Source organism: Triticum urartu, chromosome 4A (genome assembly GCF_056163025.1).
Source record: "Triticum urartu cultivar PI428250 chromosome 4A, HENAU_Tu73, whole genome shotgun sequence".
Taxonomy (NCBI): Eukaryota; Viridiplantae; Streptophyta; class Magnoliopsida; order Poales; family Poaceae; genus Triticum; species Triticum urartu.
Window position 1 is genome coordinate 66037630 of NC_141876.1, and position 71256 is coordinate 66108885.

The window sequence follows — 71256 nt, forward strand, 5'->3', positions numbered from 1 at the left end:
ATGTTAAATCACATGGCGATGTGAACTAGATTATTGACTCTAGTGCAAGTGGGAGACTGAAGGAAATATGCCCGCAATAATAAAGTTATTATTTATTTCCTTATTTCATGATAAATGTTTATTATTCATGCTAGAATTGTATTAACCGAAAACATAATACATGTGTGAATACATAGACAAACAGAGTGTCACTAGTATGCCTCTACTTGACTAGCTCGTTGAATCAAAGATGGTTAAGTTTCCTAGCCATAGACATGAGTTGTCATTTGATTAACAGGGTCACATCATTAGAGAATGATGTGATTGACTTGACCCATTCCGTTAGCATGTCACTTGATCGTTTAATTTGTTGCTATTGCTTTCTTCATGACTTATACATGTTCCTATGACTATGAGATTATGCAACTCCCGTTTACCGGAGGAACACTTTGTGTGCTACCAAACATCACAACGTAACTGGGTGATTATAAAGGTGCTCTACAGGTGTCTCCAGAGGTACTTGTTGGGTTGGCATATTTCAAGATTAGGATTTGTCACTCCGATTGTCAGAGAGGTATCTCTGGGCCCTCTCGGTAATGCACATCACTTAAGCCTTGCAAGCATTGCAACTAATGAGTTATTTGCGGGATGATGTATTACGGAACGAGTAAAGAGACTTGCCGGTAACGAGATTGAACTAGGTATTGAGATACCGACGATCGAATCTCGGGCAAGTAACATACCGATGACAAAGGGAACAACGTATGTTGTTATGCGGTCTGACCAATAAAGATCTTCGTAGAAAATGTAGGAGCCAATATGAGCATCTAGGTTCCGCTATTGGTTATTGACCAGAGACATGTCTCGGTCATGTCTACATTGTTCTCGAACCCGTAGGGTCCGCACGCTTAACGTTACGATGACAGTTTCATTATGAGCTTATATATTTTGATGTACCGAAGGTTGTTCGGAGTCCCGGATATGATCACGGACATGACGAGGAGTCTCGAAATGGTTGAGACATGAAGATTGATATATTGGAAGCCTATGTTTGGACATCGGAAGTGTTCCGGGTGAAATCGGCATTTTACCGAAGTACTGGGAGGTTACCGGAACCCCCCGGTAACCTAATGGGTCTTAATGGGCCTAGTGGAGGAAGTGGATAGGAGGGCAGCCGCGTGCCCCTTCCCCCCAGTCCGAATTGGACAAGGAGGGGGGTCGGCGCCCCCCCCCCTTTTCCTTTTCCCTCTCTCTTCTTCTCCCCCAAGTTCTAGTTCAACATGGAAAGGGGGGGAGTCCTACTCCCAGGAGGAGTAGGACTCCTCCTAGCGCGCCCCTTGCTTGGCCGCACCTCCTCCCCCTTGCTCCTTTATATACAGGGGCAGGGGGACACCCCAGACACAAGTTGATCAGTTGATCTCTCCCAGCCGTATGCGATGCCCCCTCCACCATATTCCACCTCGGTCATATCATAGCGGTGCTTAGGCGAAGCCCTGTGTCGGTAGCAACATCATCACCGTCACCACGCCGTCGTGCTGATGGAACTCTCCCGTGAAGCTCTGCTGGATTGGAATTCGCGGGACGTCATTGAGCTGAATGTGTGCTGAACTCGGAGGTGCCGTGCGTTCGGTACTTGGATCGGTCGGATCGTGAAGACGTACGACTACATCAACCGCGTTGTGCTAACGCTTCCGCTTTCGGTCTACGAGGGTACGTGGACAACACTCTCCCCTCTCGTTGCTATGCATCACCATGATCTTGCGTGTGCGTAGGATTTTTTTTGAAATTACTATGTTCCCCAACATAAACATGTTCCAACAAGGAATAAACTCCAATCTTCACCTGCAACTAGCAACGCTATAAGAGGGGCTGAGCAAAGCGGTAACATAGCCAAACAACGATTTGCTAGGACAAGGTGGGTTAGAGGTTTGACATGGCAATATGGGTGGCATGATAAGCAAGTGGTAGGTATCGTAGCATAGGCATAGCAATAGAGCGAGCATCTAGCAAGTAAAGATAGAAGTGATTTCGAGGGTATGGTCATCTTGCCTGCAAAGTTCTCTGAGTTGACGTTAGCTTGATCCTCGTAAACGTACTCAACGGGCTCCTCGATCACGTACTCGTCTCCCGGCTCTAACCAAAGCAAGAACACAAGCAAAGGGAGACACAATTAACCATGTGCAATGCACAAGCAACATGATGCAAAACATGGCATGGTATGCGGGATGCGGTATGCGATGCATATGCATGATTCAGAAAAGGAATGATTGAACCTGGCCTCAAATTGGAAATCCAAGAGTGCCACTGGAAAGATAAGTTGATTTTGATCGAAATCGATATAAAGATCACCGGAATCGGATGCACGGTTTGCAAATGGCAAACAAAACAAATATGGCACAAAGTTGTGATTAACAACACGAGGCCACCTAAATGCATCAAGAACAAGCTACTGCACTCTAACATAGCAACAAAATACATGGCAGGGATCCACTCAAGATGCTTGACAAAAGATGAACACTGAGCTACGGCTAATTCACTCAATAGCAGGTTCAAATAAGCATGGCAAAAGTGCAAAAGATATCAGGTTACAGACTTAGTGAAATTAACAACATGGCAGAAATTTAACATCAGGAAGCAATGTTTAGAGCAAGATAACAACATGCTACAGGAACATATCATGGCAAAGCAAGGCATGGCATGAAGCTACTCAAAGCATACAACAAAAGTCCCTTACTGACCACAAGCCAAAAGGGATCAGAAAATACAATGGCAACCATGTGAACATAGTAATTATCGTTAACAGATTCAGACTTAGTAGAAAACTGGAACATGGCAAAACAGATATTAAGTAGGCATGTTTATGAGCTCGATGCACTCACCAGAAGGCATTGCATGACAAACTAAGCATACACCCAGCAATTAGACATGGCATAGAAGCTAAACATGGCAAGAAGAACACCATAGCATGCATGGATCAACTACAACAAGCTCGGCAAAAATGCTTAACACGTAAACATTCTGCCAGGAACATTTTATAGCAAAAGTAGAGCTCGATTGAGTCAAGTTAGGGTGCTCCATAATTGCAAATAAAGATATGGATGGATAGAGCACAACAATATCTACAAAACATCCTTACTGATCATGCTCAAAAGAGGCATGGATCACTCTGTAGCAACATGAATACAAGGCATAAAAATATTGACAGGACAAAGACTTAGAATATTTCTAAGTCCCTGAAATCAACAACATTACTAGAGCTACTTTGCATGCTTGTGCTAGTCACCACAGAGATAAAAAAATACATGGCATACACCCCTGTAAAGATGGCATGGCATACTTCAAAACACATGTAGGGCTCAAGTTCATAGGAGCACACATCAATCATGGCAAAAATGACAAATGACCAATTACTGATATGAATCTGAAACTAACAGAAACTAGCACACTTCCAACAATATTTAGGGAATCAACATGAGCTCAAATGAACATGATGCAATGAGATGAAATGAAGTACTCGTCGAGACGGACAATTTGATATGCTACACGCCCAAAACGGAGCCACGGATGCAGAGATATGGCATGATGAAAAATGCATAAATTACTGGAAATTAGGGCAAAAGTCAACCGAGGTTAGGGTTTCAGATCCAAATCCGGATAGGTCGGGCACGGACTTCGAGGTTCGCCGGCCGGAGTTACTGTAGATGGCGGCCGGAGTCGAGGAGGAGGGAGGAGAGGTCGCCCGGGGCTTCGGAGGTCGCCGAAGGCGACACGGCGGCGAGGTCGGCGAGGGGCGGCGCGCGGTGGTCGGCCGGAGCGCTGCGGCGGCGGGGTCGGCGAGGTCGGGCGCGGCGGCCGGCGGTGCGGCGTACGGTGGCGCGGGGGCTGGCTCGGGTTGCCCGCGGCAGTGGGGAGGCGTGGCCGGGCCGGGGAGGGCAGGCCTCGGGCTGGCGGGCCCGCGGTGGAGGCGGCGATGTGGGGCGGAGCGGGGCCACGTGGCGGCGGGCGCTTGGCGGCGGCGGTTGTGTCCGGCGCGCTGAGGAAGAAGGGGGCTAGGGTTAGGGTGCGAAATGTTCCGAAATTTTCGGGGGAGGAGACCTTTTTATAGGTAGGAAGAGCTAGGAGGCTCCAAATTGAGCATGGTTTTCGGCCACGCGATCGTGATCGAACGATCTAAATGATGGAGGAGGTTTAGGTGGGTTTTGGGCCACTTTGAAGGGGTGTTGGGCTGCAACACATACGAGGCCTTTTCGGTCCCTCGGTTAACCGTTGGAGTATCAAACGAAGTTCAAATGACACGAAACTTGATAGGCGGTCTACCGGTAGTAAACCAAGGCCGCTTGTCAAGCCTCGGTCCAATCCGAAACGTTTAACACCCGCACGCGAAAAGAGGTAGAAAAGAACACCGGAGGACATAGGAGCACCGGAATGCAAAACGGACAACGGGGAAAATGCTCGGATGCATGAGACAAACACGTATGCAAATGCGATGCACATGATGACATGATATGAGATGCATGACAAAGACAAAAGCACACGAAGACAAAAACCCGACAACGAGGAAATAACATAACTTAGTGCCGGAAATGGCAAGAGTTGGAATACAAATATGGCAAGTTACATACGGGGTGTTACAAGTTGGGTCGCCCAGCTCCTTTGACGCTATCGACCTTTGCGCATATGTTGGAGCTCCATGAGTAAGGTCAACATGTCAGTATAAATGGGTAGGGTATGAGTATATCCATGGCTACAAGGCTATATCTGTACGCTACCTATGATTTAACAGGTAGGGTATGGATACTATCCATGGGTATAAAATTATGACCATACCCTGACCATGCGGGTACGGTATCCACGGGTACTCGTATCCATGAGTAAAATTGCCATCCTTAAAGAATATGAGGTATTTGTGAACATGTGATCACTTAGATTAAAAAGAATTGTTTCACAGTACCAACATACAAAAGAATAGGAAACATTTATTTTTTGAAGTAGGGTAAGTATAACATAATGTGCTGATAGTATCAGATGGAGTTGAAGGAGCCGAGAGCTAGAGAGTTAACTAATAGGCCCTGAGTCCACATAATCCGCGTGACGCGAAAAACACACACGTATTTATAGACTTAAATGTTAATATGAAAAGTATAGATTCCTCGTGAACAACATCAAATCACATGAAAGATGTATAATTAGCATGTTATTATGCCATCAAGGATCTCAAACTCGTTTTTCATAAAAATTCAAAAAAAGGTCCAAGTGGATTGTAAAATTCCTACACTTTTCTTTGATACCGAAATAAAAGAAAGATCTCTTTCATTTTTTCCTTTGTTACATTCCTTTGAACCAAAAAGGTTCGAATAATAGCATCATAAGAAAAATTTATATTCCTATATGCTTCTCCACTTTTTCTTTTAACCAAAGGAGACCTTACAAGACACTCATATAACATAAATTTAAAGAATGTTATTATGCCACTAAGGATTTTAACCAAAGGCTCGAGTGTTTTTTTGAATTTCTGCGCTTTTCTTTAAAAAAACTGAGATGGCTTTATTTTTTTCCTTCACTTTCCCTTTGCCCCATTACTTTTGAACCAGTGAAATCTCTATTTCTAAATCTTTTCTCCACTTTTCCTTTGAGTCGAAGGTGGTCCGTGTGGGATCATTGTATTCTTCCTCCCTGTATCTTCGCTCGTTCGCCACTCTGTTTCAGTGAGAAAAAACCAGCTCCCACGCGCGCATCCGTCGACCCGCTGCCCCGGCGTCCCCCTCGCCGGCCCGATGGCCAACCCGCGCCTCCTCCTCCGCAGGATCCTCTGCGTCGCCGCCGCCGCCGCCTTCCTCTCTGCCCCCGTCTTCGCCATCCGGTGAGTGAGATCCGTTCCCCGCAAACCCCCCGCCTCCCCTGTCCAGCGTCGCATCCTGGAAATGCGAGCGCTCTCATCGTCGCCACCCGCAGCTCTAAACTATTTCGAAATCCATCCGTTCCGTGGTAGTTCTTCCGTGTTTGCTGCGGCCTGGCACCGTTGGGACTTGGGAGCCTCACCAGTTGCTCCGCGGCTCTAAATTACTTGATTAATTACATGCTCGTTGCTGTCTGTGATTATGTTTCTGGAACGAGGCCTCATGCTCGATTATGTTTGTGGAATTACGCCTCATGTTTGATTATGGTTTGTGGAATTTTAATTGTGGGGTTGGGATCCTGGACTATGTTTGGCGCAATTATGCTTTCTGCTCAACACATTGCTACACCATGGTGTGTATGTTTTCATTTTCTTGGTTTTTATTTACTGTCACAATGTCAGAAGAAATGATTATATCAGATACTTTTAAGTGATGAGCTAAATATATGGTAATTACTCTATTCAAATGGTGCTCTGTGCCGGGGCAAAGGTTTCACTGCACATCCCACCATGAGTCCATGATTATCAATGTTTCTCCATTCTAGTGTTAGTACAGTTCCAGATGCAAGCTTGACATACGGATGTTATTCACTAAATCTGAAGCCACAACTTGATTGCAAGTCTTGTTCAGGAAGGACATTGGTTTTGCTGCACCCATCATATGCAGGACAACTGTTCAAGGACGGCATTTGATATCAGATGATAACGGTAATACACCTGTGCCTCTCTCCTGCTTAGATATACCGTGTTGTAAACTTATGCTCCCTTGTGAACACATTCTTTTAGGTTATGTATGTTCTGCCCTTTCGATTGATCCATGGTCTCGCTGCTGCCCACAAACAGGAGAACGCTTCTCCTGTCAGTGAGTTTCTTACCTTTTGTTGCACAAATGTCGTAGAAAGATGGCAACACTATAAATCTAACACAGTTCATCGCACCATGCAGGGGCTGCAACCTTGATTCGCAGTGCTGCAACTCTTACGAGTATTGTGTTTCTTGCTGCTTGAATCCTTCTATGGTAAATCTTACATTCTTACTAGCAGTACTGGATTTGGCATAGGAAGATTGAAAGAAATGAGTTATTTCCTGTGTTATTTACTCATCCTTTTGACAGACCAAGGAAGCAGATGTTCTGAAGTTGAAGGTAGCTAAGCCAGTCACTGCTGGTAAGATTTTTGTAGTTATTGTTTGGTGTATCTTGAGAACTTTAATGTGTCAGAAGAAGTTTACACTTTATTATCCTCTAGGAACTTACGCCAATATCTTCGATTTCTGCATGGGAAGATGCCGCCATAGTTCTGCAAGCGTGGTATGTGTTCTTTCTTAGCGTGCAAATATAAGGCCAAAATCACTGTTTTGTCCTTTCTAATGAAGTTTAGCACTAATTGACCCCAATTGGAAAAACAATTCGCGATCTGACCCTTTTAGGAAACACCACCCACCGTGGCGTATTGTTTACACAGAAAATGCCATGGTCAACGGCGTTTGCGCTCTGAACCATGCCTGGCTGATCTGCTGTCGCGGCATGGTCAATACGATTAGTCATGTCTTGGCGTTTGACATTGCCGCGTTAGCAGGTCAGCGGGCATGGGCCAGGGCGCAAACACCGTTGACCATGGTGTTTCCTGCGTAAACAATAAGCCCTGATACAGTGGGTGGCATTTCCTAAAAGGTTCAGACCGTGAAATCTTTTTCAGGTAGAGTCAATTAGTGCTAAACTTCATTAAAAGAGTCAAAACAGTGATTTTGGCTCTAATATGAATGTTTCAGGACACCTTTTACATGAATATCTATAATAGGAACAGAGCTCCAGTATATTTTCATCCTTGCAGTGTCTTATTTTGTTGGCAATCTGGCATGTTATAAATTCAACAACTACAAGTTAAAATTATCTGGTAAACAATTTTTCCTTTCAGTCTAAGTTGTTCTTTGAATCTACCAGGTCCATGAAAATGCATATTTGAGTGATTTCCATCATTGCTTTCTGGTGCAGCAAAATTCATCGGGTACAAATTATATTCTTACATCTTGGCTAAGTTACCACATTCTCTAGTAATAGCATCTGTTCACCATCATTTCTAGTACCTAAATTATTTAGCTAATGCACTATTTCCTCATGAGATTCAAATTGAACCGCCCATTAGGAGTGGATACGAGCCAAGCTCCACTTGGCTCAGCTCACTTGATGTTACATGCTACGAGCCAGAAGTGGTGGCCTAGCCCCGTTCATAAAGGCCAAGCCAGTTCACTTTGGCTCATGGCATGACTGTGGAACAGCAGCCAGCACTAGTCACACCAAAATAAAGTACAGGAAGCAGTTTGTTAGCATTTTTCATTTTATCATTTCATTGCCTGTCTATCTGTCAGTTAGATTCAATCAGTTAGTTATCCTCTGTTAGAGATTTATAACAAGCTTGATAGGTCCGATAATAGTGCATGGGTAGGGGGATTTTCTTGAGTTTTGTAAGGAAGATAGGAACCTGAGATTTGTTGGCATTGGTTGGGGACTACTTTTGCTGTTGAATTCTTGGATGTGTTGTAGAAAACAAGAATTAGACCTCTGATCACTTCCTTTCTAGTTTCAAGCTTAGTCTGAGCTGGGCCCAGTAAGTGCACAAGCTGCTAACTTCTTGTCCACTACTAATGCCAACATTGTCACGTTCTTGAAGTTATGCATTAGGAAATGACTATGTATAACTATTTAGCAGGATCAACTGAATCTAATTTTGGATCAAGGTTGGATGGCATTAACGTCATTTTGGGAAGGTAAGGTCTTTCCAATTTAAGCTCTAAATGTAGTTCAGTGAATGATGCCCATGGGAATTTCCTTAGTAATCAAACCTGAAATTTAGGCAGGGGGAATCATGTAGTTCTGCATGCAGAGCAAAAGGACAATCATGTGTTCCAAGCAGGCTTTCTGAGTTGAACAAATGTCAGATGTAAGTTTATTTAAAATATCTAATATTTCTATGATTTCCGTTCAAATAATACATCATTGTAAATATTATTGTTTGATGATTATCCTCAGATGTTTTTCCTGATAGAATAATTTTAGTCTGAATGACTACTCGAGTAGCAAGTTCCACTGTGATTATGTTGAGTGCTTTTATGGAAATAACATTTTTTTGTATGATTGCACGCGACCCAGTTAATTGTTTTGTTGTATAGTCTGAACGACACAGTTCTTTAGATGAAAATTGACGATGAACTGATATTCTAAAGTTGATATGAACCAGTATTTTAAAGGAAGTCACTATTTACATCTGTTTTGGGCCTTCAGGGCTTTAAAGCATGCCGTCGTTCTAATCAGCTGTTTTGCTCCATCCCATATCCAGTTACGCAATCTGAATATGAAAGCAATCTCTTTGCTGGAGAAGTTTCAGATATCTACACGCTTCCAAGTTCTGAATTATCAACTACTGCTTACTTGATTAAATGAAACAATTCTAGCAGAAGTTTGTAAATGATAAAGCAAAACACTTAATTGGAGAAGAGACAGGATCGTGTATAGTGGAGTGATGGATGTTAAGGAAAACACCATATATCTTATACAGTGGAGTGATGGAAGCTAAGAAAAGCATCATATATCTTGATAAAAGTCTGCAGCCTATTTTGTGCATAATCTAAAATTTTACGTTGTAGTTGTCCATATGAGGTGGATTTCATATCACAGTGTGATTGCCAAAATTAAAGTGGTGAACCAAGTTTCAATATAAAACATGTTCTTAGAGTGCCTATAATTACTGACAGCAGTATTGTTAACATGTAGATTCTTCAGAAAATAATCATTCTGAACCTCATATGAGGCTTTTCTATTACCAGTGTGATTTTGGTCTTTTTGTCACTAACATAATTTATGAAACACTGTTATTTGGTCTTATTTATCATTACTCATCTAGGATATCCAAATACTAGTAACTAGTAAGTTACATATGCTTATGGTTCTTGCTATAAAACCATCTCTGCTGCACTTCTATTTTAAACAAATTCCGTTTCAAAAAAAAATTTAAACAAATTCTTTCATGTCGCAAATCAGCACGAGGAAAATTTAGTCGGGGAGTCTGATTTGTAATGAGTTGTGTCGATCTTTTTATCTGATTATTTATCAATTCAAGAAAAAAAAAATCAGCATTTGCTTGCTCATGTTTTATTATTGAAACCAGTTTGCAGAAATATATGAGGTGCAAAAATGGTTGCTTTCCCAGTCTTGGGCCCGATCAACCTGCCGAAGTTGTAGACGAAGCTCCAAAAAATTTGGTATGACTAATGCATTATTTTGTATTTGCTGATTTCCCATATAATGGTTATCTCCTGTATATTTATGTTGTTTGACCACATGCAGACTGTTAAGAGTCTCTCTCTAGAAAAAGGATGTTTTGATATGCATAAAATAAATTTTGTTTATGTGTATACTTCTGGCCATTTTCCAACTCGAAAGTGTCCGCAAATGTGCTGACCACCCCTCAAAATAGTCAACTACCATGATTTTTCTTCAATTTCTTTATCTCCAGAATGTTATCTCTCGGCAATCTCCATGGAAGATATGCTGCACTTGACTTTTATACATACTTGCAATTTAAGAAGGCTGATATTAGCTACTCACTAATATTACTAACAACTTCGTTGTGAGAATCAACCCTGAGAATACCATTTTCCTTGTCCTTTTGACCTCAACTAAGCGGCCATCTCAACTAGGCAAGGAATCAAGCATTAGCAGTTTAGCACAATACATATGACTTCATGACTTACAACCCCATAGTTGTTGTGACTGCTATTTCTTGGATGTAAAAAATCAGGATTATCTAGAAAGCTTAGTATTTTTGTGCGTGTGGGAAGCACACATGCGCCACACTCACAAAGGCATTTGCCTTTAGACCTTTTGGTGTTCAAACTGCAGAGGGAACCAACACATCTAGTGCCATGACCTGCAAAATAAACTTACAGAAAATAGCATCGCTCGCCCAGATATTTCGATATATTCATATAGCTGATGCTTGCATTATTCTGTCTGAGTGCGCGCGCACGGACTGCGTGTGCTGGACATGTCTAAGAGTGTTGGCGAAGAGACTTAAAACATGGAACTAATTTTCGTTTGGCTGCTGTTTCAGAATCCTGGAGCGTGCTTGTACATGCAGATGGATGACCGCCTCACCTGTGATGGCTCACATCAACATACCCGGAGGCTCTGCCCTTGTGCATGAAACGGGAAAAAATAGCGTCAATAGTAAGAAAGGTATAATTTTTTTCCTCAAATGTCTCATCAGGTTTTAGAGATTCATCAGCAAAATTGTTCTCACTCACACCAGTCACAGTCACTTGCCAGGAAACAAGCGGAGGTAATCCGCCGAAAGCTGACGGCTCAAAATGGCATGGCCATTTCTGCACCGAGTTTCCAAATGGCGTATCGCATAAGAACATATTTTCGCTTTGTCCTGCGCATGCAGTTCATCTTTTGCATGTCCAGATGCAATCATCCTTGTCCAGAACAAGCAGCTTCTCAAACACTTATCTTTATAATATATATGGTCACAAATTTGCATGCATGTTCAGTACAGAAACAACCAAAACGAACTACAGAAACATGACTTTTTTTAAAATCAGCTGCCCCATTGACAGCATCATCACAAACTTGCACGCTCCTTAAAAGGAGTAGTCGGGCTTGAAATCTGTCAAACTCTTTGACCTCCCCCTGCTTTTCTTGTCATCCTTGTTATTCTGACCAGTGGCACTGCCCGTGCCAGCCTCCTCATCTGCTGCAGCTGCCTCCTCTTCCTCGCAGTCGAAGGCGGGGTGGGTGAAGATGTTCTCCAGGAGTCGCGTGCCCCTGAGGGCGTTGGTGAGGGGCAGGTGGCCCTCCGGCGTGTCGTCGGTGAGCTCCCAGATGAACTCGTCCGGGAAGGCCCTGTAGTTGAACTGCTCCACCTCGGTGTCCAGCTTCTTCATCCACCCGATCCTGATGAAGAAGCGGGTGAACTCGCGCAGCGATTTCTCCCAAACCCGGCGCTGCACGCTGTACCCGAACCTGCCGCCGCTGTGCTCCAGCCAGAGCGCGTCCACGGCGCGCAGGTCCTCCACGGAGATGAACTGGACCTCCGAGAAGAAGACGTACCCTCGGCGGCGCGCGGCCTCGCCGGCGAGGACGATGAGGAGGGCCCGGGTGGTCTCGTCGGCCTGCCGGTAGTCCCCCGCCGCCAGCTGCTGGCCCAGGAGCTCCAGCGAGGGGGTGGGCGGCGAGGTTGTCGCCGCCGGAGTCGGGGCCGGCGAGTTGGCGGTTGTGGTCACCGAGGAGGAGCCGCTGGCGAAGAGCTTGAATGAAATGCTGTTGCTGGCGGTGGTGGTGGTGAGCTTGAGGAGCGCGGGAGGGGAGCCGTCGTGGGTGGCGCTGCTGAGGAAAGAATGGTGGTGCTGGGGGAGGAAGGACTGGAGGGAAGCATTTGCCATGGCTGGCTGGCCGGCCGGCGAAGAGGCGGCTGAGGATGGATGGAGGGGAGCGGAGGAAAGGGAGGGAAACGCTGATAAAGGAGTGGATGGGGTTTTGTCGGGGGATTGGTTGCACTTGGTGGTGGCTGCGGTGCGCGAAGGGAGACCTGAGGCTGAGGCTGTGGGCGCGTGGTCTACTGCTTGTCTGTGTGCTCTTCCTCTGTGTTGTGAAAAATTATGGATTTCCGTGGTTTTGTAGGGGTGCATCTGGAGGGGAATACAGAGGAGCGCTGCGATTGGTGGGTTCTGGGTGAGACGAGGATACTGGCTATCGCAGCTCAACGCATGTGTTTGTTTGCAGGGGAGGGGAGGGGAGGTGAGGTGGGCAGGCTGCGTCCGTGGAACATTCTTGTTATATTCTGCTGCTTCATTTTGTTGGTTCACAAGAAACTAAAACATTTTCTTATCCGCGTATCTGATTTTCGGTACTTTTGGGCGAGATAGCCCCGGCCGCTTCGGTCCAGTTTGTATTTTTGGAAAATGGAGGATAGAACACCCCACCCTCTACATCATTGGATGGTTGGATACATATATGCAAGGCTTAGTAAATCAAAACTAACTCAAAAGAGTTACTAGTCCAGTTGGATTTTGGTTTCATTATTATTACGTAATTATGTTGGTTGTGATTGAACATGGTATGGTAAGCCTCTTTTCTTTTGACTAGATAATTACCCATCCATTGCAACGCGATATAGATGTTCTAGTACTTCCTTCGTTCCGAATTACTTGTCTTAGATTTCTTCAGATACGGAGGTATCTAGCATTAAAATGAGTCTAGATACATCCGTATCTAGACAAATCCAAGACAAGTAATTCGGAACGGAGGGAGTACATTACTAGGTGATTAGCTGCTCATATTAACGCGATTGTGCAAATAAATGTTACCATACCCGTGATATATTACTTCAGGATTTTATTTGTAATCACTTACTGGCTTACCAAAGCAAATACAAGTTTATTCTATAAATCAATAAAAGGTGAGACAATTAAGACCATTGAAATTATGCTCAGAAACAGGATGAAAGGTTGAACGAAGCACTCCGCCGGGTAGGAAAAGAAATGCTATTCTTTTTTTTAAGTAGTATACTAGATGAAGGCCAAGTTCAACCAAGTGGTGATATGCCAAACATTGAGGACCAAGATCAAGACCCTCATAGTTTGACTTGAATAACTAAGAAACATCCTAAAAGATCCATCCATTACGTAGCAAGGTACATGAAAACTTTTATCAAATATCGTGAGACATTTTCACCTATTTCGTAAACCTGTAATATGAGCCAAAGCAAAAGTTTACGCCTTTTGATCACATTTAGGTTGGTCTCTATTTTTTGGATGAAAATGCCGAAAAATGCATTTAGAACCTTAAAGCAACAATGAGATCTGTAAAATCTTAAAATTTGAAATTATCTCTAATATGTGAGTTATTTCGATATTGGATAATAATGCGTTTATTTTTGTATGGTGCTTCACAAGGTATGAGCTTTTCGATATTTGCAAAGTATTAAAAATAAATTAGGACACAACGAGTTGCAATATGATGTTAAATTCGTCAATAATAATGATAAAGTAAATGGTCTATTCCATTTTCAAGTTACATGTACAAAGAAAATAGTTGGTCATTAAAAACTTCATTGTTTGACTTGAAATATCTAAGAAACAACATGTGCACTAATTACAAAGCAAAGTAATACTACCAAACTTGTCAAATCTCCTAAGACTTTTTCACTGTCTCCTAAACCCGTAATATGAGCTGATGAAAAATGGCATTTTTTAACTATTTAGGTTTATTCATATTTCTGCAAGAAAAATGCCAAAACGTGCATTTAAAAACTAAATAGTAGCAAATGAGAACTAAAAAAATCTTGTAATTTGAAATTATATCGAATATGTGGTTTAATTCTTGTAGAAAAAGTTTGGAGTATGTTGGATGGATATTATTGCAAGGTGCTTCACAAGGTACATGTTTTTAGGTATTGCTCGCACACGAACACGTCATGTGTCGCCCCAGCATCGAGCACGATACGCATGACACATCGACGAGTGAGCCTGGTCGGGAGTGCAATATGCAAGACACGTCGGTGAATCGGTGATGTCTATTGAGGATATGAAACCCACATGCCCAAAAGGGACCCTGTCAGGGCGCGCAAGGTTTTGGGTTGCCCATGGTCCGCCTGACCACCCCTAAGGCCTCGAGGTTCGCTGTCGTCGAACAAGAAGAAGAACAAAACCGAAGCGGAGATAAAATGATAGAAGGTAAAAGTGGTAGATTGATTTGATCGATTATGTGTTGTTCAATCAATCACCCCCTTCTCGTCTATATATAAGGTGGCTGGACTTCCCCTACAATAAAAAAGGACTCGATTTTTTTCATATCTGCAAACCTTACCTTAAGTTGGACAAGTGAGTGTGGAATTTTGTGCAAGTCAAATGTTGTCACATGGCATCGTTTGTGGAGATTGCATATGACCTTGTGGAGATTGCATATGACCTTGGGTTGAGATGATCCATAAAACCAAACTTATTTCAACGAGGTGAGCAACTTTCATGTTGAACACTTTTTGATTTTAAGCCAGCTTGAAGCCTAAATCCTTCATGTCTTCATAAGATATACACTCAACTAAGCCAACTTTTTGGTTTGAGATCAGGGGTTTGAATATCACTGACTCAAATTTTGGTTTGGACCCTAATCAATCACCCTTAAGAAGGACAATGCCCGTGCGTCACAATGAAATATAAATATTCTGGTATGTTAGTTTGTGATTACCTGTCCATGTTAATGTGATTGTGTACATATCAAATGCTACCTGTGATTTACCTTATAGTTTGATGAGAAATTTGATAAGTAAATTAAAGTGAAATTGATTCAGAAAAGGTTGAACGAAGGGTGATGCGAACAAAAGTGAAACATGAAACGTTACACTTATATTTAGGAATGGAGAAACTGCCCAAACGTATTATATTTATGAATGGACGTAGTAGATGAAGGAAATATGCTCTAGAGGCAATAATAAAGTTATTATTTATTTCCTTATAATCATGATAAATGTTTATTATTCATGCTAGAATTGTATTAACCGGAAACATAATACATGTGTGAATACATAGACAAACAAAGTGTCACTAGTATGCCTCTACTTGACTAGCTCGTTAATCAAAGATGGTTATGTTTCCTAACCATGAACAATGAGTTGTTTTTTGATTAACGGGATCACATCATTGAGAGAATGATCTGATTGACATGACCCATTTCATTAGCTTAGCACCCGATCGTTTAGTATGTTGCTATTGCTTTCTTCATGACTTATACATGTTCCTATAACTATGAGATTATGCAACTCCCGTTTACCGGAGAAACACTTTGGGTACTACCAAACGTCACAACGTAACTGGGTGATTATAAAGGAGTACTACAGGTGTCTCCAAAGGTACATGTTGGGTTGGCGTATTTCGAGATTAGGTTTTGTCACTCCGATTGTCGGAGAGGTATCTCTGGGCCCTCTCGGTAATGCACATCACTTAAGCCTTGCAAGCATTGCAACTAAATGAGTTAGTTGCGGGATGATGTATTACAGAACGAGTAAAGAGACTTGCCGGTAACGAGATTGAACTAGGTATTGGAATACCGACGATCGAATCTCGGGCAAGTAACATACCGATGATAAAGGGAACAACGTATGTTGTTATGCGGTCTGACCGATAAAGATCTTCGTAGAATATGTAGGAGCCAATATGGGCATCCAGGTCCCGCTATTGGTTATTGACCGGAGACGTGTCTCGGTCATGTCTACATTGTTCTCGAACCCGTAGGGTCCGCACGCTTAAGGTTACGATGACTGTTATATTATGAGTTTATGCATTTTGATGTACCGAAGGTTGTTCGGAGTCCCGGATGTGATCACGGACATGACGAAGAGTCTCGAAATGGTCGAGACATAAAGATTGATATATTGGAAGCCTATGTTTGGATACCGGAAGTGTTCCGGGTGAAATCGGGATTTTACCGGAGTACCGGGAGGTTACCGGAACCCCCCGGGAGCTAAATGGGCCATGATGGGCCTTAGTGGAAAAGAGAAGAGGCAGCCCTACATGGGCCGCGCGCCCCTCCCTCCCTTGGTCCGAATAGGACAAGGAGAGGGGGCCGGCCCCTCTCTCTCTTTTCCCCCCTCCGCGAATCCTATTGCAACTAGGATTGGGGGAGGGGGGGAAATCCTACTCCCAGAGGGAGTAGGACTCTCCTGGCGCGCCCTCCTTGGCCGGCCAGCCTCCCCCCTCTAGTCCTTTATATACGGAGGCAGGAGCACCCCAGAGACACACAAGTTGATCCACGTGATCTATTCCTTAGCCGTGTGCGGCGCCCCCAGCCACCATAGTCCTCGATAATATTGTAGCGGTGCTTAGGCGAAGCCCTGCAGCAGTAGTGCATCAAGATCGTCACCACGCCGTCGTGCTGACGGAACTCTTCCCCGACACTTTGCTGGATCGGAGTCCGGGGATCGTCATCGAGCTGAACGTGTGCTAGAACTCGGAGGTGCCGTAGTTTCAGTGCTTGATCGGTCGGATCATGAAGACGTACGACTACATCAACCAAACGCTTCCGTTGTCGATCTACTAGGTATGTAGATCATACTCCCCCTCTCGTTGCTATGCATCACCATGATTTTGCGTGTGCGTAGGAATTTTTTTGAAATTACTACGAAACCCAACAGTGGCATCCGAGCCTAGGTTTTATATGTTGATGTTATATGTACGAGTAGAACACAAGTGAGTTGTGGGCGATATAAGTCATACTGCCTACCAGCATGTCATACTTTGGTTCGGCGGTATTGTTGGATGAAGCGGCCCAGACCGACATTACGCATACGCTTACGCGAGACCGGTTCTCCCGACGTGCTTTGCACAGAGGTGGCTTGTGGGTGACAGTTTCTCCAACTTTAGTTGAACCAAGTGTGGCTACGCCCGGTCCTTGCGAAGGTTAAAACGGAGTCAAATTGACAAACTATCGTTGTGGTTTTGATGCGTAGGTGAGATTGGTTCTTACTTAAGCCCGTAGCAGCCACATAAAACTTGCAACAACAAAGTAGAGGACGTCTAACTTGTTTTTGCAGGGCATGTTGTGATGTGATATGGTCAAGACATGATGCTGAATTTTATTGTATGAGATGATCATGTTTTGTAACCGAGTTATCGGCAACCGGCAGGAGCCATATGGTTGTCGCTTTATTGTATGCAATGCAATCGCGATGTAATGCTTTACTTTATCACTAAACGGTAGCGATAGTCGTAGAAGCACAAGCTTGGGGAGACGACAACGATGCTACGATGGAGATCAAGGTGTCACGCCGGTGACGATGGTGATCATGACGGTGCTTCGAAGATGGAGATCACAAGCACAAGATGATGATGGCCATATCATATCACTTATATTGATTGCATGTGATGTTTATCTTTTATGCATCTTATCTTGCTTTGATTGACGGTAGCATTATAAGATGATCTCTCACTAAATTATCAAGAAGTGTTCTCCCTGAGTATGCACCGTTGCGAAAGTTCTTCGTGCTGAGACACCACGTGATGATCGGGAGTGAAGGTTCTACGTTCAAATACAACGGGTGCAAAACAGTTGCACACGCGGAATACTCAGGTTATACTTGACGAGCCAAGCATATACAGATATGGCCTCGGAACACGGAGACTGAAAGGTCGAGCGTGAATCATATAGTAGATATGATCAACATAATGATGTTCACCAATGAAACTACTCCATCTCACGTGATGATCGGACATGGTTTAGTTGATTTGGATCACGTAATCACTTAGAGGATTAGAGGGATGTCTATCTAAGTGGGAGTTCTTTAACTAAATTAACTGAACTTAAATTTATCATGAGACTTAGTACCTGATTAGTAGCATTCTTGTTTATGTATGATTGTAGATAGATGGCTCGTGCTGTTGTTCCATTGAATTTTAATGCGTTCCTTGAGAAAGCAAAGTTGAAAGATGATGGTAGCAATTACACGGACTGGGTCCGCAACTTGAGGATTATCCTCATTGCTCCACAGAAGAATTACGTCCTGGAAGCACCGCTGGGTGCCAGGCCTGCTGCAGGAGCAACGCCGGATGTTATGAACGTCTGGCAGAGCAAAGCTGATGACTACTCGATAGTTCAGTGTGCCATGCTTTACGGCTTAGAATCGGGACTTCAACGACGTTTTGAACGTCATGGAGCATATGAGATGTTCCAGGAGTTGAAGTTAATATTTCAAGCAAATGCCCGGATTGAGAGATATGAAGTCTCCAATAAGTTCTATAGCTGCAAGATGGAAGAGAACAGTTCTGTTAGTGAGCATATACTCAAAATGTCTGGGTATAATAATCACTTGATTCAATTGGGAGTTAATCTTTCAGATGATTGCGTCATTGACAGAATTCTTCAATCACTGCCACCAAGCTACAAGAGCTTCGTGATGAACTATAATATGCAAGGGATGAATAAGACTATTCCCGAGCTCTTCGCGATGCTGAAAGCTGCGGAGGTAGAAATCAAGAAGGAGCATCAAGTGTTGATGGTCAACAAGACCACTAGTTTCAAGAAAAAGGGCAAAGGAAAGAAGAAGGGGAACTTCAAAAAGAAAGGCAAGCAAGTTGCTACTCAAGAGAAGAAACCCAAACCTGGACCTAAGCCTGAAACTGAGTGCTTCTATTGCAAGCAGACTGGTCACTGGAAGCGGAACTGCCCCAAGTATTTGGCGGATAAGAAGGATGGCAAGGTGAACAAAGGTATATGTGATATACATGTTATTGATGTGTACCTTACTAATGCTCGCAGTAGCACCTGGGTATTTGATACTGGTTCTGTTGCTAATATTTGCAACTCGAAACAGGGACTACGGATCAAGCGAAGATTGGTTAAGGACGAGGTGACGATGCGCGTGGGAAACGGTTCCAAAGTCGATGTGATCGCAGTCGGCACGCTACCTCTACATCTACCTTCGGGATTAGTATTAGACCTAAATAATTGTTATTTGGTGCCAGCGTTAAGCATGAACATTATATCTGGATCTTGTTTGATGCAAGACGGTTATTCATTTAAATCAGAGAATAATGGTTGTTCTATTTATATGAGTAATATCTTTTATGGTCATGCACCCTTAAAGAGTGGTCTATTCTTGTTGAATCTCGATAGTAGTAACACACATATTCATAATGTTGAACCCAAAAGATGCAGAGTTGATAATGAGAGTGCAACTTATTTGTGGCACTGTCGTTTAGGTCATATCGGTGTAAAGCACATGAAGAAACTCCATACTGATGGACTTTTGGAACCACTTAATTATGAATCACTTGGTACTTGCGAAACGTGCCTCATGGGAAAGATGACTAAAACGCCGTTCTCCGGTACTATGCAGAGAGCAATAGATTTGTTGGAAATCATACATACAGATGTATGTGGTCCGATGAATATTGAGGCTCGTGGCGGATATCGTTATTTTCTCACCTTCACAGATGATTTAAACAGATATGGGTATATCTACTTAATGAAACATAAGTCTGAAACATTTGAAAAGTTCAAAGAATTTCAGAGTGAAGTTGAAAATCATCGTAACAAGAAAATAAAGTTTCTACGATCTGATCGTGGAGGAGAATATTTGAGTTACGAGTTTGGTGTACATTTGAAAAAATTGTGGAATAGTTTCGCAACTCACGCCACCCGGAACACCTCAGCGTAATGGTGTGTCCGAACATCGTAATCGTACTTTACTGGATATGGTGCGATCTATGATGTCTCTTACTGATTTACCGCTATCGTTTTGGGGATACGCTCTAGAGACTACCGCATTCACGTTAAATAGGGCACCATCAAAATCCGTTGAGACGACGCCTTATGAACTGTGGTTTGGCAAGAAACCAAAGTTGTCGTTTCTGAAAGTTTGGGGCTGTGATGCTTATGTGAAAAAGCTTCAACCTGATAAGCTCGAACCCAAATCGGAGAAATGCGTCTTCATAGGATATCCAAAGGAAACTATTGGATACACCTTCTATCACAGATCCGAAGGCAAGAATTTTGTTGCTAAATTCGGAAACTTTCTGGAGAAGGAGTTTCTCTCGAAAGGAGTGAGTGGGAGGAAAGTAGAACTTGACAAGGTAACTGTACCTACTCCCTTATTGAAAAGTAGTACATCACAGAAAACTGTTTCTGCGACACCTACACCAGTTAGCGAGGAAGCTAATGATGATGATCATGAAACTTCAGAACAAGATACTACTGAAACTCGTAGATCAACCAGAGTAAGATCCGCACCAGTGGTACGGTAATCCCATTCTGGAAGTCATGCTACTAGATCATGATGAACCTACGAACTATGAAGAAGCAATGGTGAGCCCAGATTCCGCAAAGTGGCTTGAAGCCATGAAATCTGAGATGGGATCTATGTATGAGAACAAAGTATGGACTTTGTTGACTTGCCCGATGATCGGCAAGCAATTGAGAATAAATGGATCTTCAAGAAGAAGACTAACGCTGACGGTAACATTACTGTCTACAAAGCTCGACTTGTCGCAAAAGGTTTTCGGCAAGTTCAAGGGATTGACTACGATGAGACCTTCTCACCCGTAGCGATGCTTAAGTCTGTCCGAATCATGTTAGCAATTGCCGCATTTTATGATTATGAAATTTGGCAGATGGATGTCAAAACTGCATTCCTGAATGGATTTCTGGAAGAAGAGTTGTATATGATGCAACCAGAAGGTTTTGTCGATCCAAAGGGAGCTAACAAAGTGTGCAAGCTCCAGCGATCCATTTATGGACTGGTGCAAGCCTCTCGGAGTTGGAATAAACGCTTTGATAGTGTGATCAAAGCATTTGGTTTTATACAGACTTTTGGAGAAGCCTGTATTTACAAGAAAGTGAGTGGGAGCTCTGTTGCATTTCTGATATTATATGTAGATGACATATTACTAATTGGAAATGATATAGAATTTCTGGATAGCATAAAGGGATACTTGAATAAGAGTTTTTCAATGAAAGACCTCGGTGAAGCTGCTTACATATTAGGCATTAAGATCTATAGAGATAGATCAAAACGCTTAATTGGACTTTCACAAACCAGTCGAGACATAAAGATTGATATATTGGAAGCCTATGTTTGGATACCGGAAGTGTTCCGGGTGAAATCGGGATTTTACCGGAGTACCGGGAGGTTACCGGAACCCCCCGGGAGCTAAATGGGCCATGATGGGCCTTAGTGGAAAAGAGAAGAGGCAGCCCTACATGGGCCGCGCGCCCCTCCCTCCCTTGGTCCGAATAGGACAAGGAGAGGGGGCCGGCCCCTCTCTCTCTTTTCCCCCCTCCGCGAATCCTATTGCAACTAGGATTGGGGGAGGGGGGGAAATCCTACTCCCAGAGGGAGTAGGACTCTCCTGGCGCGCCCTCCTTGGCCGGCCAGCCTCCCCCCTCTAGTCCTTTATATACGGAGGCAGGAGCACCCCAGAGACACACAAGTTGATCCACGTGATCTATTCCTTAGCCGTGTGCGGCGCCCCCAGCCACCATAGTCCTCGATAATATTGTAGCGGTGCTTAGGCGAAGCCCTGCAGCAGTAGTGCATCAAGATCGTCACCACGCCGTCGTGCTGACGGAACTCTTCCCCGACACTTTGCTGGATCGGAGTCCGGGGATCGTCATCGAGCTGAACGTGTGCTAGAACTCGGAGGTGCCGTAGTTTCAGTGCTTGATCGGTCGGATCATGAAGACGTACGACTACATCAACCAAACGCTTCCATTGTCGATCTACTAGGTATGTAGATCATACTCCCCCTCTCGTTGCTATGCATCACCATGATTTTGCGTGTGCGTAGGAATTTTTTTGAAATTACTACGAAACCCAACAGTGGCATCCGAGCCTAGGTTTTATATGTTGATGTTATATGTACGAGTAGAACACAAGTGAGTTGTGGGCGATATAAGTCATACTGCCTACCAGCATGTCATACTTTGGTTTGGCGGTATTGTTGGATGAAGCGGCCCAGACCGACATTACGCATACGCTTACGCGAGACCGGTTCTCCCGACGTGCTTTGCACAGAGGTGGCTTGTGGGTGACAGTTTCTCCAACTTTAGTTGAACCAAGTGTGGCTACGCCCGGTCCTTGCGAAGGTTAAAACGGAGTCAAATTGACAAACTATCGTTGTGGTTTTGATGCGTAGGTGAGATTGGTTCTTACTTAAGCCCGTAGCAGCCACATAAAACTTGCAACAACAAAGTAGAGGACGTCTAACTTGTTTTTGCAGGGCATGTTGTGATGTGATATGGTCAAGACATGATGCTGAATTTTATTGTATGAGATGATCATGTTTTGTAACCGAGTTATCGGCAACCGGCAGGAGCCATATGGTTGTCGCTTTATTGTATGCAATGCAATCGCGATGTAATGCTTTACTTTATCACTAAACGGTAGCGATAGTCGTAGAAGCACAAGCTTGGGGAGACGACAACGATGCTACGATGGAGATCAAGGTGTCACGCCGGTGACGATGGTGATCATGACGGTGCTTCGAAGATGGAGATCACAAGCACAAGATGATGATGGCCATATCATATCACTTATATTGATTGCATGTGATGTTTATCTTTTATGCATCTTATCTTGCTTTGATTGACGGTAGCATTATAAGATGATCTCTCACTAAATTATCAAGAAGTGTTCTCCCTGAGTATGCACCGTTGCGAAAGTTCTTCGTGCTGAGACACCACGTGATGATCGGGTGTGAAGGTTCTACGTTCAAATACAACGGGTGCAAAACAGTTGCACACGCGGAATACTCAGGTTATACTTGACGAGCCAAGCATATACAGATATGGCCTTGGAACACGGAGACTGAAAGGTCGAGCGTGAATCATATAGTAGATATGATCAACATAATGATGTTCACCAATGAAACTACTCCATCTCACGTGATGATCGGACATGGTTTAGTTGATTTGGATCACGTAATCACTTAGAGGATTAGAGGGATGTCTATCTAAGTGGGAGTTCTTTAACTAAATTAACTGAACTTAAATTTATCATGAGACTTAGTACCTGATTAGTAGCATTCTTGTTTATGTATGATTGTAGATAGATGGCTCGTGCTGTTGTTCCATTGAATTTTAATGCGTTCCTTGAGAAAGCAAAGTTGAAAGATGATGGTAGCAATTACACGGACTGGGTCCGCAACTTGAGGATTATCCTCATTGCTCCACAGAAGAATTACGTCCTGGAAGCACCGCTGGGTGCCAGGCCTGCTGCAGGAGCAACGCCGGATGTTATGAACGTCTGGCAGAGCAAAGCTGATGACTACTCGATAGTTCAGTGTGCCATGCTTTACGGCTTAGAATCGGGACTTCAACGACGTTTTGAACGTCATGGAGCATATGAGATGTTCCAGGAGTTGAAGTTAATATTTCAAGCAAATGCCCGGATTGAGAGATATGAAGTCTCCAATAAGTTCTATAGCTGCAAGATGGAAGAGAACAGTTCTGTTAGTGAGCATATACTCAAAATGTCTGGGTATAATAATCACTTGATTCAATTGGGAGTTAATCTTTCAGATGATTGCGTCATTGACAGAATTCTTCAATCACTGCCACCAAGCTACAAGAGCTTCGTGATGAACTATAATATGCAAGGGATGAATAAGACTATTCCCGAGCTCTTCGCGATGCTGAAAGCTGCGGAGGTAGAAATCAAGAAGGAGCATCAAGTGTTGATGGTCAACAAGACCACTAGTTTCAAGAAAAAGGGCAAAGGAAAGAAGAAGGGGAACTTCAAAAAGAAAGGCAAGCAAGTTGCTACTCAAGAGAAGAAACCCAAACCTGGACCTAAGCCTGAAACTGAGTGCTTCTATTGCAAGCAGACTGGTCACTGGAAGCGGAACTGCCCCAAGTATTTGGCGGATAAGAAGGATGGCAAGGTGAACAAAGGTATATGTGATATACATGTTATTGATGTGTACCTTACTAATGCTCGCAGTAGCACCTGGGTATTTGATACTGGTTCTGTTGCTAATATTTGCAACTCGAAACAGGGACTACGGATCAAGCGAAGATTGGTTAAGGACGAGGTGACGATGCGCGTGGGAAACGGTTCCAAAGTCGATGTGATCGCAGTCGGCACGCTACCTCTACATCTACCTTCGGGATTAGTATTAGACCTAAATAATTGTTATTTGGTGCCAGCGTTAAGCATGAACATTATATCTGGATCTTGTTTGATGCAAGACGGTTATTCATTTAAATCAGAGAATAATGGTTGTTCTATTTATATGAGTAATATCTTTTATGGTCATGCACCCTTAAAGAGTGGTCTATTCTTGTTGAATCTCGATAGTAGTAACACACATATTCATAATGTTGAACCCAAAAGATGCAGAGTTGATAATGAGAGTGCAACTTATTTGTGGCACTGTCGTTTAGGTCATATCGGTGTAAAGCACATGAAGAAACTCCATACTGATGGACTTTTGGAACCACTTAATTATGAATCACTTGGTACTTGCGAAACGTGCCTCATGGGAAAGATGACTAAAACGCCGTTCTCCGGTACTATGCAGAGAGCAACAGATTTGTTGGAAATCATACATACAGATGTATGTGGTCCGATGAATATTGAGGCTCGTGGCGGATATCGTTATTTTCTCACCTTCACAGATGATTTAAACAGATATGGGTATATCTACTTAATGAAACATAAGTCTGAAACATTTGAAAAGTTCAAAGAATTTCAGAGTGAAGTTGAAAATCATCGTAACAAGAAAATAAAGTTTCTACGATCTGATCGTGGAGGAGAATATTTGAGTTACGAGTTTGGTGTACATTTGAAAAAATTGTGGAATAGTTTCGCAACTCACGCCACCCGGAACACCTCAGCGTAATGGTGTGTCCGAACATCGTAATCGTACTTTACTGGATATGGTGCGATCTATGATGTCTCTTACTGATTTACCGCTATCGTTTTGGGGATACGCTCTAGAGACTACCGCATTCACGTTAAATAGGGCACCATCAAAATCCGTTGAGACGACGCCTTATGAACTGTGGTTTGGCAAGAAACCAAAGTTGTCGTTTCTGAAAGTTTGGGGCTGTGATGCTTATGTGAAAAAGCTTCAACCTGATAAGCTCGAACCCAAATCGGAGAAATGTGTCTTCATAGGATATCCAAAGGAAACTATTGGATACACCTTCTATCACAGATCCGAAGGCAAGAATTTTGTTGCTAAATTCGGAAACTTTCTGGAGAAGGAGTTTCTCTCGAAAGGAGTGAGTGGGAGGAAAGTAGAACTTGATAAGGTAACTGTACCTACTCCCTTATTGAAAAGTAGTACATCACAGAAAACTGTTTCTGCGACACCTACACCAGTTAGCGAGGAAGCTAATGATGATGATCATGAAACTTCAGAACAAGATACTACTGAAACTCGTAGATCAACCAGAGTAAGATCCGCACCAGTGGTACGGTAATCCCATTCTGGAAGTCATGCTACTAGATCATGATGAACCTACGAACTATGAAGAAGCAATGGTGAGCCCAGATTCCGCAAAGTGGCTTGAAGCCATGAAATCTGAGATGGGATCTATGTATGAGAACAAAGTATGGACTTTGTTGACTTGCCCGATGATCGGCAAGCAATTGAGAATAAATGGATCTTCAAGAAGAAGACTAACGCTGACGGTAACATTACTGTCTACAAAGCTCGACTTGTCGCAAAAGGTTTTCGGCAAGTTCAAGGGATTGACTACGATGAGACCTTCTCACCCGTAGCGATGCTTAAGTCTGTCCGAATCATGTTAGCAATTGCCGCATTTTATGATTATGAAATTTGGCAGATGGATGTCAAAACTGCATTCCTGAATGGATTTCTGGAAGAAGAGTTGTATATGATGCAACCAGAAGGTTTTGTCGATCCAAAGGGAGCTAACAAAGTGTGCAAGCTCCAGCGATCCATTTATGGACTGGTGCAAGCCTCTCGGAGTTGGAATAAACGCTTTGATAGTGTGATCAAAGCATTTGGTTTTATACAGACTTTTGGAGAAGCCTGTATTTACAAGAAAGTGAGTGGGAGCTCTGTTGCATTTCTGATATTATATGTAGATGACATATTACTAATTGGAAATGATATAGAATTTCTGGATAGCATAAAGGGATACTTGAATAAGAGTTTTTCAATGAAAGACCTCGGTGAAGCTGCTTACATATTAGGCATTAAGATCTATAGAGATAGATCAAAACGCTTAATTGGACTTTCACAAACCACATACCTTGACAAAATTTTGAAGAAGTTCAAAATGGATCAAGCAAAGAAAGGGTTCTTGCCTGTGTTACAAGGTGTGAACGGTGGAGCTGTCAGTTGGTGCAGTTCTAAACAAAGCGTCGTGGTGGGATCTACATGTGAAACAGAGTACATAGCTGCTTCGGAAGCAGCAAATGAAGGAGTCTGGATGAAGGAGTTCATATCCGATCTAGGTGTCATACCTAGTGCATCGGGTCCAATGAAAATCTTTTGTGACAATACTGGTGCAATTGCCTTGGCAAAGGAATCCAGATTTCACAAGAGAACCAAGCACATCAAGAGACGCTTCAATTCCATCCGGGATCTAGTCCAGGTGGGAGGCATAGAGATTTGTAAGATACATACGGATCTAAATGTTGCAGACCCGTTGACTAAGCCTCTTCCACGAGCAAAACATGATCAGCACCAAGGCTCCATGGGTGTTAGAATCATTACTGTGTAATCTAGATTATTGACTCTAGTGCAAGTGGGAGACTGAAGGAAATATGCCCTAGAGGCAATAATAAAGTTATTATTTATTTCCTTATAATCATGATAAATGTTTATTATTCATGCTAGAATTGTATTAACCGGAAACATAATACATGTGTGAATACATAGACAAACAAAGTGTCACTAGTATGCCTCTACTTGACTAGCTCGTTAATCAAAGATGGTTATGTTTCCTAACCATGAACAATGAGTTGTTATTTGATTAACGGGATCACATCATTGAGAGAATGATATGATTGACATGACCCATTCCATTAGCTTAGCACCCGATCGTTTAGTATGTTGCTATTGCTTTCTTCATGACTTATACATGTTCCTATAACTATGAGATTATGCAACTCCCGTTTACCGGAGAAACACTTTGGGTACTACCAAACGTCACAACGTAACTGGGTGATTATAAAGGAGTACTACAGGTGTCTCCAAAGGTACATGTTGGGTTGGCGTATTTCAAGATTAGGTTTTGTCACTCCGATTGTCGGAGAGGTATCTCTGGGCCCTCTCGGTAATGCACATCACTTAAGCCTTGCAAGCATTACAACTAAATGAGTTAGTTGCGGGATGATGTATTACAGAACGAGTAAAGAGACTTGCCGGTAACGAGATTGAACTAGGTATTGGAATACCGACGATCGAATCTCGGGCAAGTAACATACCGATGACAAAGGGAACAACGTATGTTGTTATGCGGTCTGACCGATAAAGATCTTCGTAGAATATGTAGGAGCCAATATGGGCATCCAGGTCCCGCTATTGGTTATTGACCGGAGACGTGTCTCGGTCATGTCTACATTGTTCTCGAACCTGTAGGGTCCGCACGCTTAAGGTTACGATGACTGTTATATTATGAGTTTATGCATTTTGATGTACCGAAGGTTGTTCGGAGTCCAGGATGTGATCACGGACATGACGAGGAGTCTCGAAATGGTCGAGACATGAAGATTTATATATTGGAAGCCTATGTTTGGATACCGGAAGTGTTCCGGGTGAAATCGGGATTTTACCGGAGTACCGGGAGGTTACCGGAACCCCCCGGGAGCTAAATGGGCCATGATGGGCCTTAGTGGAAAAGAGAAGAGGCAGCCCTACATGGGCCGCGCGCCCCTCCCCTCCCTTGGTCCGAATAGGACAAGGAGAGGGGGCCGGCCCCTCTCTCTCTTTTCCCCCCTCCGTGAATTCTATTCCAACTAGGATTGGGGGGGGGGGGAATCCTACTCCCAGAGGGAGTAGGACTCTCCTGGCGCGCCCTCCTTGGCCGGCCAGCCTCCCCCCTCTAGTCCTTTATATACGGAGGCAGGAGCACCCCAGAGACACACAAGTTGATCCACATGATCTATTCCTTAGCCGTGTGCGGCGCCCCCAGCCACCATAGTCCTCGATAATATTGTAGCGGTGCTTAGGCGAAGCCCTGCAGCAGTAGTGCATCAAGATCGTCACCACGCCGTCGTGCTGACGGAACTCTTCCCCGACACTTTGCTGGATCGAAGTCCGGGGATCGTCATCGAGCTGAATGTGTGCTAGAACTCGGAGGTGCCGTAGTTTCGGTGCTTGATCGGTCGGATCGTGAAGACGTACGACTACATCAACCAAACGCTTCCGTTGTCGATCTACTAGGTATGTAGATCATACTCCCCCTCTCGTTGCTGTGCATCACCATGATCTTGCGTGTGCGTAGGAATTTTTTTGAAATTACTACGAAACCCAACAGTAGAGATAGAGAAGAGATATGTAGAGAAAAGCTCAAAAGCATATTGCCATTTTTTGGTGAGATGACCAAGGCTAAGTTCCTTCTTTGGCTGCATGAACTAATAGACAGTACCCTCTTAAAGAGTTCTTGGATGGGTTAAGACTTTTTTTTAGGCAACCCAAATGCTTTTTTTGGGCAGGGATTTTTTTTTGCGAGAACCCATATGCATTCTTTGCACCTATTTTTTTAGATACATATATAAACAATTTAGGATAAAAGATCCGAACTCTAGGTTCTTGAAAATTGTTAGCAACTGATAAAACAAGGTCGGAGTGAAAAATGTATCCTCATAAAAGTAAAACAAATAAACATGCAGTGATTAAAACGAGGAAAAATGATGTCTGAGTAGAAATGTATTTCCTAGTAGGATATGAGATGCAGCTTGTCCATGGCTGCCTGTGTCTTGTATTTTTTTTTGATGGATCGCGTCCTTTTATTTCCTTTTTTGCGAGAAGTCCTTTTATTTCATTGAGGCGATATAAAAACTCAACTCACAAATATGCATATAAATACGATCCAAATTGAACGTAGAGATCTGCATTCAGCGGCATTCCACTGAACCAAACACATCCATAAGGGATATAATCGAGGACTCATTCGGTTTGGAGGATTTTATAAAGTAGGAATTAGTACTAGTATAGAAATTTTATAGGATGACACTTGCCATCCTAAGGAATTGACTCGCCTTATTCCTACACGTAAAATGAGCTTTGAATGGATGTGTAATTTCCTTCAAAAGCATAGGAAATGAATAGTATTCCTACAAAATTCCTGTACACATTTCCTACAAACCGAATGCATCTATAGGAAATTTTCCTCCGGGATCCTTATTCCTATGTGTTTCCTATGAAAATCCTCCAAACCGAATAGGCCCTCAAGGCCGCACCAGTTACGCACATATTACGACACTTGTATTTGTGTATGTGTGCATCATGTGCAGTCACACGCTGGTTATTTGCGTGAAAGATTGTGATAGACCGGTGCCAGGTGGATTGGTTGGTCTGCTGAATTCAAAAATTATTGTTGGATTTAAAAAAATGCTCGCTAATTTAAAAAATACTCATGAATTATAAAAAAAAACATGCACGGATTAAAAAAATCCGCGTATGTGAAAATGTTCACCAAATAAGGAAAATCATTCCCTGCAAGCACGGAAGAAAACCATGTCTTAAAAATAATAATTTTGCATAAGTCATTGCCATATAACCACTAGCAAATGTTTTATTTTTATTTTTGAGAAATAAAAATATACTTTATTATTACTTTGTCTTCATCATATATAGGCCCGTGCACCAAAATCCTCATGTTAAAATTGATAGGTTGGTATTGGATATCATCGGAAAGGAAATTTCAAATCTGCTTAGAAGCTTTGAGAAATAACTTCTATCTTTTCCTTCTCTAGAAAGTGTGCATGTTGAAATATACCGTGGCTTAAGATAAACAGTGCAGAAACGTTCATTGTGGGCTTCCTTTGAGGTTTGCGATGGCAATGGATTGGATGATATGCTGGAGAAAAGAAGCAATGTAAGCCAGACACTCAAGTACTTCACAAACATCACTTGGGGAACAACGTAGGTTGAGTTCACTACTAATCTTTGGCAATTTCCTATCAAAAGATGACAGTGCCATATAAACGGGCCATAGCAACCTTGCAAGGAATTACACAAGACAAGAGGGCACCACTTCGACCTTGTAGCTCCACTACAGTCGGAGAATAACATTTTCTCGAAAAAAAAAGTTGGAGAATAACAGAAAGTAACATGGTTTGGATTGAAGCCACGAAGCAAGATTCTGAAATCAGACAGGAGTTGGTCGGGCGCGGAAGAGGGGTCATGTTGCTGACCACACTGAATCCACAAATGTAAGCACAGTGAATCATGTCAATGTAAAACTGCTGCGACATGTTGACCCTGCATGCAGAGGAGGTAAAACAAAGCCAGTTTAGTCCAATGTTTTAAATATCTGGCTATAACCCGGATGCTATAACCACTCTATAATTTTTTGAGCCGCTAAATGATATTCATGTATAATTGTCCGGTAAAGGTACAAATAACGGGCCATAGCCCCGCCATAGCTGCACTATAGTGTTTGAGTAGGGTACCACACAAAAAAATAGATTTTTTTTATTTTTTTAGTATTTATTTTGATTATTTTTTCTGAGCGGGAGTAGATGAGCCTGGGCATTCAGTTGGATTTCCGGCTATAGATGTACTATAGTGTTTGATTAGGATACCGCTATTTGATATAGCCCGCTATTTAAAACAATGATTCAGTCACATGAAAATATTAAGTCGATCCTTATATGTTCTAGACTAAAAAGTTCACAAAGAAAAGCTGAGGATATATGCACAAATTCAGAACTAATATTCCTTCAAAGAAAAATCAGGAAAAAATAGCATATGCTAACCATGCATCAGACCTACTTACCAGATCAACTTTGCACCTCACAAAAGGATACGCCTTGAAGATGTTGTCTACTTTTATGCACCAATCGACACTTGGGGTAACACCATCTGCTGACCTCAGAGTCACTCTTTTAAGCATTGGAGCACATGTAAAAATCACTTTCAGAAAATCAAATTCATGATCCTCCCCGTCGATACCTTCAATTTCCACGGTTTCAAGTTCAGCCAAGGAGGTAGTTTGTGTCCTCCAGTCTTTGGGCTCATCACAAAGACAATTTACTGGGCATGCGTCTTTCACCTAAACAAATGTGAATTACAGTAACATATTATGGATGTTCAACTGTTGAGACCTTAGCCCAGGAATAATGTACCTACAATTTTCGTTGTTGAACATGTACCGCATCTATATTATAGATGTGCCACTACCGAGACCTTAGCTAAAAAATGCACCTAGATTTTGTTGTTGTTGAACATGTATCGCATATATTCCATATGTATAAACACAATGATAAATTACCTCTGATCTTAGTATGACGATCGTAAGATTCCGAATAGCTCTACCAATCCGATGCATCCCAATGAGACGCAACACAAATGCTCCAAAAGCATGCCCCGTGGTTCTGAGCCGTAGGTCCAAACCAGAGAATTTGGTAACCATATGTTTACCAATCTCTGCAGCAAATGTGTGCTCTGCGTTTAGAAACCTAAATGAACCCTGCAAAACCAGTTCACCTAAGTTCAGTTTACCCGGCAGCAATTCCGATGAATTGAGCAAGCAAGACAGGAGACATATATATATATATATATATATATATATATATATATATATATATATATATATATATATATATATACTTGGGCGGGGAGTGCTTCGGTACAACCCCCCTAAAACGTATAGTGGATAGTATGGTAATTTCATATTAGGTATAGGAATACCCACCCGACGCCGTACGTCCGCGCGCGACGTCATACGCCCGCCCGCGTATGCCGCGCCCGTCGTTGTACGTACGCCCGCCCGCGTACCCGCACCCGTCGCCGTACGTCGTTGTCGTACGCCCGCACGTCTCCACGTTGGCGTCGACAGTTGTTGGAGGAAAAAAAAGACACGCTAGCCGCCGACGCCCGCCGTCGAAACCCTGAACCCTAACGCATCCACGCCGTCTCCACGTCGGCCCCCGTCTGCACGAAGTCGCCGTCGCCCGGGTCGCCGCCCAAACAGGCCGCCACGCGTGCCCCGGTGCCGTTGGCGCTGCCGCCGCGTCCCAGATGGCCGCCCACCCGCGATCTATGTCGCCGCCTTCCTCCGCGCACTACGCCTGCTACGACCAGCCATCGTCCTCAAGCCATCGACACCTGCCTCCGCCGGCCAGCAACGTCACGCCGTCATCACGTTCGTCATCGGAGGAAATGGATCCGGCTGAAATCCTCGCCGCCGTGCAAGAGGTTGGTTTGAGATATCGTTGTGCTTGATGAGATAATTGTTTTAGGGATGATGTTACACGGCGTTTGATTGATCGTACAATTTTTTTAACTATCTATAGTTAGAGGAGGAGGGCGATTATGATGGCGATGATTACGGCGAGGACAACGAAACCTCGTCACTGAATATGGATGAACCTGGTGAGGAGAACTACATGAGTTTGGATGAATTTTATAGTGGCAATGTAAGTGTGATCAATGTTGATAAAAACAATAAATATGATAGACCGCACGGACAATTTCATATTTTTTTGCATCATGCAGCGACATGGCGATGATGATGATATGGATATAGATGATTCATTTGCTGAAAGTGCACTCCAGGTATGTTATTAATAAAATCAGAAAAGAAATGACATAATAACTGTCGGTGTCAAAACCGGCGGATCTCGGGTAGGGGGTCCCGAACTGTGCGTCTAGGCCGGATGGTAACATGAGGCAAGGGACACGAAGTTTTACCCAGGTTCGGGCCCTCTCGATGGAGGTAAAACCCTACGTCCTGCTTGATTAATATTGATGATATGGGTAGTACAAGAGTAGATCTACCACGAGATCAGAGAGGCTAAAACCCTATAAGCTAGCCTATGGTATGATTGTTGATGTGTATGTCGTCCTACGGACTAAAACCCTCCGGTTTATATAGACATCGGATAGGGTTAGGGTTACATAGAGTCGGTTACAATGGTAGGAGATCCGAATATCCGTATCGCCAAGCTTGCCTTCCACGCCAAGGAAAGTCCCTTCCGGACACGGGACGAAGTCTTCAATCTTGTATCTTCATAGTCCAGGAGTCCGGCTGAAAGTATAGTCCGGCCATCCGGACACCCCCTAATCCAGGACTCCCTCAGTAGCCCCTGAACCAGGCTTCAATGACGACGAGTCCGACGCGCAAATTGTCTTCGGCATTGCAAGACGGGTTCCTCCTCCAATTACTTCATAGAAGATTTTGAACACAAAGGTAGTGTCCGGCTTTGCAAAATAAGTTTCCACATATTGCCATAGAGAGAATAATATTTACACAAATCTAATCTGCTGACGTATCCCATAGCGTGACATCACACCACAGCCAAGCTTTTATTCGAACCGTTTTACTGTCCCATCTCAGCGCGCTATGCGAGGCGGTTTCCTTGGCACGTCTTGTTAAAGCAGAGATCGTGTCCCGTTATTCCGGGATTCTCATCAATACGGGCGTGGGTAACCCAACCGCGCCTTTGATTACGGCGCTTGGGAGATAAGCTAGTTTTACCAGGCTGGTGGGGACATGTAGTTGCGTCCACCCATATAAGGGGATAAGGATCCACCTTTTCACCTACGCCTTCTTCCTCCTTCGCCTATCCATTCTTGCGCACTCGAGCTCCAGCGCCCAAGTCCGCACTCCTCACCTCAACATTCTCCAGCCATGTCCGGAGCGGGAGGCAAGTGGATGGTCTCCTCCGTCACAGAGGGACATATCAAAAAGCTGAGGAAGGCCGGATACCTGTCTAACGACATCGCGTACCGGCTCCCCGAAAAGGGGCAGCTCATCCCCACTCCCAGGCCCCATGAGAGGGTGGTATTCCTCCCCCATTTCCTCCGCGGACTGGGCTTCCCTCTGCATCCATTTGTCCGGGGGCTCATGTTCTACTACGGCCTGGATTTCCACGATCTGGCCCCGAACTTTGTCCTCAACATCTCGGCGTTTATCGTCGTGTGCGAGGCTTTCCTCCGCATCCGCCCCCATTTCGGCCTATGGCTCAAGACCTTCAACGTCAAGCCGAAGGTGGTGAGCGGCAACCAAGCGGAATGCGGAGGAGCCATGGTGGGCAAGATGGCCAACGTCCTATGGCCCGAGGGCTCCTTTGTGGAGACCCTGAAGGGGTGGCAATCAGGGTGGTTTTACATCACCGAGCCACGCGACGCCGAATGGGTCGCACCCCCCGAGTTCCGGTCCGGACCCCCAACGCGGCTCACGTCTTGGAAAGAGACGGGCCTGTCGTGGGGTAAAAAAGAAGAGCTGACCAGACTCCAAACATGCATCAAAACCCTGGTGGACAGGAAGCTCAAACTTGTCAACGTAGTCCAGGTTATGTTCATTCGCTTGATCCTCCTGTGTTAACAACGGGCTTTCAACCTATGGGAGTTTGACCCGGCGCGGCACCAAACTTTGAGCAGGCTCTTCGACACGACATACGAAGATGCCTGGAAGGTGCTTTTCAAAGGCGCCGTAGCTCCCGCATCCGCTACTGAGGATCGCGGATTCAGTGCATAGCGTCACGCTCTTGCGGTAAGCTGTATTTTTCCCTTTACAGGGTATCAGTGTTTCATAGTTTGACTCCATGCGGGATCTAAGCTCCCTTTCCTTTGACAGGATTGGCAGGTGACGTCCGGACAGATCAACTGTCCGGCTCCTTTGCCCGAAGGCCCAGCGGACGCCCAATTGGCGAAGCTGCTGGTTCCGGCACCCCATGTGGTGCCGGAGAAGAAGGCCAAGAAGAAGGCCACGGGGACTCGAAAGAGTGCCCGACGCCCGGAGGTGTCGGATTCATCATCCGACGAATCCAAGACGCACTCCTCCCATGAAGATGAGGAGGAGGAAGAAGAGATCCCTCCCCCTCGAGCAGGGGAAGGGAAGAAAAGGAAGGCCACCCCAACTGGGGAGGCCGAAGGGTCCAAGAAGGGAAAAACCCATCCTCCGGACTACTCCACCAACGCTGACGACGATGAAGAGGAGTGGCCGCCCAGGGCCAAGCCCCTGGCAAAATCGTAAGTATCCGAATACCGGAATGATTTCATAGTATTCGTTTACTGTACAGCTTTCCCTTATGTCGAATGTGCTTATGCAGCCCCCCCAAAGACCGGCTCGACGCGTCGTCGAGCGGCTCACTAGACTCGTCGGACGTGAACTCGCTGCCGACGACTTCCTCCCCCCGCCCTACGGACGACACCGAAGTGTTGTCCCAACAGGTTCCAATCCGGGAGGAGGTGGTCCTGGAGGTGCCGCAAGGCGACCTCCCGAACTCCAGGAGTAAAGGGGGCGAAACCCCCAGGGTTCCAAGTCTGGCCCTAGGCCGGACACCGCTCCGGAACCTTCAAAGGTTCCAGAGTCCGGCGAGGGACCTCCTTCCAAGAGGAGCAAGCCCACCGTGCCGGCGACCTCCATCCAACCGGAGGGGCCGGACAATCTGCTGGAGGCGCTCCAAGGCGCCTCCATCGACGAGGGGCACCGTACCATTATGAGTGTGGTGGTCCAGAAGGTTCAGTCCGCCAAGAGCGGACTGACTGAAGCTTGTACAAGCCTTTTAACAGGCTTTGAGGTAAGTAAAGAATGTGTAAATAACATTACCGCATAGACAGTAGCCCCTGATGCTCTGTTTGGCGTTCAGAAAGAAAAGCCGAATAGAGGATCAAATAAAAATCGCAGGAGTCTAAAAAGAGTCAATATGCATGTGCAGGCTTCCCTGCTGGCGTCCGCCGCACTGACTGCGGAGGTGGACGTGCTAAAGCAGGACCTCGAGCGGTCCGAGCAAGAGCTTGGACGTGCCAAAAAGTAGCTCGAGGACAATGAAGGTAAGAAATACCTTGTTTAAATTAAACATATATGTATAAAAAGGTGCAATTGCAAAAATGACAGGATTATCATGGCTATTGTAGGGGCCACGTCTGAGGTGGCGACCCTGAAGCAAGCTCTGCTTGAGGCTGAGAAGAGGTCGGCCGCGGAGCGTGTTGAGCGAGAAAAGTATGAGGCCGAGGTTGGAAAGGTGCGGCAAGAGCTCCGGGCTCTCATGGAAAAACATGAGAGTTTGGAGCGTGACGCAAGGACGCAAGCGTCCGAGCTCGCGTCGGCTACTAAAAGTGCCAAGTCCGCCAAGGCCGAATCCAAGAAGACCCTCCAGGAGTTGGATGAGGTGAAGAAGATAGCGGCGGGTAAGGCATTCTTTATGCAAAGTAAACACATAAGCGTGAGTTACTTGTTACTTACCCGAATTCGGAGTTCTCCAGGCGCGTTCGCAGATCTTCCCCGGAGTATATCTGATGCCGCCGCATTCTATCGAGCCGAGGAGGGTAGCTCGACGGAGAAGGTGTTCTGGTCTCAGTACGCTGAGGCCGGACACCCCGTGCCCCTGAGCAACTAGTTGAAGCAACTGGTCGAGCTCCACAAGGCGGCCGAACAGGCCATGAAGGGCCTCATAGTTCGGCTGTGGCCTGGAGAGGCTCAGCCTGGGAGCTATTTCGGGCTGGTGCGGTGGCTGGTGGAGGCCTGTCCAAGGCTCGAAATCATCAAGCGCTCCGTGTGCATTGAAGGTGCCTGTAGGGCCCTTGCCCGTGCGAAGGTGCACTGGGGCAAGCTGGATGCTGAGAAGCTGGTGAAGGACGGGCCACCGCCGGGGAAAGAGCATCGCAAGCCCGCAAATTATTATAAGGATGTTCTAAAGGGTGCTCGCCTTGTGGCGGAGGAATGCTCTATGGATGTAATCTTTGAGTAAAACTCGCTCGTTTTGTCCCGTGCGCTGAAAACTTATTCATATGCGCTTAAGCAATGCTATAGAATTTAAAATATTACCTTCTGTGCGGCTGTTTATCAATTCTAAGAGATGGCAAGTCGTCGGCTTCTGCCCCCGTGCCGCTAGTGCTGGGGTGTTCGGGGATAAACCTGAGGGCTCTTTTCCCCATGTTTGGGTCCTTCGAGGGAGGTGCTCAGCCCAACGAACAAGGCAATCGGACTATAATGCGTGAACACTCTCACTTACCCATAGAATTCTATAATTTTAAATTTCGGCAAAGCCCCTGGTATTCGGAAGACCGAGTCCGGGGCGCTATCCACGCCTTGGCCGGACAGAGCCGGCTCCTCGCCCTAAGCGGCATAAGTCTTTAAGGACTCGAAAAGACCTCTCGAACAGCGACCAGCTCTCGCCTCATCATGACGGTCAGTTTTAGCTTTCTCCACTGAGGTGCTCGACCCAGCTCAACCGGGGCACAATCGCAGTGGTTCTCCTAGTGCTACCTTAGCCAATATAGCGGAACGTAAGGCACCAAAACATAGGAGCCGGGCAAACCCAACTATTGACCCAAGACATGATTCGGAGCCGATGCATATAATGCTATAAGTTCGGGGTGCCGCACTTGTTAAAGTGTTCGGACTTCTCACACCATGTTGAGGGGTACTGAAGCCCCTGGCGTATTTTGGCCGTACCAATGTGTACGGATGCAACATGTCGTTAAGGAACATATATAAATATATATAAAAAGGTAATGCAAAAATAGACAAAAGCTATGCATTGTTTATTAAAAAGAGCTGCGATCAAAGCAGAACGATACAACTAATGCGATAAGCAAAAGGTTGGACTATGTAACATGTCCGCTCCAGGGGCAAGCTGCAGAATAATATGTGAAACAGGTATACTGCTCGTGATAGAGACCACCTGGGAATTCCGTAATGCGGCGTGGCTTGTCTGCTTCCCTGGTTCTTGCATCGTTTGTGCGGCAATTGAACTGCCGAACAGGCCGTCCGAAGAATGGAGTCCTGAAAGTAAGAGAAAATTAAAAAAATCGGCAGCCCCTGGTGCGGTTTAAGCCGTGTTTCGGGCGTGCCGTGATGGTGCCCCTCCCCCTGTGCCCATGGTATCTCTAGAGCGTAGTTATGTACGCGAAGTGCTGGCGTCGCCTTTTTGCGAGGGTTGGGGTTGGGGCCGCATTGCTACGCCTACTCGGATCGTGCCAGGCGGTCTTGTTGTAGGTTACTCCGGGCGCGCTTGGCGGTGTTCGATCGTTTACTGGCCGGACTGGAGAACTGCCCGGAGAGGCTGCTTTGTACTTCCGCTGCAAGGGTCGCCGTGTGCTCCTCCGTTCGGAGGGAGCGTTCGGTGTTTCCGTTGACCGTAATTACCCCTCGAGGGCCAGACATCTTGAGCTTAAGGTATGCGTAATGCGGTATCACATTGAACTTGGCGAATGCGGTTCGCCCGAGCAGTGCGTGATAGCCACTGTGAAACGGGACTATGTCGAAGATTAACTCCTCGCTTCAGAAATTATCCGGAGATCCGAAGACCACTTCAAGTGTGACTGAGCCTGTACAGTTGGCCTCTACACCTGGTATTACGCCTTTAAAGGTCGTTTTGGTGGGCTTAATCCTCGAGGGATCTATGCCCATTTTCCGCATTGTATCCTGGTAAAGCAGGTTCAGGCTGCCGCCATCGTCCATAAGGACTCTAGTGAGATGAAATCCGTCAATAATTGGGTCTAGAACCAATGCGGCGAAGCCGCCGTGACGGATGCTAGTGGGGTGGTCCCTTCGATCAAAGGTGATCGGGCAGGAGGACCATGGGTTGAACTTTGGGGCGACTGGCTCTATCGCGTATACGTCCCTTAACGCGCGCTTTCGCTCCCTCTTGGGGATGTGGGTTGCATATATCATGTTCACCGTCCGCACTTGTGGGGGAAAACCCTTATGTCCACTGTTGTTCGGCGGCCGAGGTTCCTCGTCGTCATCGCTATGCGGCCCCTTGTCTTCATTTTCGGCATTTAACTTGCCTGCCTGCTTGAACACCCAACAATCCCTGTTGGTGTGATTGGCCGGCTTTTCGGGGGTGCCATGTATCTGGCATAAGCGGTCGAGTATTCGGCCCAAACTGGACGGGCCCCTAGGATTCCTTTTGAATGGCTTCTTCCGCTGACCGGATTTAGAGCCTCTGAATCCGGCATTAACTGCCGTATCTTCAGCATTGTCGCCATTAATGCGGCGCTTCTGCTTGTTGCGACGCGACCAGCCACTAATGTCCCTGGTGTCCGAACTACCAGGGTTCTTGGTTATATTGTTGCTACGAGCAAGTCAACTGTCTTCTCCCGCGCAGAAGCGGGTCATGAGTGTCGTGTGTGCTGCCATAGATTTCGGCTTTTCCTGTCCAAGGTGCCGGGCTAGCCACTCGTCATGGATATTGTGCTTGAAGGCTGCTAGGGCCTCAGCGTCCGGACAGTCGACTATTTGATTTTTCTTTGTTAGGAACCGTGTCGAGAATTGCCTGGCCGATTCATCTGGCTGTTGAATTACGTGACTTAGGTCATCGGCGTCTGGGGGTCGCACATAAGTTCCCTGGAAATTGTCGAGGAATGCGGCTTCCAGGTCCTCCCGACAACTGATTGATCCTGTTGGCAAGCTGTTAAGCTAATGCCGAGCTGGTCCTTTAAGCTTGAGTGGGAGGTATTTGATGGCGTGGAAATCATCGCCGCGGGCCATGTGAATATGAAGGAGATAATCCTCAATCCATACCGCAGGATCTGTTGTGCCATCATATGATTCGATGTTTACAGGTTTGAAACCCTCGGGGATTTGATGATCCATTATTTCGTCTGTGAAGCAGAGTGGGTGTGCGGCGCCTCTGTACTGGGCTATATCATGACATAGCTCCAGTGAGCCTTGTCTACTGTATTCGGCCCTGCCGAATTTGTGGCCGGCGTGACGGATGCCGTCTCGGGCCGTGGGGCGCCCACGCGATCCATAGATCGATATTGTTTGTTTAGCCTTGTCCTCCAGCATATCTCGTAAGTCCGGCGCATATTCCCGTGACTTGGTATGGGGTGCGGCTTGAGTGGAGGGCCGAGAGGCCTCTCTGTCACGGCCACGAGGTGGCCGGTCGGCTGCATCAAGTGCTTCCTCCTCTAATTGGGGTAGCAACCTGCGCTTTGGGTAGCTCTTGGAGGGGCGTTCGAGTTTATGCTCTTCGACCGCAAGGACTTCAGTCCATCTGTCGACTAGCAAATCTTGATCAGCTCTATGCTGTTGCTGTTTTTTCTTGAGACTTCTTGCCGTGGCCATAACCCTGCGTTGGAAACGCTTTTGCTCGACGGGATCCTCTGGCACGACGAATTCGTCGTCGTCGAGGCTTGCCTCGTCTTCGGAGGGAGGCATATAATTATCGTCCTCGACCTCTCTGTCTGCCGCTCTCTCATGAGGGCTGGTTTCTCCATCCTCCGGTGCTAAATCTTGCTGGAGGGGGTTTTCTTCGGCGCTTTCCAGAGTATTATTATCTCCCGTGCTGGAATCACCGTGTTTGTTTTGGCGGGATTTTGAGCGGCGCCGCTGACGTCGGCGCTTAGGCTGTTTCTTGGAGGGGTCATCCTCCGCTGTTCCATCGCCATCTCCCTCTTTTGGGGTGTCCACCATGTATATGGCATACGACGAGGTGGCTTTCCAGGGCCTAATAGGCGTTGGTTCTTCATCATCTCCTTCATCGGCGTCCATATCGTCGATGTCTTCGGAGTCGAAGTCGAGCATGTCGGTTAAATCGTCGACAGTGGCTACAAAGTGGGTGGTGGGTGGGCTTTGAATTTCTTCATCGTCCGAATCCCAACCCTGCTGGCCGCAGTCCGGCCAGGGCTCTCCTGATAAAGAGAGAGACTTCAGTGACTTTAGAATATCGCCAAAAGGCGAGTGCCGAAAGATGTCCGCGACAGTGAACTCCATGATCGGCGCCCAATCGGATTCGATTGGTAGGGGCGCGGAGTGTTTGGAGTCCGGAGAGGAGTCCGGCTCCTTGGAGTCACGAGTCTCGCAGAGTACGGGGCTGATGTTCGGCTTAATCGCCGTTGGCGTCGCAGCCCCCGAGGTGGCGTCCAACCGCCCATCCTCGATCGGCGCAGTTGGCTCCGAATCAAGGATCGGAGCCGATGCGGGTGCGGCCTCCAGGGCACTGTTCGGCGGCATAGCTAGATCATGCTCGTCGGGACAGTGCGGCGCGCTCGGCAGTGGCTCGAATCCGTCGAAGATCAAGTCCCCGCGGATGTCAGCCGTGTAGTTTAAACTTCCGAATCTGACCTGACGGCCAGGGGCGTAGCTTTCGATCTGCTCCAGATGGCCAAGTGAATTGGCTCGCAGTGCGAAGCCGCCGAAGACGAAGATCTATCCGGGGAGGAAGATCTCACCCTGGACTGCATCGCTGTTGAAGATCGTCGGAGCCATCGAGCCTGTTGGCGACGACACAGAGGAACTCTCAATGAAAGCACCAATGTCGGTGTCAAAACCGGCGGATCTCGGGTAGGGGGTCCCGAACTGTGCGTCTAGGCCGGATGGTAACGGGAGGCAAGGGACACGAAGTTTTACCCAGGTTCGGGCCCTCTCGATGGAGGTAAAACCCTACGTCCTGCTTGATTAATATTGATGATATGGGTAGTACAAGAGTAGATCTACCACGAGATCAGAGAGGCTAAAACCCTAGAAGCTAGCCTATGGTATGATTGTTGATGTGTATGTCGTCCTACGGACTAAAACCCTCCGGTTTATATAGACACCGGATAGGGTTAGGGTTACATAGAGTCGGTTACAATGGTAGGAGATTCGAATGTCCGTATCACCAAGCTTGCCTTCCACGCCAAGGAAAGTCCCTTCCGGACACGGGACGAAGTCTTCAATCTTGTATCTTCATAGTCCAGGAGTCCGGCTGAAAGTATAGTCCGGCCATCCGGACACCCCCTAATCCAGGACTCCCTCAATAACCATATGAGTGCTTACATGTTTTTTTGCAATGCGTGCAGATGGACGAGGACGAGGACTTTGTGAGGAATATTGTGGACGATGAAAGTGACAAATCGAACGTTGATGCATCTCATGATGACAGCTCCAGCAAAGTAAGTTTTGAAACTTACATGACTACATTACATATTAAAATAATAACTGATTGACATAAATGGTTTAATGCATTAATTTACAGGGAGATGTAGATGGTACAAGCGGGAATGATGAGCATGTTGGTGATGATCTGTTTAATTTTGACATCGAGTTTGATGAATATCAGCAAGAATCATTGGACATGCATTGGAAGGTCATGAGGAAGACGTTCAAGTCACTAGGAGAGGCTTACATTTTCTATAACCAGTATGCTTACGAGCGTGGTTTCAGCGTAAGAAAGGACTCACTGAAATATTCGAAAGGTCCTGAGGAAACTAAGCGCTTGAGAAAGTATCTGTGTGCGAGAGCTGGGAAACGACAGGCAAAACTTTGTACAATGGAAGGCAGGACCCGCAGGCTGAGAGGGGAGGCTCGTTGCTTCTGCAATGCGCATATAACTTTGAAACTTGATAAAGAGCGTGGCGTTTGGTATGTCAGCAGTTTCAATGATGATCACAGTCACGTTCTAGCTAGACCAGATGAAGTCACGTTTCTTCGGTCTCATAGTTAGATAAAAGAATATTAGAAAGCTGAGATCTTAACCATGGTAGGTGCTGGAATCAGGAGACATATGACTTATGATAAACTCGTCAGTAGGTACGGGTCATATGCAAAGGCTGGTTTTGGGAGGAAGAAGTTTTATAACATGTGTTATAGAGAAAAAATGAAGTTGCTTGCACAAGGTGATGCAGACACTGCCATTGGGATCATAATGACCAGAAAAGAGAGAGATCCAGATTTCTTCTTTGAGCACACCGTCGATGATGAAGGAAGGATGAAAAACATATTCTGGTGTGATTCTCAATCACGTCGAGACTATGTTGACTACGGTGATGTGACAGTCTTCGACAGCACATACAGGATGAATAGGTATGGCATGCCATTTATACTTTTTGTCGGTCTGAACAACCACCGTTGCACCATGGTATTCGGTTGTGCTCTTGTGTATGATGAGACGGAAGATACATATGTCTGGCTGCTTGAGACGTTTTTGAGGGCTCACTGTCAGAAGAGGCCCAGGTCATTAATTACTGATGGAGATGCAGCTATGATTAAGGCCATAAGAAAGGTACTTTCGAAGGTTTGGCATCATCTTTGCTCGTGGCATATTGAGAAGAACATGCAGAAACACCTTCATCATAAGTCTCTAAAGGAGTTCAGGTCTCTACTTTATTATGCCACTTCAAAAAAGGTATTTGAGGAGAGATGGGCAGCATTTACCGCCAAATGGCAGTCGGAGAAAACAAAGACATGGTTACGTAGGATGTACAAGAAGAAAAGGCTTTGGGCTGCATCATATCTGTCAGGTGGGTTTTTCTTAGGTATGCAAAGTAACCAGCGAAGTGAGAGTCTGAATTCATGCCTTCACTTGCATCTAGACTCCGGTATGACTATTTTTGATATGATTGTGCACTATCAGAACTGCATAGTTCGTCTCCATGAGAACGAGGCACATGACGATTACACAAACTCACAGACAGTTCCAGTACCAGTATTGGACGAGTGTAAAGATATTGAGAAATCGGCTGCCCGTGAGTTCACTGCGGCAAACTTTTATATCTTGCTGGAAGATATGAAGAAGGCACGGGAGCTTGAGGTCCTTGAGAGACTGAGAGGAGCAGACACTCACAGATTCATACTGACATGGAAGGAAAATAGGGATATCAGATTCACTGTGGAGTACACCCCAGGTAACTCCGAAGAAACTGTGAAGTGCAGTTGCAGAAGCATGTATTGCAAAGGACTTCCTTGCAAACATATTCTTCACGTTCTGATTCAGCTACGCTTACGTGAGATACCTAAGTTTTTAGTACTGCGGAGGTTGAGCAAAGTTGCAAGGGGTGGACTTCCCGTGAAGCGCACTAGCGATCTGTTTGCGTGGGGATGGGCAGGTGCAGGGGACAGAGCTAGGTACAGCGAGTTGACTACCTTATCTGCTGAAGCAACTCATAAAGCATGCCATAAACCATTTTTATTCGACAAGATGAAGGCGGCTCTGAGGGACATAATAGATAATGATTACACTGAGGAGGATGAGCCTGGTGCGGAGGTACAGTTTGTGAACGACGATGCATTTGAGCATAATCAAGATCATGGTCTTGTTCGTGATCCCGCAAAAGTTAACACCAAAGGCGCACCAAAACAGAATGTTAAAGGCCGCGGTAAGGATGGTCCTGATGTCACTAAAAATGGGCGACCTAAAGCTTTTGATGAGAAAAGCAAACGTCAATGTGGACAGTGCGGTCTTACGGGTCATTATAAGTCCACGTGCCCTCAAAATCCTAAGTATGATTTTCTTATGTTATTGTAAATCTTATTGTTCAAACCAAATTTATTTGTTTATTGTGAATTAACACATATCTTACTGTTATGTAGGAACTTTGCTTGAATTGTGGAGTATGGAAGATTGGTTCACCCTTTGATTGAAGACAGTTTTATTATGGATTACTATGGAAGATTGCTCCACCCTTTCATTGGACACAGTTTTTTAATGTTCTATATATGTGATCTTTAATAATTGTTAAAATATGTTATATGAACTTATTTTACTTTGTTGATGTCAGACTATTTGCTACGATACCGACACAAGTATTTGTTTTGATGACAGACTATGTAATGCAAGAAGGAGTTTTACTTTGTTTATTTTGATGTGCTCATTCTACACAGTAGTGCCGCTGCTGTTTACTGTTAATTTTCTGCACTATACGGTCGCCGTCGTTTATTTTGACATGCTCATTTTTGCACAGTAGTGCCGTCGCTGTTTACTGTTAATTTTCTGCACGGTACGGTCGCCGTCGCTTAGAACCCCGTCGTTATTATCATTTTTTTTAAAAAAACCCGACAAGTGCGCCGGCGGCACTGTCCCATAGGGCAGCGTCGGACGACGGCAGCAGTACGAGGTAATCAGAGGAGTTCGACAGCCTATGTGCCACCGGGTATATAAGTCGGTCGTCGCGCGCTTCGTCAGGCGAGGTGGGACTAAACATTTCTCGTCGCCTCGCGTGGAACTTGGGCCGTCGTCGCGCCGCGTGCTACTTGGGCCATCTTCGCGCCGCGGGCGAAACAGTGTTATTGGGCCGGCCCACGCGGTCACGCGCGTCGCTGCAGGCACGGCGGCTGCGATAGCAAAGTTTTAGTCCCACCTCGTCCGACGGAGCGCGCGACGACCGGTTTATATACCCGGCGGCGCACTTGCAGTCGAACGCCTTTGATTAAACCGCTATGCTACCCGTCGTTCAACGCTGCCCTGTTGGACAGTGCCGTCGGTCCTGTCTAACGTCAGACTGGCTGACGCACTTGTCGGCAATTTTTTTTACAAAGGAAAAGTAAGAACGTCGGTGTTATAAGCGATGGCGACAATGCTTTAAAGTGCATAATAAATACATGTGCATTTTTTTAACATTCAGTAGTACAGGAAAACATGGACTGTTATATCCAAACAATTTGACGACGGCAGAACTATGAATATGAAGATTTCAAATTTAAAGACAACGGCATGAAGACAACATAATAATCCAAATGTCATTCTCGACTTAAATATTCAAAATAGTAGTGTCTTCTTCGTCACAAGATATCAAAGTCGAAATAAATGTAAACATTATTTGAGCCTACAAAATTTTCTAGTACAAAATTTTTGCCACATTTATTTCTTGTTTGCAAGCTGGGTAACTTTGTCCTTCGCATCGTTGAGCGTATTTCTCTCCGAAAAAATAAGCTGCGCAATCATTAAGTCCCTCGATTTATCAATTGACCCCCGTTAGAACTTCATATTAGTACAATTCAAATAGTATTACATAATGAATTTAATTGAATATAAGCATTTGAAATAAAACCAGACCTGAGAAAAATGACTTGTCCATTTTTCACCGTTCCAATATTGAAAGCATCGAAGAACAAATATTCCACATGAATTGCTGGTCCGTACAAACAACGGTTCATAAGTTCGCATTTGAGGATAGATATTAAAACAATATGAAAGTATTTACTCACCCGTCTTCTTGGTGTGGCATATTATACGTTTTGATAGGCCAAGTAGACACATCCGGATAATTCACAGCACCGCTCGCATTCGCATCACGTATGTCATATCCAAATTGTTTTCTCTGTTCATATACATGATAGCACGAAAAGAATTTAACATAGTTCAGTTACTAAATAATAGTTTCAATATGCTCATGTAAATTTATGCCGTACCAGCTCCTCAATTTTTTCTGTAATTTCACTGTCATGTTCGGGTCCCATCAAAGAATCAAGAACCTGGAACTCTTCCTTCGGGCGATGCATGACAACCGAAACCCAGTGGGTATTTCCCTTATTAAGAGGAATATAAATCTGCATCACAACGAAAATATGATGCAATCAACACATACTCTCTTATTATTTATATCCCATATATGCATACATTAAGGCAGTTGAACTTACCTTATCTTTTTGAAAATACTCATCGGTGCATCTATTCACGGGTCCATTCTTCTTCGCCACAACTTCATTGTCATTTTTTCCTGGCTCGGTGTCCGGTCTAAATTCAAGTAACCAAGTGACCGGCCAGGTCGGCATTATATGACGATCGTCACCAACAACTCCTAATAGATACGACGAATAAGCATTGATAACCTGAAAATAATTTAAATGATGTATAACAATTCTAATTTTCATTGAATGCTAATAGAAAACACAACAATAACTTACATCACCAGTTATCCATTGATGGTCAAGAATCTTACAAGCCCTCTCTGCACTGAGACCTTTGCGCATGCCATCATTGAATATTTCCTTCTTTCTATGTTTTGCTGAGCGCTCATAAGCACGAACAAACTTAACACTAGTTTTAATCACATCGTATTCATCTTGAAAGACTTCTTTCTCGAATAGTTCTGCAATACATGACGATAATATGTTAATAAGTCAATGATAAGTAGTAGGTTCAGCTCGAAAACAATATGATAAAACTCACTTGCTTTTCCTGAACGTTTTGCACGCTTTGTAGGTATAACTCGAACATAAGGAGACTTTATAAGGTTTGATACCTTCCGCTTCTGTTTCCCTACACCCTCCTCCTGTACCTCATCTTCTCCAATACAATCTATGGATCCACGTGATGCGATTTCATCTGTTCCTAAAGATGTAACAGATTTCTCATCAGATACCTCAGGAACTTCGATAGGATCTTCTTTATCACCCTTGAAACTATCCCAATATTCAGGTGTGCAATAATAAGGTGTCTTCTCTTCAGAATCATTAATATCATCTTCATCATCCTCTTGCACATTCTTTTTTCCCGGTGTGGTGAAATTGTCCACGTCAGGATTATATACAAATTCTTTATGAGGTTTCCCACCATAGTTTCTACTTTCACTATTTTCAACATACTCATTCTCTTCTTCTTTTTCAATATCACCGGCTTTTTAGAATACAACGCTTCGGTACAATTTCTCTATGACCCTCTGTGATTAAAAATTAGTTGTAATTAGTTATGTGACACATCAAAAAACATAGTGAACGGCAAAATCAGAAAACTTGTACCTGTGCGCATAGCTCCGGCATACAAAGCATATCCTTACGAATGTGCTTCAGCTCAGTCAAAATCCGATCCATAATAGGGTTCTGGGTAGCTGAAGCCTCAGATGTACTCACGCCTGTTCTCCTTCCAGTAATGTTAGACTTTCTCGTATTGGATTTCTTGTTCTTTTCAGCCTGTTCCATTCTAATTTTGTTTAAGCGGTACTCTTCAGTAATGGTGTCATCGATCTACAACATAAAGAATCATACAATCATATTTAATTAATAATTAATTTCAAACTTTAAATGGAAAAAATATATATTTAATGTATTACCATTCCAACACCACGACCATATTGAAAGTCGTACTTGTCTCTTTTCTCCGCTGCCGCTTCTTTCCAATTCCTCATCAAGGGGCTCAACAGCGCTAAAGGATCATACTGTGGACCGGTGCTTGGCTGCACCTTCTCCCAATATAGATACCGCAAAACAAACAAACAACCATTTAGCATGTGTTACACTATTATTACATAATACAATGATACGTCTCCAACGTATCTATAATTTTTGATTGCTCCATGCTATATTATCTACTGTTTTGGACTATATTGGGCTTTATTTTCCACTTTTATATTGTTTTTGGGACTAACCTATTAACCGGAGGCCCAGCCCAGAATTGCTGTTTTTTTGCCTATTTCAGTATTTCGAAGAAACGGAATATCAAATGGAGTCCAAATGGAATAAAACCTTCGGGAACGTGATTTTCTCACCCAACGTGATCCAGGAGACTTGGACCCTACTCCAAGGAGTCAAAGAGGCGGTCACGAGGGTGGGGGGCGCCCCCCCTAGGGCGCGCCCCCTGCCTTGTGGGCCCCTCGATGCTCCACCGACGTACTCCTTCCTCCTATATATACCTACGTACCCCCAAACGAACAGATACGGAGCCAAAAACCTATTTCCACCGCCGCAACTTTCTGTATCCACGAGATCCCATCTTGGGGCCTGTTCCGGAGCTCCGCCGGAGAGGGCCGTCATCACGGAGGGCTTCTACATCATCATAGCCTCTCCGATGAAGTGTGAGTAGTTTACCTCAGACCTTCGGGTCCATAGTTAGTAGCTAGATGGCTTCTTCTCTCTTTTTGGATCTCAATACAAAGTTCTCCCCCTCTCTTGTGGAGATCTATTCGATGTAATCTTCCTTTTGCGGTGTGTTTGTTGAGGCCGATGAATTGTGGGTTTATGATCAAGTCTATCTATGAATAATATTTGAATCTTCTCTGGATTCTTTTATGTATGATTGGTTATCTTTGCAAGTCTCTTCGAATTATCCGTTTGGTTTGGCCAACTAGATTGGTAGTTCTTGCCATGGGAGAAGTGCTTAGCTTTGGGTTCGATCTTGCGGTGTCCTTTCCCAGTGACAGAAGGGGCAGCAAGGCACATATTGTATCGTTGCCATCGAGGATAACAAGATGGGGTTTATTTCATATTGCATGAATTTATCTCTCTACATCATGTCATCTTGCTTAAGGCGTTACTCTGTTTTTAACTTAATACTCTAGATGCATGCTGGATAGCGGTCGATGAGTGGAGTAATAGTAGTAGATGCAGAATCGTTTCGGTCTACTTGTCACGGACGTGATGCATATATACATGATCATGCCTAGATATTCTCATAACTATGCTCAATTCTGTCAATTGCTCAACAGTAATTTGTTCACCCACCGTAGAATACTTATGCTCTTGAGAGAAGCCACTAGTGAAACCTATGGCCCCCGGGTCTATTCTCATCATATCAATCTCCATCACTTTAATCTTGTTTTGCTTTTTTACTTTGCCTTTACTTTTTACTTTGCATCTTTATACCAAAAATACCAAAAATATTATATCTACCAGATCTCACTGTCGTAAGTGACCGTGAAGGGATTGACAACCCCTAATCGCGTTGGTTGCGAGTAGCTATCGTTTTGTGCAGATACGAGGGACTTGAGCGTGGCCTCCTACTGGATTGATACCTTGGTTCTCAAAAACTGAGGGAAATACTTACGCTACTTTGCTGCATCATCCCTTCCTCTTCGGGGAAAACCAACGCAAGCTCAAGAGGTAGCAATAAGGATTTCTGGCGCCGTTGCCAGAGAGTCTACGCAAAAGTCAACATACCAAGTACCCATCACAATCCCTATCTCTCGCATTACATTATTTGCCATTTGCCTCTTGTTTTCCTCTCCCCCACTTCACCCTTGCCGTTTTATTCGCCCTCTCTCTCTCTATCCTCCCTCTCTATTTGCCTCTTTTTGCCCGTTTGCTCTTGTTTGCTTGTGTGCTAGTTTGTTTGCTTGTCGCCATGGCTAGTCTCATATCTTCTCCGTTGTCTCCCGAGAGTGAAGTTCTAAATTTTAAACAAAGGGAGGGAGAAAATCTAAAAGATGCTTGGTATAGAATTTGCAATGCTCAAAATAGATCTACCAGGAAGCAATCTACCTTAGTTCTTCTCCGCAATTTTTATGTAGGTGTTAATCCTTGGTATAGATATATCCTCGATACCATTACTGGAGGGAACTTCTTGGGTAGCCATACTTTTTATTCTTATAATGCTATGCTAAATTTATTTGGCTCACCACCTCTTTTGGTTAATGGAACCATGTTAACTTTGGAGCATGTTATGCAAAGACTTGAAAATATTGAAAATAAAGTTGCTACTATTGAATTAATTGAAAATCTAGATAAAAAGATCCACAATCAAATTACTCAATATGGATCTAAGGTAGGAATGACTCTGAAAAATATTAAGGAAAAGGAACCCATAGTTAATGAGAAGATAAACTTAGATTGTACTAGAATTGATAAACTTGAGGGTATCATTACAAACTTGGGAACCGCTTTTTCTTCCGTAAAGAATACTCCAAGTCCTCCTACTAAAATTTCCAAGCTTATGTATGTTCCCAAAAATAAGGGTGAATCATCTAGTAAGGAAACTGGGGATCTTAAATCTATAAGTATTCATCCCAATCTTTTTGCTATCATTAAGAAACCGATTGCTACAAATGAATTTTTCATGCCTAAAAGTTTGATAATCACTAGAAAGAAAGAAATTCCTAAGGGAAATAGATGCCTCATTGAAGAATTGCCTACTAAAGATGGCAATACCTAGATCTATCCTCGCTTTTATGCCTAGCTAGGGGCGTTAAACGATAGCGCTTGTTGGGAGGCAACCCAATTTTATTTTTATTCCTTGATTTTTGCTCCTTCTTAGTAATAAATAAATTATCTAGCCTCTGTTTTGGTTGTTTTTTGTGTGTTTAATTAGTGTTTGTGCCAAGTAGAACCGTTGGGAAGACTTGGGGAAAGTCTTGTTAAACTTGCTGTAAAAACAGAAACTTTAGCGCTCGCGAGAACTTCTGTAATTTTTATTTGAAGAGTGCTATTTAGTTAATTCTTTTTTCAGATAATTAATAGATAAATTACTCACGTCCAGAAATTTATTTTAGAATTTTTGGGGTTCCAGATCTTGCGCTAGCTACAGATTACTACAGACTGTTCTGTTTTTGACAGATTCTGTTTTTCGTGTGTTGTTTGCTTATTTTGATGAATCTATGGTTAGTAAAATAGTTTATAATCCATGGAGAAGTTGGAATACAGTAGGTTTAACACAAATATAAATAAAGAAAGAGTTCATTACAGTACCTTGAAGTGGTCTTTCGTTTTCTTTCGCTAACGGAGCTCACGGGTTTTCTACTTTAAGTTTTGTGTTGTGAAGTTTTCAAGTTTTGGGTGAATTCTTGTGATGGATTATGGAACAAGGAGTGGCAAGAGCCTAAGCTTGGGGATGCCCATGGCACACCCAAGATAATCCAAGGACACCAAAAAGTCAAAGCTTGGGGATGCCCCGGAAGGCATCCCCTCTTTCGTCCACTTCCATCGGTAATTTACTTGGAGCTATATTTTTATTCACCAACATGATATGTATTTTGCTTGGAGCGTCTTGTATTATTTGTGTCTTTGTGTCTTAGTATGCCACAATCATCCTTGATGTACACATCTTTTGAGAGAGCCATACATGAATTAGAATTTGATAGAATACTCTATGTGCTTCACTTATATCTTTTTGAGCTAAGTAGTTTGCTCTATGTGCTTCACTTATATTTTTTTAGCTAAGTAGTTTTGCTCTATGTGCTTCACTTATATCTTTTGAGCGCTATAATTTTGCTCTATGTGCTTCACTTAGATCTTTTAGAGCATGGTGGTGGATTTGTTTTAAAGAAACTATTGATCTCTCATGCTTCACTTAAATTATTTTGAGAGTCTTAATAGCATGGTAATTTGCTTAATAATAATATGCTTGGTATTCAAGATTTGTGAAACTTTCTTTTGAGTGTGTTGAATACTAAGAAAAGATTGAAGCATGATAATTGTTTTGAGATATGGAGGTGATAATATTAAAGTCATGCTAGTTGAGTAGTTGTGAATTTAAAGAATACTTGTGTTAAAGTTTGTGATTCCCGTAGCATGCACGTATGGTGAACCGTTATGTGATGAATTCGGAGCATGATTTATTTATTGATTGTCTTCCTTATGAGTGGCGGTCGGGGACGAGCGATGGTCTTTTCCTACCAATCTATCCCCCTAGGAGCATGCGCGTAATACTTTGCTTTGATAACTTCTAGATTTTTGCAGTAAGTATATGAGTTCTTTATGACTAATGTTGAGTCCATGGATTATACGCACTCTCACCCTTCCACCTTTGCTAGCCTCTCTAATACCACGCACCTTTCGCCGGTATCATACGCCTACCATATACCTTCCTCAAAACAGCCACCATACCTACCTATTATGGCATTTCCATAGCCATTCCGAGATATATTGCCATGCAACTTTCCACCATCTAGTTCATCATGACACATTCATCATTATCATATTGCTTAGCATGATCATGTAGTTGACATAGTATTTGTGGCAAAGCCACCGTTCATAATTTTTTCATACTTGTCACTCTTGATTCATTGCATATCCCGGTACACCGCCGGAGGCATCCATATAGAGTCATACTTTGTTTTAGAATCGAGTTGTAATCATTGAGTTGTAAATAAATAAAAGTGTGATGATAATCATTTAATAGAGCATTGTCCCAAAAAAAGAGAGAAAAGCCAAAGAAAAAAAGAAGGCCCAAAAAAAGAGAAAATAAATAAAAAGGGGCAATGCTACTATCCTTTTACCACACTTGTGCTTCAAAGTAGCACCATGATCTTCATAGTAGAGAGTCTCTCATGTTATCACTTTCATATACTAGTGGGAATTTTACATTATAGAACTTGGCTTGTATATTCCAATGATGGGCTTCCTCAAATTGCCCTAGGTCTTCATGAGCAAGCAAGTTGGATGCACACCCACTTAGTTTCTTTTTGAGCTTTCATATACTTATAGCTCTAGTGCATCCGTTGCATGGCAATCCCTACTCACTCACGTTGATATCTATTGATGGGCATCTCCATAGCCCGTTGATACGCCTAGTTGATGTGAGACTATCTTCCCCTCCTTTTTGTCTTCTCCACAACCACCATTCTATTCCACCTATAGTGCTATATCCATGGCTCACGCTCATGTATTGCGTGAAGATTGAAAAAGTTAGAGTATGAAACAATTGCTTGGCTTGTCATCGGGGTTGTGCATGATTTAAATACTTTGTGTGGTGAAGATAGAGCATAGCCAGACTATATGATTTTGTAGGGATAACTTTCTTCGGCCATGTTATTTTGAGAAGACATAATTGCTTTGTTAGTATGCTTGAAGTATTATTATTTTTATGTCAATATAAACTTTTGTCTTGAATCTTTTGAATCTGAATATCCATATCACAATTAAGAAGATTTGCATTGAAATTATGCGAAGTAGCACTCCACATCAAAAATTCTCTTTTTATCATTTACCTACTCGAGGGCGAGCAGGAATTAAGCTTGGGGATGCCTGATACGTCTCCAACGTATCTATAATTTTTGATTGCTCCATGCTATATTATCTACTGTTTTGGACTATATTGGGCTTTATTTTCCACTTTTATATTATTTTTGGGACTAACCTATTAACCGGAGGCCCAGCCCAGAATTGCTGTTTTTTTGCCTATTTCAGTGTTTCGAAGAAACGGAATATCAAACGGAGTCCAAACGGAATAAAACCTTCGGGAACGTGATTTTCTCACCGAACATGATCCAGAAGACTTGGACCCTACTCCAAGGAGTCAAAGAGGCGGTCGCGAGGGTGGGGGGGCGCCCCCCTAGGGCGCCCCCCTGCCTCGTGGGCCCCTCGATGCTCCACCGACGTACTCCTTCCTCCTATATATACCTACGTACCCCCAAACGAACAGATACGGAGCCAAAAACCTATTTCCACCGCCGCAACTTTCTATATCCACGAGATCCCATCTTGGGGCCTGTTCCGGAGCTCCGCCGGAGAGGGCCGTCATCACGGAGGGCTTCTACATCATAATAGCCTCTCCGATGAAGTGTGAGTAGTTTACCTCAGACCTTCAGGTCCATAGTTAGTAGCTAGATGGCTTCTTCTCTCTTTTTGGATCTCAATACAAAGTTGTTGGAAATATGCCCTAGAGGAAATAATAAATTGATTATTATTATATTTCCTTGTTCATGATAATCGTTTATTATCCATGCTATAATTGTATTGATAGGAAACTCAGATACATGTGTGGATACATAGACAACACCATGTCCCTAGTAAGCCTCTAGTTGACTAGCTCGTTGATCAATAGATGGTTACGGTTTCCTGACCATGGACATTGGATGTCATTGATAACGGGATCACATCATTAGGAGAATGATGTGATGGACAAGACCCAATCCTAAGCCTAGCACAAGATCATGTAGTTCGTATGCTAAAGCTTTTCTAATGTCAAGTATCATTTCCTTAGACCATGAGATTGTGCAACTCCCGGATACCGTAGGAGTGCTTTGGGTGTACTAAACGTCACAACGTAACTGGGTGACTATAAAGGTGCACTACGGGTATCTCCGAAAGTGTCTGTTGGGTTGGCACGAATCGAGACTGGGATTTGTCACTCCGTGTAAACGGAGAGGTATCTCTGGGCCCACTCGGTAGGACATCATCATAATGTGCACAATGTGATCAAGGAGTTGATCACGGGATGATGTGTTACGGAACGAGTAAATGAGACTTGCCGGTAACGAGATTGAACAAGGTATCGGGATACTGACGATCGAATCTCGGGCAAGTATCGTACCGATGGACAAAGGGAATTGTATACGGGATTGATTAAGTCCTTGACATCGTGGTTCATCCGATGAGATCATCGTGGAACATGTGGGAACCAACATGGGTATCCAGATCCCGCTGTTGGTTATTGGCCGGAGAGTCGTCTCGGTCATGTCTACGTGTCTCCCGAACCCGTAGGGTCTACACACTTAAGGTTCGGTGACACTAGGGTTATAGAGATATTAGTATGCGGTAACCCGAAAGTTGTTCAGAGTCCCGGATGAGATCCCGGACGTCACGAGGATTTCCGGAATGGTCCGGAGGTAAAGATTTATATATGGGAAGTCCTATTTCGGCCATCGGGACAAGTTTCGGGGTCACCGGTATTGTACCGGGACCACCGGAAGGGTCCCGGGGGTCCACCGGGTGGGGCCACCTGCCCCGGGGGGCCACATGGGCTGTAGGGGGTGCGCCTTGGCCTATATGGGCCAAGGGCACCAGCCCCAAGAGGCCCATGCGCCAAGAATCAAGGGAGAGGAAGAGTCCTAAAGGGGAAGGCACCTCCGAGGTGCCTTGGGGAGGAGGGACTCCTCCCTGGCCGCACCCTTCCTTGGAGGAAGGGCCAAGGCTACGCCTCCCCCCTCTCCCTTGGCCCTATATATAGTGGGGGGAAGGGAGGGCAGCCCAACCTAAGCCCTGGCGCCTCCCTCTCCCTCCCATGACACATCTCCCTCCTCCCGCAGCGCTTGGCGAAGCCCTGTTGGAATCCCGCTACTTCCACCACCACGCCGTCGTGTTGTTGGATCTCCATCAACCTCTCCTCCCCCCTTGCTGGATCAAGAAGGAGGAGACGTCGCTGCTCCGTACGTGTGTTGAACGCGGAGGTGCCGTCCGTTCGGCGCTAGGATCATCGGTGATTTGGATCACGACGAGTACGACTCCATCAACCCCGTTCTCTTGAATGCTTCCGCGCGCGATCTACAAGGGTATGTAGATCCACTCCTCCCTCGTTGCTAGATGACTCCATGGATTGATCTTGGTGACACGTAGGAAAATTTTGAATTTATGCTACGTTCCCCAATAGTGGCATCATGAGCTAGGTCTATGCGTAGTTTCTATGCACGAGTAGAACACAAAGTAGTTGTGGGCGTTGATTTTGTTCAATATGCTTGCCGTTACTAGTCTTATCTTGATTCGGCGGCATCGTGGGATGAAGCGGCCCGGACCAACCTTACACGTACGCTTACGTGAGACCGGTTCCACCGACTGACATGCACTAGTTGCATTAGGTGGCTGGCGGGTGTCTGTCTCTCCCACTTTAGTCGGATCGGATTCGATGAAAAGGGTCCTTATGAAGGGTAAATAGCAATTGGCATATCACGTTGTGGTTTTTGCGTAGGTAAGAAACGTTCTTGCTAGAAACCCATAGAAGCCACGTAAAACATGCAAACAACAATTAGAGGACGTCTAACTTGTTTTTGCAGGGTATGCTATGTGATGTGATATGGCCAAAAGGATGTGATGAATGATATATGTGATGTATGAGATTGATCATGTTCTTGTAATAGGAATCACGACTTGCATGTCGATGAGTATGACAACCGGCAGGAGCCATAGGAGTTGTCTTAATTTATTTATGACCTGCGTGTCAACATAAACGTCATGTAATTACTTTACTTTATTGCTAACCGTTAGCTGTAGTAGTAGAAGTAATAGATGACGTGACAACTTCATGGAGACATGATGATGGAGATCATGGTGTCATGCCGGTGACAAGATGATCATGGAGCCCCAAGATGGAGATCAAAGGAGCTATATGATATTGGCCATATCATGTCACTATTATTTGATTGCATGTGATGTTTATCATGTTTATACATCTTGTTTACTTAGAACAACGGTAGTAAATAAGATGATCCCTCATTAAAAATTTCAAGAAAGTGTTCCCCCTAACTGTGCACCGTTGCGACAGTTCGTTGTTTCGAAGCACCACGTGATGATCGCGTGTGATAGATTCTAACGTTCACATACAACGGGTGTAAGACAGATTTACACACGCGAAACACTTAGGTTGACTTGACGAGCCTAGCATGTGTACAGACATGGCCTCGGAACACAGAAGACCGAAAGGTCGAGCATGAGTCGTATGGTAGATACGATCAACATGAAGATGTTCACCGATGATGACTAGTCCGTCTCACGTGATGATCGGACACGGCCTAGTTGACTCGGATCATGTAATCACTTAGATGACTAGAGGGATGTCTATCTGAGTGGGAGTTCATAAGATGAACTTAATTATCCTGAACATAGTCAAAAGGTCTTCGCAAATTATGTCGTAGCTCGCGCTTCAGTTCTACTGTTTAGATATGTTCCTAGAGAAAATTTAGTTGAAAGTTGATAGTAGCAATTATGCAGACAAGGTCCGTAAACTGAGGATTGTCCTCATTGCTTCATAGAAGGCTTATGTCCTTAATGCACCGCTCAGTGTGCTGAACCTCGAACGTTGTCTGTGGATGTTGCGAACATCTGACATACACATTTTGATAACTACGTGATAGTTCAGTTAAACGGTTTAGAGTTGAGGCACCGAAGACGTTTTGAAACATCGCGAAACATATGAGATGTTTCGAGGGCTGAAATTGGGATTTCAGGCTCGTGCCCACGTCAAGAGGTATAAGACCTCCGACGATTTTCTTAGCCTGCAAACTAAGGAGAAAAGCTCAATTGTTGTGCTTGTTCTCAGATTGTCTGAGTACAACAATCGCTTGAATCGAGTGGGAGTTGATCTTCCTGATGAAATAGTGATGGTTCTCCGAAGTCATTACCACCAAGCTGCTAGAGCTTCGTGATGAACTATGATATATCAGGGACATATATGATGATCCTTGAGATATTCGCGATGTTTGACACCGCGAAAGTAGAAATCAAGAAGGAGCATCAATTGTTGATGGTTGGTGAAACCACTAGTTTCAAGAAGGGCAAGGGAACAAAGGGATACTTCATGCAACGGAAATTCAGCTGCTTCTCTAGTGAAGAAACCCAAGGTTGAACCCAAACCCGAGACTGAGTGCTTCTGTAATAAGGGGAACAACCACTGGAGCAGAATTACCCTAGATACTTGGTAGATGAGAAGGCTGGCAAGGTCGATAGAAGTATATTGGATATACATTGTGTTAATGTGTACTTTACTAGTACTCCTAGTAGCACCAGGGTATTAGATACCGGTTCAGTTGCTAAGTGTTAGTAACTCGAAATAAAAGCTACGGAATAAACGGAGACTAGCTAAAGGTGAGATGACGATATGTGTTGGAAGTATTTCCAAGGTTGATCAAATATCGTACGCTCCCTCTACCATCGAGATTGGTATTAAAACCTAAATAATTGTTATTTGGTGTTTGCGTTGAGCATAGACATGACTGGATTATGTCTATCGCAATACGGTTATTCATGTAAGGAGAATAATGGTTACTCTGTTTATTTGAATAATACCTTCAATGGTCTTGCACCTAAAATGAATGGTTCATTGAATCTCGATCATAGTAATACACATGTTCATGCCAAAAGATATAAGATAGTAATGATAGTACCACCTACTTGTGGCACTGCCACGTAAGTCATATCGGTATAAAACGCATGAAGAAGCTCCATGTTGATGGATCTTTGGGCTCACTCGTTTTTGAAAAGTTTGAGGCATGCGAACCATGTCTATTGGTGTATATGCATGAAGAAACTCCATGCAAATGGAGCGTTTGGACTCACTTGATTTTGAATCACTTGAGACATGCAAATCATACCACATGGGCAAGATGACTGAAAGCCTCGTTTTCAGTAAAATGGAACTAGAAAGCAACTTGTTGGAAGTAATACATTTTGATGTGTGCAGTCCAATGAGTGCTGAGGCATGTAGTGGATATCGTTATGTTCTTACTTCACAGATGATTTGAGTAGATGTTGAGTATATTTACTTGATGAATCACGAGTCTGAATTATTGAAAGGTTCAAGTAATTTCAGGGTGAAGTTGAAAGATCGTCGTGACAAGAGGATAAAATATCTATGATATGATCATAGAGATGAATATCTGAATTACGAGTTTGGCACAGAATTAAGACATTGTGGAAATTGTTTCACAACTAATACAGCCTGGAACACCATAGTGTGATGGTGTGTCCGAACATCATAACTGCACCCTATTGGATATGATGCATACCATGATGTCTCTTATCGAATTACCATGATAGTTTATGGGTTAGGCATTAGAGACAACCACATTCACTTTAAATAGGGCACCACGTAATTCCGATGAGATGACACCGTATGAACTATGGTTTAGAGAAACCTAAGCTGTCATTTCTTAAAAGTTTGGGGCTGCGACGCTTATGTGAAAAAGTTTCAGGCTGATAAGCTCGAACCCAAAGCGGATAAATGCATCTTCATAGGACACCCAAAACAGTCGGGTATACCTCCTGTCTCAGATCCGAAAGCAATAAGGGATTGTTTCTAGAATCGGGTCCTTTCACGAGGAAAAGTTTCTCTCGAAAGAATTGAGTGGGAGGATGGTGGAGACTTGATGAGGTTATTGAACCGTCTCTTCAACTAGTGTGTGGCAGAGCACAGGGAGTTGTTCCTGTGGCACCTACACCAATTGAAGTGGAAGCTTATGATAGTGATCATGAAACTTCAGATCAAGTCACTACCAAACCTCGTGGGATGACAAGGATGCATACTACTTCAGAGTGGTACGTAATCCTGTCTTGGAAGTCATGTTGCTAGACAACAATGAACCTACGAGCTATGGAGAAGCGATGGTGGGCCCGGATTTCGATAAATGGCTCGAGGCCATAAAATCCGAGAGAGGATCCATGTATGAAAACAAAGTGTAGACTTTGGCAGAACAGCTCGATGGTCGTAAGGCTGTTGAGTGCAGATGGATTTTAAAAGGAAGACGGACAATGATGGTAAATGTCACCATTAAGAAAGCTCGACTTGTCGTTAAGATGTTTTCCGACAAGTTCAAGGAGTTGACTACGATGAGACTTTCTCACTCGTAGCGATTCTAAGAGTCTGTTGGAATTATATTACTGCATTATTTATGAAATCTTGCAGATAGGATGTCAAAACATTGTTTCCTCGATGTTTTTTTGAGGAAAGGTTGTATGTGATACAAACCGGAAGGTTTTGTCAATCCTGAAAGATGCTAATAAGTATGCAAAGCTCCAGCAATCCTTCTAGGGACTGGAGTAAGCATCTCGGAGTTGGAATGTATGCTTTGATAAGATGATCAAAGTTTTGGGTGTATACAAAGTTTATGAGAAACTTGTATTTCCAAAGAAGTGAGTGGGAGCACTATAGAATTTCTGATAAATATATGTTGACATATTGTTGATCAGAAATGACGTAGAATTTCTGGAAAGCATATAGGGTTATTTGGAAAGTATTTTTCAATGGAAAGCCTGGATTAAGCTACTTGAACATTGAGCATCAAGATCTATAAGGATAGATCAAAATTCTTAATGGTACTTTCAAATGAGCACATACCTTGACATGATCTTGAAGGTGTTCAAGATGGATCAGTCAAAGAAGGAGTTCTTGCCTGAGTTGTAAGGTATGAAGTTAAGACTTAAAGCTTGACCATGGCAGAAGAAAGAGGAAGGACGAAGGTCGTCCCCTATGCTTTTATCATAGGCTCTCTACAGTATGCTATGCTGTGTACCGCACCTGAAGTGTGCCTTGCCATGAGTCAGTCAAGGGGTACAAGAGTGATCCAAGAATGGATCACAAGACAGCGGTCAAAGTTATCCTTAGTAACTAGTGGACTAAGGAATTTTCTCGATTATGGAGGTGGTAAAAGAGTTCGTCGTAAAGGGTTACGCCGATGCAAACTTTGACACTAATCCAGATTATTCTGAATAGTAAACTAGATTCGTATAGTAGAAAAGTTGTTTGGAATAGCTCCAAATGTAGCGTAGTAGTTGCATCTACAAGATGACATAGAAATTTGCGAAGTACATACGGATCTAAATGTTGCAGACCCGTTGACTAAAACCTCTCTCACAAGCAAAACATGATCAAACCCAGAACTCATTGAGTCTTAATCACATGATGATGTGAACTAGTTTAGTGACACTAGTAAACTCTTTGGATGTTGGTCACATGGCGATGTGACCTGTGAGTGTTAATCACATGATGATGTGAACTAGATTATTGACTCTAGTGCAAGTGGGAGACTGTTGGAAATATGCCCTAGAGGCAATAATAAATTGATTATTATTATATTTCCTTGTTCATGATAATCGTTTATTATCCATGCTATAATTGTATTGATAGGAAACTCAGATACATGTGTGGATACATAGACAACACCATGTCCCTAGTAAGCCTCTAGTTGACTAGCTCGTTGATCAATAGATGGTTACGGTTTCCTGACCATGGACATTGGATGTCATTGATAACGGGATCACATCATTAGGAGAATGATGTGATGGACAAGACCCAATCCTAAGCCTAGCACAAGATCATGTAGTTCGTATGCTAAAGCTTTTCTAATGTCAAGTATCATTTCCTTAGACCATGAGATTGTGCAACTCCCGGATACCGTAGGAGTGCTTTGGGTGTACCAAACTCACAATGTAACTGGGTGACTATAAAGGTGCACTACGGGTATCTCCGAAAGTGTCTGTTGGGTTGGCACGAATTGAGACTGGGATTTGTCACTCCGTGTAAACGGAGAGGTATCTCTGGGCCCACTCGGTAGGACATCATCATAATGTGCACAATGTGATCAAGGAGTTGATCACGGGATGATGTGTTACGGAACGAGTAAAAGAGACTTGCCGGTAACGAGATTGAACAAGGTATCGGGATACCGACGATCGAATCTCGGGCAAGTATCGTACCGATGGACAAAGGGAATTGTATACGGGATTGATTAAGTCCTTGACATCGTGGTTCATCCGATGAGATCATCGTGGAACATGTGGGAACCAACATGGGTATCCAGATCCCGCTGTTGGTTATTGGCCGGAGAGTCGTCTCGGTCATGTCTACGTGTCTCCCGAACCCGTAGGGTCTACACACTTAAGGTTCGGTGACGCTAGGGTTATAGAGATATTAGTATGCGGTAACCCGAAAGTTGTTCGGAGTCCCGGATGAGATCCCGGACGTCACGAGGATTTCCGGAATGGTCCGGAGGTAAAGATTTATATATGGGAAGTCCTATTTCGGCCATCGGGACAAGTTTCGGGGTCACCGGTATTGTACCGGGACCACCGGAAGGGTCCCGGGGGTCCACCGGGTGGGGCCACCTGCCCCGGGGGGCCACATGGGCTGTAGGGGGTGCGCCTTGGCCTATATGGGCCAAGGGCACCAGCCCCAAGAGGCCCATGCGCCAAGAATCAAGGGAGAGGAAGAGTCCTAAAGGGGAAGGCACCTCCGAGGTGCCTTGGGGAGGAGGGACTCCTCCTTGGCCGCACCCTTCCTTGGAGGAAGGGCCAAGGCTGCGCCTCCCCCCTCTCCCTTGGCCCTATATATAGTGGGGGGAAGGGAGGGCAGCCCAACCTAAGCCCTGACGCCTCCCTCTCCCTCCCATGACACATCTCCCTCCTCCCGCAGCGCTTGGCGAAGCCCTGTTGGAATCCCGCTACTTCCACCACCACGCCGTCGTGTTGTTGGATCTCCATCAAACTCTCCTCCCCCCTTGCTGGATCAAGAAGGAGGAGACGTCGCTGCTCCGTACGTGTGTTGAATGTGGAGGTGCCGTTCGTTCAGCGCTAGGATCATCGGTGATTTGGATCACAACGAGTACGACTCCATCAACCCCGTTCTCTTGAATGCTTCCGCGCGCGATCTACAAGGGTATGTAGATCCACTCCTCCCTCATTGCTAGATGACTCCATAGATTGATCTTGGTGACACGTAGGAAAATTTTGAATTTATGCTACGTTCCCCAACAAAAGTTCTCCCCCTCTCTTGTGGAGATCTATTCGATGTAATCTTCTTTTTGTGGTGTGTTTGTTGAGACCGATGAATTGTGGGTTTATGATCAAGTCTATCTATGAATAATATTTGAATCTTCTCTGAATTCTTTTATGTATGATTGGTTATCTTTGCAAGTCTCTTCGAATTATTCGTTTGGTTTGGCCAACTAGATTGGTAGTTCTTGCCATGGGAGAAGTGCTTAGCTTTGGGTTCGATCTTGCGGTGTCCTTTCCCAGTGACAGAAGGGGCAGCAAGGCACGTATTGTATCGTTGCCATCGAGGATAACAAGATGGGGTTTATTTCATATTGCATGAATTTATCTCTCTACATCATGTCATCTTGCTTAAGGCGTTACTCTGTTTTTAACTTAATACTCTAGATGCATGCTGGATAGCAGTCGATGAGTGGAGTAATAGTAGTAGATGCAGAATCGTTTCGGTCTACTTGTCACGGACGTGATGCCTATATACATGATCATGCCTAGATATTCTCATAACTATGCTCAATTCTGTCAATTGCTCAACAGTAATTTGTTCACCCACCATAGAATACTTATGCTCTTGAGAGAAGCCACTAGTGAAACCTATGGCCCCCGGGTCTATTCTCATCATATCAATCTCCATCACTTTAATCTTGTTTTGCCTTTTACTTTGCCTTTACTTTTTACTTTGCATCTTTATACCAAAAATACCAAAAATATTATATCTATCAGATCTCACTCTCGTAAGTGACCGTGAAGGGATTGACAACCCCTAATCGCATTGGTTGTGAGTAGCTATCATTTTGTGCAGGTACGAGGGACTTGAGCGTGGCCTCCTACTGGATTGATACCTTGGTTCTCAAAAACTGAGGGGAATACTTACGCTACTTTGCTGCATCATCCCTTCCTCTTCGGGGAAAACCAACGCAAGCTCAAGAGGTAGGATACAACTATTCAATTTAAAAAATAAATCATACCTGGAGAAGTGCTAGGTTGCCACGTGGCCATTCCCTAACATGACCGGGCTGCAAGACCATACCAATCTCCAACAAACAAAACCGCAAAGTGAATGCGTTCAAGTTGAACTTTTTTATATGCCTGGCATCTTGCACTAGTGCATAATAATTCTTCGGAATGTACTCAGCAGACACTGGTGCAATTATAGTCCCTAACAGGACGAGAAACGCCATCCAAACAAATTCATCGTCCGCGTTTTTATTTCTCACAATCTTGTCAATAAGATCATCAATCAATATTTTACCATTCTTCTTGTTAACAAAACTAGCTGGAATTTTTTTTATTGCTTTGCCTTGGTCCATACTCAAAAAACTAGAAACATCAACTCCTTCATTCTTGAAACCAAATATAGCGAACACATCATCAGGCCTCAGTGAAATCAACCCTTTTTTTCTGGCTGCCTCTTGCACCATGAATTTTTTACTACTAGGATTGTAACCTTGAATCATAAGCGCAAGCAAATTATCATGCATCTTGACCGAAGGTATTCGTAACATGCCCTCCATCTCCGTTTCGTAAAACGTAAATCGCTGACTTGATGTTAACTTATTAACAAGACTAACCCATATTTCTCCGGAACATGCAATCACACCATCGATGTCCATACTGCATATAATAATATCTATGTGACGTTGCATGCAGCTAATGTGTTATATAATGTTGAAAATATTAAAAGAAATACCCGCCCGACGGAGACTACAACGGGCGACGGCGATCACAGCGGTTGACAGCGGCGTCTGACGGCGGGCGTTCACAACCGGCGCTGGCGGCGGGTGGTGACGTCGGGCGTTGACGACCGGCGCTGACGGCGGCTGGTGACGTCGACTAGTGCGGGGTGACGACGGGCGTTGACGGCGGGCGTTGACGACCGGCGCTGACGGTGGGTGGTGACATCGACTAGTGCGGGGTGACGACGGGCGTTGACGGCGGCGCGACGCTGTCGGGCGGGGAACAACAGTGTAGGCGGCGGCGGGCGACGGGGATCAGATCGGGCGCGTCGTCGGCACGTACGACGCAAAAAGTGCATGCGCGACATGATTGGGCGACGTGCGCGTTTGTCGGGAATATTCCCTCAGATAGCGACGGCTCGTGCAGATATTTTGTCGCGTTCCTACGCTGTACGTATTTTCTATGATTTTCTGCACCGAAAACCCCCAAAACACTGCCCGGACGTGATGCAACGTGCGTTCGTAGTCCGATTTCGTTCATCTCTGGCGTGCGGTCCCCGACCAGGTCCCCACACACGCTGCCAAAAGTTGGGTGCATTCCGGCAAACCGCACTGGCACTTGCTGTGCAACCCGGTGGTTTCGGTATGGGTGGAGGGGACCCTCGGTCGTACGTCTCTCCGTCGCATCCGCCAAAGTCGCTCTTTTTTTCCACGGGTCACAGTGACCATGCAGGGCACGCACACGATATTTTGTCGCGTTCCGACGCTGTACGGATTTCTATGATTTTCCGCACCGAAAACCCCAAAAACACTGCCCGGACATGACGCAACGTGCGTTCGTAGTCCGATTTCGTTCATCTCTGGCGTGCGGTCCCCGGCCGGGTCCCCACACACGTTGCCAAAAGTTGGGTGCATTCCGGCAAACCGCACTGGCACTTGTTGTGCAACCCGGTGGTTTCGGTATGGGTGGAGGGGACCCTCGGTCGTACGTCTCTCCGTCGCATCCGCCAAAGTCTCTCATTTTTTTTCCACGGGCCACAGTGACCATGCAGGGCACGCACGCCAAAATTTGTCGTGTTCCGACGCTGTACGGATTTTTAATGATTTTCCGCATCGAAAACCCCAAAAACACTGCCCGGACGTGACGCAATGTGCGTTCGTAGTCCGATTTCGTTCATCTCTGGCGTGCGGTCCCCGGCCGGGTCCCCAGACACGCTGCCAAAAGTTGGGTGCATTCCGGCAAACCGCACTGGCACTTGCTGTGCAACTCGGTGGTTTCGGTATGGGTGGAGGGGACCCTCGGTCGTACGTCTCTCCGTCGCATCCGCCAAAGTCGCTCATTTTTTCCACGGGCCACAGTGACCATTGAGGGCACGCACGCCAAAATTTGTCGCGTTCCGACGCTATATGGATTTTCTATGATTTTCCGCACCGAAAACCCCCCAAAACACTGCCCGGACGTGATGCAACATGCGTTCGTAGTACGATTTCGTTCATCTCTGGCGTGCGGTCCCCGGCCGGGTCCCCACACACGCTGCCAAAAGTTGGGTGCATTTCGGCAAACCGCACTCGCACTTGCTGTGCAACCCGATGGTTTCAGTGCGAAAATGTGTGTACCGAACACCTTTCTTTCTGTAACTTACAAACATGCCCAATTTTTTTATCGCATTCTATCTACATGAGAATCATGCGTGGCAATTTTATGCGCATTTTGGGTCTGTTTGCATTTTCTATGGTTTTTGGCTTCGACAGTCCTAAAACACTGTTTTTAATTCAAAATTATTTCATACTATTTTTTAAAAAAAATTACAAATTCCTTCTTCTAATTTCGTTTTTTTACTTTTTCCTTTCTTCCTCTCTTCCTCTTTTTTTTATATAATTTTTACTATTCTTTCAATTATACCGGTAAACTATTTAATTTTAATTTCTTTCGGGTCACTTTTATTTTATAAAATGATTCACTTTTTGTCCATAATATTTCATACTAATTTTCATTCCAACATAACGATAAACGATAGTTCATTCAGCATAACGACGGTTCATTTTACATTAAAATATAAAAAACTTAATTAAACATGACTTAAGTAAACTTAATTAAACATAACGACTTAATCCTAATCTACTCGTCGTCGTCGGAGTCGGCGAGGTCCACGATCTCCCCCCCCCCGTCGTCGTCGCCGTCGCCGTCGTCGCTGCTCTTGCCGCCGTCGTCCCAGTAGCCACCGTCGCCCTCCTCCGGAGCCACCTGCGGCTGCACAGCTTTGATGGCCGCCACCGCATCCAGTGCGGCCTGCAGCTCAGCGGCCTCTGCTACCGCCGCCGTGTCGAGTGCGGCCTGCGGCTCGGCGGCCTCTCTCACCTTTGCGTCCGCCGCCGCGGCCGCTGCTTCTGCCTGCGACGCCCGCTGTGCGATGAGATAGCCGGGGTAGTCGTCGGGGTCGCCGTCCTCGCGCAGTGTCAACTGCTCCGACGGGATCTCAATGACAGGAGGGGAGGCGGGCCGGGCGATGGCGGGAACCGGACGACAGGACGAGCTCGGAGACGGCGCGGCCACCGGAGGGGGACGGCGGGGCCGACGCGGGGCGGAAGATGAGCCGCGCACGACAGATGACGAACCGCCCGGGCCCGACGACGAGCCGCCCGTCCGCAACTCCCGACGAGCCTGCGCAACGACGGCCCAGTAGTTCTTGCCCTTACAAAATCTCGCGCGGCCGACGATGTTCCACTGGCCGCCCTCGTGCTGGCGGAGCTCGTCCGGCGTCGCGCTGGGCCCCCTCGTCGGGTACCCGTCGGCGGTGATGTGGAACGCACGAGGCAGACGGCAGCCCGGCGGCACCATCATCCCGAGACGGATGAGCTCGTCTGTCTCCGGCGTGCCCAGGCTCGTCGGCCACGAGCTACCGCCGCCGTCGGGCGCCATGGAGGCCGCCGGGAAAGGGAGCTTGTCGGCGGTGGAGCGCGTCGGTGGGTGGGGTGAGCGGGTCGAGGCGCGTTGAGTGGAGTGGGGGGAGGCAGACGGGGCGACGAGCGGCGTTTTAAAGGCAGGCGCCGGTGGGTGGGGGAGGCTGTCCGATAGGTGACCGACGCCCGGCTTAACACCGGCATTAATGGCGCATCGGGCCGGCGGCCGCGTCGGGAACCGCCCTTGACCGACGCTTAGACGGCACGCAACCGCCCGTCCCCACATGTTGCGTCGTGTTATTTTTTTTCGTCCAGCCGACGCCACGTCGCCACGAGTACGTCGCTCGACAGGTCACGTCGTTTTTTTCTTTGGTTGTCCTCGTACGCACGCGGACGGACGCGTGTACGGGTAGTCGGCGTAGAGCCCCGTTGCGCGGGTACAACCCCGTCCTGCGGGCGGCGGCTTTTTATGTGCTGGGACGATCCTACCCTTTTTAATGAAGGGGTACGGTGCAATCTCAGCCGTTGTTGTGTTTAGGGGGTTATACCGAAGAAGAAGTGTACTTGGGCAGCCATGTGTAGGGAGAGGACATGCACGCCGGGGAGCTGCAAGCATGTGCCTTTCCCGGTGTCTGCAGCGTGTAAGCCGACCTCCAAGAGGCCCCAGAGACCAAGCCTGTACATGGGCTTAGCATAGGAGCACCGCCATGAGAGCTTCTCCACCATTGGTGCCAAGACGAAGACCCTGAGATCGCCGCGGGCATGGAAAGTCAGGCTCAGTTGCTTAAGCACGGGCGCCGCGGGCATGGAAAGTCAGGCTCAGTTGATGCTCTCCACGGAGAGCTCCCGCAGCGACGGCGAGTGGACGGTGATGCTGCCCATGGGCAGCACGCCATTGTTGTTCACCCTGAGCGTGCGGATGCGCGAGCAGCGAGGGATCAAGGCGGCGAGGTCGACGTCGCAGCCGGTGAGGGCGAGCCTCTCCAGCGAGGGGAACCCGGAGGGCGGCGCGCAGAGGCGGAGGTGGAGCGCGCGCACGTCGATGGAGGTGGCGCGGCGGAGGCGGGGCAGCTCCACGGGAGAAGGGCGTAGAACTGCTCCACGGGGAGCCGGTCCAGACGCGGGAGCAGGACGTCCGGCGAGAGGACGAAGAGCACCTCCACGGGCGAGAGCGCCGCCGCGGCGCGGAGCAGCGAGGAGACGCTGGCGGGGTGGAGCGCGGTGGCTTGCCAGCGGACGCGGATGTCGAGGCGGTAGTGGCACAACCCGGGACGGACGGCGCGGGCGAGCGCCGCCTGGATCGAGCGGAACGGGACATCGTGGAGGGCGACGGTGACGCGGGGCAGGCGGGTCCAGAGGGCGCGCCACCGGCGGGAGAGGAGGCTGGTGCGCGCGGCGGCGCCGGTGGAACCGAGGCGCTCGAGGATTTGGACGAGCAGATCGTCTGGGAGGGCGCTGATGAGGTCGGCTGGACCTGGGCAGCCATGGCGCGGTCCGTTCTCCGTCTCCTCCATGGGAAAACCCCAATGATGCAACTAATCCCATGGCGTGGGGCACGGGGAATGTTAATTAAGAGTATCTTCAACAGCCGCGCTAAAAGACGCGTGTGCGGTAAATTGGCTTTTTAATGCGCGTGGGATGTTTTCGTGTGCTCTAGCGATGGCGTGAAACTAGCGCATGAAACGATTACGCGCGTGCAGGAAAAGGTGTTGGAACCGAGAACACCGACGAGGCCTAGATCGCTATCATGAGGAGAACGAGAGGTAGACGAAGACACACACGAGGTTTTGTGCTGCGCACAGTTCTGCAACTTTTCTCATTAATCTTTAGATTATTTGTACATCAACTAAGGAACAGGAAAATCTTCACGCTGCCGAGCCTACCGGACGTGCCATCCCAGTCGCCCGTTGTGCGCGAGGTGAGTGCGGGCCGAGTCCTACGCCGCATGCCATCCCATGCGCTCACAACGGCTGCACTAATCTAGCTAGCTACTAACTGAAAACAAAGACAGCTTCTGCGTGTATATGCACACGAGACAGAGCCGGTTATTGAGCTAACTGAAAAACAAACTATCCTAACGGGCAAAGGATTACAAGCTCATCAATTCACCCCCTAATCCTTGTGCCCAGAGATCACCTTAACGACGGCGAGCTTCTGTCGCAGCTCAATGAACTTGATTCTGCCCAGCGCCTTGGTGAGAACATCGGCAAGCTGTCCGTCAGTGCCAACATGGTCGACATCCATCTTGCCATCTTCAATGCATTCACGAATGAAATGATATCGTATGTCAATGTGCTTACTTCTTTCGTGATGCACTGGGTTCTTGCTGAGCTCGATCGCCGACTTGTTGTCGACGCGCAGCTTCGCCATTGTTGGCGCGTCGCCGGTGAGCTCGCCAAGGAGCCTGCACAGCCACACACCTTGGCATGCTGCGGATGCCGCCGCCATGTACTCAGCCTCGCATGACGAGATGGAGACGACCTTCTGCTTCTGAGATATCCAGGTGATCGCGCTGGAGTCGAGGAAGAACACCACTCCAGTCGTGCTCCGCCGATCATCCACGTTGCCGGCGTGACCGCTGTCGCTGTAGCCAATCACCTCCGGCGCTAAAATTCCTCCCCGCTTGTAGCAGCAACCATACTCCAAAGTCCCACTAACATAGCGGAGGATTTGCTTCACTGCAGCCCAATGCAATTTTGCTGGCGCCTCCAGATACCTACCGACGATGCCGACGGCGTAGGTGATGTCGGGTCGAGAGTTGCAGAGGTATCGTAGGCTGCCGACGACGCTTCTGTACCGCGTGGCATCCACGGCGTCGCCTGCGCCTGTCTTGGACAGCTGGAGACGATTCTGCATCGGAGTGTCGCTAGTGTTGCACCCCCTCATCCCAGCAGCTTCGAGGATCTTCATGGCATAGGCGCTCTGACAGAGAGTGATCTCTCCGTCCTTCTGACGTACCTCGATCCCAATATAATAGCTCAGGGGACCGAGATCGCTCATGTCAAACACTCTGCGCGTCTGCTCCTTGAACGCCTTGATGTTGTCGATGCTACCGCCAGTGATGATAAGATCGTCCATGTACACGCCGACCAGCAGTGTCGCCGCGCCGGTGCTCCTCCTGTACACCGCATGCTCGAGGGGGCTGCGCTCGAACACGAGCGATGCAAGCGACGTGTCGAGCTTGGCATACCACGCTCGGGGTGCCTGTTTCAGACCGTACAGGGCCTTCCGAAGATGCAATACCTTTCCCTCCTCGCCGGCGATGACGAAACCCAGTGGCTGGTGCACGTAGACCTCCTCGATCAGGTCGCCGTTCAAGAACGCCGACTTGACGTCCATGTGATGGATTTGCCATCCTTGCCGTGCCGCCAACGCTAGCAGTAGCCGCACTGTTTCCATGTGAGCCACCGGCGCGAACACCTCGTCGTAGTGCATGCCTTGCCGCTGCGAGTAGCCCTTCGCCACCAAGCGCACCTTGTGCTTCATAATCTTGCCGACGGGATCCCTCTTAACCTTGAACACCCATTTGAGCCCTATCGCTCGGTGCCTAGGCG

General features: G+C 45.6%; 5 protein-coding genes and 2 pseudogenes across 9 annotated transcripts; 3 read left to right on the forward strand and 4 right to left on the reverse strand.

Annotated features, from left to right (window-relative positions):
- Positions 1 to 5620: 5620 nt before the first annotated feature.
- On the forward strand, positions 5621 to 12948 carry LOC125527549 (glycosyltransferase family protein). Of its 5 annotated transcripts, none has more exons than XM_087517790.1 (12): positions 5621 to 5839; positions 6507 to 6583; positions 6662 to 6737; positions 6821 to 6893; positions 6990 to 7041; positions 7123 to 7184; positions 7818 to 7881; positions 8581 to 8641; positions 8728 to 8814; positions 10039 to 10132; positions 10984 to 11108; positions 12555 to 12948. In XM_087517790.1, the coding sequence occupies exons 1-11, from the start codon at positions 5754 to 5756 to the stop codon at positions 11074 to 11076; spliced, it is 825 nt and encodes a 274-aa protein (XP_087373916.1). In that variant the 5' UTR covers positions 5621 to 5753; the 3' UTR covers positions 11077 to 11108; positions 12555 to 12948. The 5 variants fall into 5 exon arrangements, with proteins under 5 accessions (XP_087373916.1, XP_087373915.1, XP_048548021.1 ...); XM_087517789.1 differs by lacking the exon at positions 12555 to 12948 and adding an exon at positions 11182 to 11418; XM_048692064.2 differs by lacking the exon at positions 12555 to 12948 and adding an exon at positions 11199 to 11418.
- Positions 11370 to 12562, reverse strand: GUN4 (protein GENOMES UNCOUPLED 4). Its single transcript, XM_048713735.2, has one exon. The coding sequence runs from the start codon at positions 12560 to 12562 to the stop codon at positions 11516 to 11518; it is 1047 nt and encodes a 348-aa protein (XP_048569692.1). The 3' UTR covers positions 11370 to 11515.
- A 19360-nt stretch (positions 12949 to 32308) lies between the features above and the next one.
- On the forward strand, positions 32309 to 44863 carry LOC125554605 (uncharacterized). The gene is made up of 8 exons (XM_087520146.1): positions 32309 to 32374; positions 32483 to 32767; positions 32866 to 32988; positions 33068 to 33127; positions 42308 to 42400; positions 42484 to 42519; positions 44561 to 44726; positions 44817 to 44863. The coding sequence occupies exons 1-8, from the start codon at positions 32309 to 32311 to the stop codon at positions 44861 to 44863; spliced, it is 876 nt and encodes a 291-aa protein (XP_087376272.1).
- Positions 42778 to 44365, forward strand: LOC147974807 (protein FAR1-RELATED SEQUENCE 5-like; annotated as a pseudogene).
- A 1220-nt stretch (positions 44864 to 46083) lies between the features above and the next one.
- Positions 46084 to 64639, reverse strand: LOC147974808 (uncharacterized; annotated as a pseudogene).
- Positions 64640 to 66920: 2281 nt separating this feature from the next.
- Positions 66921 to 67988, reverse strand: LOC147974809 (uncharacterized). The gene has a single exon (XM_087520148.1). The coding sequence runs from the start codon at positions 67986 to 67988 to the stop codon at positions 66921 to 66923; it is 1068 nt and encodes a 355-aa protein (XP_087376274.1).
- Positions 67989 to 68521: 533 nt separating this feature from the next.
- LOC147974810 (putative F-box/FBD/LRR-repeat protein At4g00315) lies at positions 68522 to 69216 on the reverse strand. Its single transcript, XM_087520149.1, has 2 exons — positions 68860 to 69216; positions 68522 to 68773 (listed from the first exon to the last, which is right to left on the reverse strand). The coding sequence occupies exons 1-2, from the start codon at positions 69214 to 69216 to the stop codon at positions 68522 to 68524; spliced, it is 609 nt and encodes a 202-aa protein (XP_087376275.1).
- Between the last annotated feature and the right edge of the window lie 2040 nt (positions 69217 to 71256).

Excerpts from the sequence above, each read along its gene's own strand:
- LOC147974809 (XM_087520148.1), bottom strand. The coding sequence starts at position 67,988 with ATGTGGGGACGGGCGGTTGCGTGCCGTCTAAGCGTCGGTCAAGGGCGG.
- LOC125554605 (XM_087520146.1), top strand. The coding sequence starts at position 32,309 with ATGCCGCGCCCGTCGTTGTACGTACGCCCGCCCGCGTACCCGCACCCG. Across the intron at positions 32,375-32,482 it reads CGTCGCCGTACGTCGTTGTC|CGTCTCCACGTCGGCCCCCG; the intron begins GTACGCCCGCAC and ends ACGCATCCACGC. Across the intron at positions 42,520-44,560 it reads CAAGCGGGAATGATGAGCAT|TTAACACCAAAGGCGCACCA; the intron begins GTTGGTGATGAT and ends ATCCCGCAAAAG.
- LOC147974810 (XM_087520149.1), bottom strand. The coding sequence starts at position 69,216 with ATGGAGGAGACGGAGAACGGACCGCGCCATGGCTGCCCAGGTCCAGCC. Across the intron at positions 68,774-68,859 it reads CGGCGCTCTCGCCCGTGGAG|CTGCCCCGCCTCCGCCGCGC; the intron begins GTGCTCTTCGTC and ends TCTCCCGTGGAG.
- GUN4 (XM_048713735.2), bottom strand. The coding sequence starts at position 12,562 with ATGCACCCCTACAAAACCACGGAAATCCATAATTTTTCACAACACAGA.
- LOC125527549 (XM_087517790.1), top strand. The coding sequence starts at position 5,754 with ATGGCCAACCCGCGCCTCCTCCTCCGCAGGATCCTCTGCGTCGCCGCC. Across the intron at positions 6,894-6,989 it reads GCTGCTTGAATCCTTCTATG|ACCAAGGAAGCAGATGTTCT; the intron begins GTAAATCTTACA and ends TCCTTTTGACAG. Across the intron at positions 8,815-10,038 it reads GAGTTGAACAAATGTCAGAT|TTTGCAGAAATATATGAGGT; the intron begins GTAAGTTTATTT and ends TATTGAAACCAG.